The sequence below is a fragment of the Toxotes jaculatrix genome, chromosome 11 (genome assembly GCF_017976425.1).
Source record: "Toxotes jaculatrix isolate fToxJac2 chromosome 11, fToxJac2.pri, whole genome shotgun sequence".
NCBI classification, from domain to species: domain Eukaryota; kingdom Metazoa; phylum Chordata; class Actinopteri; family Toxotidae; genus Toxotes; species Toxotes jaculatrix.
In genome coordinates, this window is record NC_054404.1 from 4,957,154 (window position 1) to 5,018,101 (window position 60,948).

Genomic DNA, 60,948 nt, shown 5'->3' on the forward strand with positions numbered 1-60,948 from the left:
GGTTTAGTTGTTTCTCTTCATCTGTAGCTGTACTTAATGCGTGTCCAACACATGAACTCTACTGTTAAACACACTTCCGCTGCAAACATGTCAATCAATAGTGCCTGTGTTTGACCAGTGGTCGATACGCTCTGAGTCATCGATTTTCCACCTGCTCGGCAGCCTCGATCACCTTGACCCCGGTGGGATCTGTTCACATGGCCCCCGCTAATTAAACTGAACCGAGGACACGCATTTGATAAAGCACACATAGACAGATAAAGACACAGTCACTTAAACACACTTGTGAGTGCAGCTGTAGTCAGCTGGCTTTCACAAACACACATACGCACATTCACACACATTTTACATGGTACAGCAGAAGCAGTGTGGCTGCAGGGTCACCAGTTCAATCCTTGCACCATGTGGGAAAATGTGGGCAGGGAAGGTGAATGAGTAACAGTGCCATTAACAGCTGCTGCAGAAGTGCCCTCAAGCAAATCATTTCCTTGAGATTAAGATTTGTTTATGGCTGAAAATAAGATGTCTTTTTTGTTTTGTAAGTTGATTAAAAAGATAAATATTGTATAAATACAAAAAGCAAACTTGGCCACATCACAGAGTGAGAGATGCCCTTGAGAAGTTTTCAACAACTTTTTGGCTAAATGATGATCGCCATGGATAGATCAGATTTATTCAATACAAAAAAAAAAAAATGTGTATGAAAGCCAGGTGGCTCAAAACCAACTGCTCCTGTAGCAGCTCAGTGTCTGACAGCACAAGACTGTGCAGAGCTGGTCCCAGGTGTGAATGCATAAAACTGTATGAATGTGGTGTTGATGTTTATAGAAAAGATCAGGAACACTTAGCTGACTTTCAATTATTTGTTACATTTGTTCTCTCAGAGAAAAAAAAAAAACAGTTTGGACGTCTCCAAACTCAGCCTTCTCGGCCCTGCTGTATCTCTAGATAACCTTAACGGTGCCTCTGTGTTTAGAGCAATCTCTAATCTTCTCACAGGCCTTTAAAAAAACCCTGCATCCAAGAGCTTTAGCCAACACTGAACTCCTCTGAGCAGAGGTGTTGCGTCAGACTGACAGAACAACCGGTCACTGGAGAACATGACTACCATTAAACCTTTATTCATCAGGACACTTTTGAAAATATGGTGATGTGCTAAATGTTGTCTGTGCATTGAGTCCTGTATGGTGTTGACACTGCCAGAGTGAAAGTTACTGTTTTCACTTAAATAAATGCACCCATGACACTGTGGGACTCTGAATTCAAACGTCTACCAAAAGGCAAAAGCACAGACAAAGGAATCAGTGGAAACTGAGGTCGCTGGCAAAGAATCTGGAGGAATGATGGCTTGACGTTCCCTCCTCTTTTGGACTTGGAATAGATAGCTACCAAACCCTCAGCGCAAACCGATGTCAAACAACATTGATGTTTAATACTTGTTCAACCTCCAAAACTTGCATGAATAGTACGGTCAACAATAAAGTTCAGAACACAAGTAGAACTTTAGCAACTTTGTTATGGTCAAAATTATTATCATGGTCAAAAACGCGTCGTCTGAATTCTACAGTTCATGCTTAATTCACAAAAGAACAGAGACAACGTTTTGTGTGATTGTATTGTTGCTGTTGTAGGTATACTGGTTGAATGACACGCACATGAATACACGTGCGTGCACATACACATAGACATGCTTTCCCCCTGGCCTGGGCCGGCGATAAGGCTGTGGGAATGGGGTCACACCTGCAGTGGCTGGCAGGGGTGATAAACGATGTTGCTTTAAACTTTGGAGACCGTCATTTTTGGGAGCCTCTGTTTACCCTGCACTGAAGTATAATGGGGGCCTTTGAAGGCTAGAGCGCCAGGGACAGAGGCTGCCCTCTTTCTGCTGTTTTGAAAGGAGGCGAAACCAGCCCTCGATTAGCTAATGACACATTCTGCTTCGATTTGCCATAATAGGACAGAGCAGCCCTCTGACATTAGGACTGGCATTTCCTACTCAGGCTGCTTTGGAAAGTTTCACACAGCTTTCACCGGTCAAATGAAATAAATCAGTTTATATCACTTTTTTTTTTTTTTTGCAGATTTTCTCTTGTGCCTGACAGCAGGGTCAGTTTTTACGATGAAAATTAAGACGCAGACATATGTGTGTTGAGATGTCTAGATGGTTTTCAGAGTGTAAAAGCACATGAAAAACTCCTCTGGACTTTCTTGCTATCATGCGAACATATACATGTGTGTTACTCATACACTAAAAGCTGGACAGCTCATGCTCTTCAGTCATCACCTGCCCAAAAAACCTTTGACAGAGCTTGCTGTATCAGACACCAGAGCTGCCATTTCATGCTAGTTTGGAGAAGTCATCAGTAGATCCTCTTTCCACCTCTCTTATCAGATGAGGCTGCATATCTGGGTGCTCCTCCTTATTTATCTTTTCGGCCTGAAGCGATAAAGTGACGCGAGAATGACAGTCTAGACTGCAGCTGTCTCAGTACGAAGCATTCCAAACCTTCACTGAAAAGCACTGTAATCTCTGCCTCACACACACACACACACACACACACACACACACACACACACAAACACATACATGGACGGATGGACATTAACACCAAAGCCCTGTGCTTTTGTACATGTATACTTTTGTTCAACATGCATTTTAACACACCCCCGTGCAGATCCATTCTAATACGGCACACACACACACACACACACACTCACAATTATATGGGTACGCACACACAGCCACATGCAAAGAAAAAACAGCCAACTGATCTCAATCCAAGCATGCAGTGGCTGTGTATTAGATCATGATTAGCCCGTACTGCCTGCAGCAAGCGGAACGTAGAAGATCCAGATTTCTTTTTTTTTTTTTTCTTACATTTTTCTGTTAGGGGATTTATGTGGTTAATAACACCGCAGACCGTTGAAAGTCTTATATCAACTATCATTCAAGTTTTCAGTTTCTACTCAATACATTTTGATTGCACTTTTCATGCAGATTTAGAGTTGTGAAAAGACAATTTAGGGTAGAATGTACTCAGTGGATAGAAAAACCCAATAAGCACATGTACTGTGAAAACACTTGCTGGTCTATGTATGGATAACAGGATGATTAAAGCCCAACATGATTATTTATGTGTCTGCATTTTTAAGAAATATTGTGTCTTTAACAGTTTAAGTTTACACTCAATATGTAAAGTGTGTAAGTATCTGCCCACCTATCCAAACAGAAAAAGCACAGAACAGGGAAAAGTACACGAACATATGTTGTCCACTTACACGCACACACACACACACACACGCACACACACACGCACACACACACAAACTTTAATTTTCATCAGTAATGAAAACTTAATATTTTTCACACAGGAAAAAAAAATTCCTCCATCTCCTCTTTGAAATCAAGTCACTTCCCTCGGCTAAACAACCCCAGAGGAAAGTTGCAACCATAACAAATGGGTTTAAATAACAACCATGCAGCAGCAATCTTCTCACAGCGCGGTGCATTGCGGTTGTCATTCATCACGCCACCGCAGCATAACGTGGGACTTCCACAACAATTACTTCTGTCATTAAACTCCCCGTATTGTTGTCGTTTTCTTGTGTGATAAGGGTGATTGCCGGCCAAGCGAGAGCTAATCTTCTCCGATCTGCTCTGCGGTAGGAGGAAAAGCAAACCTCAGCTTGCCACTCAAGCCTGACCGGAGAGCAGGTCGGTACTGCTGTGTTGGACTGCCACCCTGTGGCCGCATGCATGAACCTCTGAGCCCCCTGCTTCTGTACTTCGGCCAGAACAAGGAGCCCCATGACTCCCAAGAGGTTTTATTATACATCAAAAACACGTTTCTTTTGGGAAAAACAGACTTGCAAGAATTATAAAAAGTGATTTTCACTGTAAACACAATTATCCCGTTACTGTATAAGATATGGGGACATTTTATTCATGAAGTAGGAACCAGAGATAGGGATGGATCAAGGAGGAAACTACGGTACTTAAATCACTGATATTATCAGAACTTTTCATAATCACAAAAGGAAGACATGTAGTAAAAGACAAGCAGTTGAAATTAAATCTGAAGTTGTAAGCGTCATACACGAAATTCCTATTTTGGTCTTGACATTTTCTACAGTGTTGGTTAATTTTGCTGCCATCATACAGGCTCTTTTGTTGTTTCTTTTAAAGGATAAGTCTTGTGATGTTCTAAAATTTTATTGTCAATAAATCCCATGAAAAGGCCAAAGTCTACAGTGCTTTAGTCTGTCTGTGTGCTGTCTGTTCCACTCTGCCTCAAGCCTTTTTCTCCAGCTCCAATGAAAATCCCAAAAGCAGATCACAAATATTTCAAATATATAAAAATGGCTAAATCACTTTCTAAACTGACACTGGATGTTTGGACAAATGTTACTCAACCAGGAGTCAGAGATGCATTTACCGGGGACTACTTAATTAATCAATCAATACACATTTGGTGCACTAGTGAATCCTCAGACAGCCGGATGGTGCGTGTGGGGTTGACTTAAAATAAACCATGTTCATCATAATGAAGAAACATTTCACCCAGTGCAACAGTGTGGCTCATTGATGTGTTTCTAATGGACAATGGAGCTCTGTGTCACAGAGGAATAAGTTACAGCTTTTGGTGACACAGTCAGTGCTTGTTAATAGAATAAATTCATTGTTAGTTTTGGCCTTTTCATGGGATTTACTGACAAGAAAATACAGAGAACATCCCTTGGTTTATCCTTTAATCTGAACACATGAAGAACACTGGCTCAACAGCTCAATTAATCTGATGGAATTCAATAAAACAGGCAATAGGCCAATGTTTTGAAGTTAAATTAACTCTGGTGTTTGGATTCCTCATTATTGGCTCTTTTTTTATTTCCCTCATTCAATTAAGTTCAGCTGACATTGTTCCTATAGTGCATCACTTGGGATAACGGCATGTATCAAAAGTCTTAAAGGTGATGTAAATAGTTAGTAGCAGGGCAAATAATCTATCCACTTCCCCTGCAGTCAAGTCATGTGCAGTATATGGACACACTGCTCCTCTCACGAGCTCTTTTACTCTCTCAGGCTACATCATTCACATCATCATAAAGGCAGAGGCCCTTCATCACTTTACAGTACCCAGCGCTACCGTTAGCCGCAGGCTCTCACATCAAGGCCCACAGCCTTCCGCCCCTCACTAGCTGTAAACCTCGGCTCTGAATGTAAGAGGGAAGAGGGATGAGAGGGGTTACTGATGTGCCATAAACCCTGTTATTTTATCGAGGGAGAGAGGAAACTAGGTGTGTGGTGAGGAGAGGAGGCATGCTCGCCGTCCGTCTCCAGCAGGTGTGTCTCTTTTGAGGAAAACTAAGGAGAAACAGGAGATGTTGTCCATGAGCTTGTTTTGTTATCCGTTTGCTCAGGAGCCCTGTAAAGTGCAATGAGCACAGAATTCAATTTGCAATTTGGCGAGCATCTGAATATTTCCCCAAAGCTCAGAAAATGTTATTTGATTTAGATCAACTATCCATGGAAGCTGCATACAGTAAGCTATTCACTTGAGCTACAGTCTTATTTGGGGATGAATCCATGGATCCACGTGATCCGTTTCAACCCAAATACCAGAAGGGTGTCTCATCTGGTACGTATGCATGTGCTTATGTTTTACACTGAAAATACTTGGCAGTTAAACCACAGCACTATCAGAAGCTCACATTTGATATTTTAGGCAATTTCTGTTTTTGTCCAGAGCACTGAACATTAGAATATGGTTCCAGCATTTGATCAATAACTAAATAGTAAACAGAATCTCAAACACGCAGTAAAAGCTGTAGCAAATATCCATGTAGCTCTGCAATCCTCTAATGAAGACATGATCCAGGAAGAAATAAGACTGCGACTTTTCCCAGTTGGAAAAACAAAATCACATCCTACAAGCTGCATGCAACCTAATCTAGCCAAAATATGCCTATAAACTTGCACACTTGTATGATAACATGACTCTAGCATTAGCTACTGTATAGAGAGGAAAGAGAGATTCTAGCTCTCTTTATGAGGCCTGGCCAGCTGCCCTCATCTTCTTCCCCCAGCTGTTGAGTCTTCCTAACACAGAAGAGACCCTCTCCTGTCTGCACACCATTTGATCTTTCTCCAGAACCTGCAACCCACCTCTTCCTGCAAAGGTACGCACACACTCGCTGTTTATGCGGCCATTGTGAATGAGGAAAAAAAACACAGGAACAGAAACATGCATTCAGTGACCTTGTACGTGCCTATATGAGAAACCCTTTTCACACACAAACCCACATGAACACACACACACACGCACAAAAGTCCTTAGGGTGATCATTTGTCATCTGGGGAGGAATCTACAGTCATGCTCTTTATGCTGAAGGCTCGGACTTAAGGCATTCCTCTGGAAATTTATGTCCAAACAGCTGTGGTCTCATCCGCCTCTGTACAGACCTAGAAGACAACGCTGTCCCAGGAATTATGAGGGGGATCCAATCCATTACACACCTCCAGTCAACTCTGAGTGTGCATATATGCACGTGTGAGCCATTTTCTGTGCGTCTTTGTACGTCCCTCTGCATGTGTAACGGTGAGCATTCCCCTGCCTTCGCAGTGTGCTCGCAGCTGCCTAACTCCCTCTGCGTGCACGTGTGCTTGTGTGTGTGTAAAGGATTCAGAGATGGTTTTGCGTTCAGCTCTTTGATGGATGAACGGTTATCCTGCAGCTTTATGCATCGGAAGACCATGGTTTAAAGGGGAAAAGCCCTGATTTCACATTGCAGCCATATGGACTGTTATGTTTCCCTCTTAAAACGAGGTCCACTCCAGAGGTAAACACCGGGCCGCAGTAATAGATGAGGTCTTCAAATGGCCACAGATTCGGCAACACAGAGTGACATCACCATAAAGCTGGTCTGCACATGGGAGAATGGAGATGAATAATCCCTCTTAAATATGGATGTTTAATTTTCAAAACTTTATTTATACATTAAAAGGTCATTGAAAGCAATTTCCTATTTCACATTTCCATACATTCGTATGTTGGAAACACTCAGTACAACCCCAATCAGAGAAGCGGCTTTGACCTGACTTTGAGAGAAAGGACAGCATTTACTCACAAAGACCACCAGTCCTGATGAATTAAACCTATAACTTTCCACGCCCAGGCCTGATTCCCTAAAATGATTTTGTGTTTTCATTCCTAATAGTTCATTTAAGCCTGATAGATGGCAGGCCAACCCAAACTCATTCACCCAGGAGTATTTCTGTGTTGTTGTTTTTTTTCTCTGTAGATTAAACACACTGGCAGGAGTAAGGTAATGTAAAGGATGGAAACTCAATGAAGTGTGATGATGATGTGATGTGTTTAGCGGGGAGAGTTCAAGGCCTCTCCCTGTGCATGTTTTCAGCATGGCGTCACCTTACGGCCAAACCCCACTGGGATGTACAGTAGTGGGGGAGAGAGAGAAGGGGAGAGTGAAAGGCAGAGAGCAGCGAAGAAACTATGAAAGGTGCATTAGAGCTTCGTGTTCTTTCTGATGAAGTTGTCCAGGTATTGTTCCCTCTTTTTGACTAATTGTTGATGATTTTGAAAAATCCCAGAGAACTAAATGGGAGTCACTGGAACTGGACTGAGAAGTAACAAACCGCAGAGACTCAATATAGATGGATTAGAGAAAGAGAAACTGGGCAACGCAATCTTACAAATGTCTTTGATTGATCCTGAACAATTGGCATGTTGTCATTATGTTCCTGCACAATCTCACTGAGGCACATTACAAGCACTGAACTTGACATAGAAATATAATCCCAGCAGTAGAAAGAAATAATGGTCATCTCGTTTAAAAACAACAAATAAAACTGCAGAAACAGAATCTAATAAAGGGTTAAAAAGAAGACGAAGGATAAAAGACAATGTTACCCTGGTTTCTGTTGGACACCCCGGTGGTCCGAGCTTTAGTCTCACCTGCTGACTGTTGCAAAAAGTAATTTGTCCCGGCGCTGGGAGGTGAGGGCTAAATAAAAGGAAAACATTGTTATCATGATTAATCAGCGGCTCTGTCAGTGGGGCCAAGGTGAATAGAAAGTGGCACAAATGACTGCATGGAATTCCTGGTGTCAGACAGAATAAAGCTGCAATGTCCGTCCTTCACTCACTCTCAATTTCACCCACTTATTCAAAGCAAAGCTTGTTCCAGTGGTCTTCATAATACCTCATCATTCCCTGCAGTACAGAGTGCAATCAAATGCTTTTTTAAGTCTGCGGTGGGTGATGTGCTTCAGGTTTATAAATCATAAAACATCGCCCAGACACAGAATTGCCGGCCATAAATAAGATGCTGGATTTTCTTTTTTCCCCCCATCACGAAAATAGATGTGATGAATTGAGTGAACGACAGTGAGAGTGAAAAACGACAGAACAGACAGAAAACAGCTGAAAGACACAAACTGTGCCTCATTCTCAACACACTATCCATCTTTTTACATGTGTAATTTTCACCTTTTAAAAACTATAATTATATGTACACTTACATGTATCAAACAGTTTAACTTCTAAACAGTGCTTATATCCAAACTAAACTGTTTTCATGGGTTTGGCATTAAATGTCATGATTTTACATCACAGTTCAAGAGAACTGACACACAAATATGATCAAAATGAAAAATGATCTTAACTTTGAATCTTAACATATAAGTCAACGTGTAGGAGAGGTCCTTAACGTGCTCTGACAAAAATCATTTGAACATGTACGATTCCTGACAACTCCATTTCGATTATTTCCCGTTTTCAAAATCAAGAATAAACTTTTGACTCTCAGCATTTTTGATGCCTTTTCTTTGTTTACTGTAGCACGACTCCAGTTTTCCATAACTCTCCATTTCTAAACTGCAGCACTGCCATGACCTAAAAACATTTACTGTACTTCTTCCAGAATAGTTTAAAATTTCTTTTCTGAAGAGATCAGCACTTTGGTTTCTCTACAAATGGGTTGAAAACCACCAAATGCTAACAAAGAGAAGGGCTGATTGAGAAACACATTTTTGATTTATTCCTGTGACCCAGGAAAACTTACAGATACACTGACTTCCCTAATATATGTACCAGATTCCCTGACTTTATTTGATGGGATTGTTAAACTCCAGGATGTTCCAGGTGAAAAACCTAGTGATTAAATGGAAATTCTTAGATTTCTTGAATTTCATCATGCTGTGAATACAACACTCTAATGGCAGCTGTTTAGACGAGTTGTTTTACAGTGATGTATTTTCATCATCGGCTTAGCCGATGCTGTTTACAGCATCTGCTTACCAACAACTTACCTCAAATTATGTGATTTGCCCAGATGTGTTGAACCCATTTGGTACTCCAAGCAGGTTAATGCAATCTGTTGTCAGCACACTTCATCCTTTCAGGAGACAGAGAAGTCTGGAAGGAGGCTGCTTCTACCTTCATCTTGCCTTAGGGGGTCATTTGGTCTGATGCCTTTCCCTCCATATAATATAAACTTCCTCACCACAACCTGCACACAAACAAAGTAAATAAACAACCGCAGGACAAACCAGGGCTTGGAGCTTGTTAGGGTGCACAGTTTCAGCATGAGAGTTTGTTTGTTCAAATTTGCTCGCACAGTGACCTAACTCCTTTATACCGAGCACATGTGCAGATGAGGGCATAGGAAGGCGAACATTACAGAGGGGGGGGGGGGGGGGGAGCGGAAAAATCCATATTTTTCCAATATGCGGATGGAGCTGTTCATCAGGCAAAGTTTGACACATGTCTTTGAACAGTTAGAAACAACAACTTGGTGGAAAAAGTAAAAGTATGGAGTGGGGTGGTTTGGCTAAACAAATGTCATTTTTGGACTCTGCTGCAGGGAGGATGAGAAAAGGAAAGATGATGAAAAGAATGAAAGGATACATTCCTGAGTATCTAACTCACTGCCTCGCTGTTTCCTGGGCTTGATTAGAGGGATGCAGTGACTTGTGGGTACATTAAGATTAAGATCTTGGCTGTCCAAAAGGAATTACAAAAAGGAAGCAATATGAGTGTCTTTATCTAATGTGACATTGGTTTTTATAGAGGAAGTCTCATTACGGCCTATGCTTATACTGTGCAACCATAGATCTACAGTAGTGTTCGTGATGGTTACAGAGGCCGGTTTGTAATCAAAAGGTCGTAGATGCTTAACCCACACAAGGACTGGTCCAAATTACTTCCATGAATTAAATAATGCTGTGCTTGATTTGTGGCAGAATACACAATTCTAACTAGTTCATGAAGGCAATTTCTTCCCCTGATCTTTTTCTTTTTTTTCATAATTACTGTATTTATAATTCGGGACAAAAAAACTCATTCGTATTCACTGCTATTTGGACATGTAATGTCAACTGTATGGACATTAAAAAGACAAAGAAATACAGGGAAGACTTGTCAAAGAACGCACACGCCACTGAATAACCAATAACATTTACATACTAAAAAGAAGATTAATAAAATGTGAACAACCCAGCCTCATCACATGTCCAGGATGGGTGCATAGTCTATTCGGAAAGCACATGCACCAGTGTGACTCGTCTTAGCAGGAAAAACACAGGTGTTACTAATGACATTAACGATGGCTCAGTTCAATAAACCATGACAATGAGCAAGTATTCACAATACACCAACCCTGAAACCACAGCAACTAAATGAAACTCAGCCATCATTTACACCTGAGCTTTTCCTACTTATCAAAATGTGCCCTGTGAAACAGGCCTATTGAAGGAAGGTGGAAGCTTGATTTAAATGAGAATTCACCAAGTTGTTTCCTGCACAATAACAGGAAACAGCAAGAAATAAAAGAAAACAAAAGAACAGGGAAAAAACTCAAACATCGGGTTTGGTTAGCATTTTTCTTCAAAAGCCAGTTCTAAAGGAAATACATCACAAAAAAAATCTGGGTACAATGTTTAAAACAAGGCATGAGTGTAAGAACAAATTATGATTCATAGAATCATTTTCAAAAATACCCAGGCATCAACATTTCTCCTTCATATAAAAGAAGAACCATAATCTGAAATCACATATTTCCCCTCCTGCATCTCCTCAATTAATCTTTTACTCACTTTTCCCCACTAACATACAACAACTGAGTGATGAAGTAACATAAAAAGAAAAGAGAGAAATTCTACATAAGTTGTCAGCGTCAATGTCCAGAAATGTTTTCAGGAACCCTGGATGGTGTGTTGTGGATGGAAGTTAGTCTTCTGTTTCTAGTACAACCAGCAACATTTGCTGAGTGCTGCAGGACAAGAGTGACCAATAATCTGACTCCAAAATATGATGCTGACTGCTGAGCAACTCAGATGAACATCACAGTATATTTCGTTGTCTCCAGTAGTCTTTTATGAGGCCTTCTCACACAGCCTTAGAAATAAAAACTGTTAACTCCAGTGCTCACTGCTCCATAATGTTTACTGAAGTGGGACCAGAGTGTACGGCACCTCCTCTACTTCAGCTCTGCTTTGGACGCTTTGACCGAGGAGTGTCGGATGATGTGTCTGCTGCTTTCTTCGTTGCTACTTTTGTTCTAGAATCCTTTTCCTCTGGATCATAGAGAGCATTCCTAACAAAGCGTGCAGCAGCCCCCTTATCTAGACGGGCAGCTTTCTTCTTGTCGGTGATCTCCTTCACTTTGTTCATGTATGTCCTTATTCGCTCCTGAAGAACAGAGCGCGGTTACAGACAAATCAGACGATGCACATACATGGTGACAAAACATGGTTATGTCAAAGACAGTTCGGAGGAAAAAATACAAACCAGTTCTTGCTTGATTCCGTGTTCTCTGGGATTTACTCCTTGTGTAACCAAGTACACTGTAAATGAAACCAAAAGAAAGACTATATATGTTGCATGTTGATTCTAGATCAAGACATATTCATACTGGGTTCTTTGGGAAGCATCCTTGGGAAAATAGCTTGCGTCTTTATATCACAATAATTTTCAATCCAAGCCCAAGCTCCCAAAAGTTGCAGCAAAAATGACACTGTATACGAGACACTTAATCCCTGCCATATTGTTCTATTACTGTCTGATTTTATATATACTGCAATGTTATGCAATATTATGTTTTGGCATTTTTGCTTTTTTGGACACAAGAGAGAAAACATAACAAAGAGAAAAAAATGTCACAGGTACATGGTATTTAACATAACTCAATGAGCAACCATGAATCCAGTAGTAACCCTTAAATCAACCACAGTGACACCGAACAGTAAGAAAAAAAAATCACATGGATAAAACTTACTCCAGAATAATGAATTGAGGGTGTAGGCAGACATCAGATCCAGCTTAGCCTGATCCAAAGGATCCAACTGTTAATAAACCAGATTTAGTTTAATTAGTAGCAGTTGTATAAAAACTCTATAGTCACCACAGTTTGATAATAATCCATAAATGTTCACATGCACGTGGAACTAGGTTGATCCACATAACATCCCAGACTGCTGGTAACACCTCAGCATCACATTTCATCACATAAGTTTAATGCATGTTTTGATGTAAAATGATATTCTTCAAAGGAACTGGTAAATAGCAACCTCAGAATAAGTGTCTTGTTAGCTCTTTGACAGACTGGTAACCTGTCCGAGGTTGTACCCTGCCTCTTGCTCAACTGAAGATGGGAGAAGCTCAATAGAAAAACCAAAAACAAACAAAAATAAAACTAACTACTAACACCGATTCTGGCTTTTTTTCGGTTTTTGGTGTGGTGCCATTAAGCCATTCCAGAGAGCTAGCATGTGTCTGCTTGATCTCCGTTTAACCAGTCACAGTGTCCTCTGTGAACACGGTCTTCAGCCTACCTTTTCCACCAGATCATTTCTGGGCATCGACATCAACTTCTCCAACATGGCTTTAATAGAAGAAACGGAGGAGTCGAAGCTTGTGAGCTGTTCGTCTATCTCATGAGGGTAGTCCTCTGTCCTCATGTCCCCTGCCATTTTCCTGGAAGATAATTTAAGTCATACAGTGTTACGTAACTCTGCTGGACCATGATTATTTCTTTAGACAACTGCAAAAAGCTCATATTCACATCTTAAATGCTAGCTAGGAAGCTACTTGGAGAGCTTGCGCATGCTGCTAACAGGTTAAAATGCGAGCAGAAATACAGTGACAATTATAAACTATTCGCGAGACAACACTTATTACTAGTTTAGCGGTGATACGAGTTTACTGGAGACTAATTTGACGGGATTTAACGTTAATTATTTCTGTTTTACCCTTTCTTTTAACACGCAACACGCTTTAAGAGACAGGAAATGACGTAAAATTCTCAACTTCGCTGTAGTTTCCGGTTCCAAGCTTCCGCTTTGTGAGTTAAGGGGAAAGTTAAGGGGAAAGTTAAGAGAAACTGACACGACCCATTTATTGTTGTGAAAGGGTGTCAATATATCTTTATAAATACAACTAAAAAAATGTAGGGTTTGTTTTGGTTAGACCTGGTCTGTTGGAGTTGTCTGGATGGAGAAAAATGCGATGAGTTTTATTTACTATTGCGTTCATAAATAAAATAAAGGCTTGGCAAATCTGAAATGGCACTAAGGATTTGGGATGTGGAAAAAACGGGGAATCACTAAGTGTTAGGACTTTTTCCTTTAGCTTTCTCCTTAACTGCTGAATCGGAAGCTGGCTTCGGCGTCGTTGTCGTCGTCCTCTGCACTCTACTGCCGTCTGCCGTTTGGAAGACGAAACTGCTTCTAATCGTTGAATTTAAAACTTAGAAACGGATTTGTTTGTTTGAGCTTGATTGGAGCTGTAGCTACCAAAACTGTGAACACTATTCAACGACCACAGCTGTCCACCGTTGCCTTCCCTCTTCACTGACTTAGTTCTGACAGATACCCGACCCTCACTCAGAATTTATAAAACATAAATAAATAAATAGATAAAATCACATAAAAAACCGAGGACATGTTTTCGGTGAGTTGTTTTGTATTACCCATCAGGCTTTGTTCTTTCTTAGTAAGAGAAATAAATATTTAAAACATAGTTTAAAACGTTTCTGCTAGCAGCTAGCTAGTAGTAACTTAATCCCCGAGTGCAGTTGCTATGGTAACCCGGGGCGTCAGTGCGGTAAATGAAGCTGAGTGCGCTGTGGGATGCCAGTCAACAGTTGGGCCGCACACACTGTTGAACTGTAGCTGAAAACAACTAAACCAGCCGCGAAAGAAAAAGAAAGAGGCCTGAGACATGGACAACTGTGATTTGGAGAAGCTCCGTGTGTCTGGTGGCAAGCTCTGTCCAACTTTCACACCAGAGGTTACAGACTATAAAATGACAGTGGAGAGCAGTGTCAACAAGGTGACTCTGGACCTGCTTACTAGTGACTGTGGGGCTTCATACAGTATTGTGAGTACCGTCCTGCAAATTATATGACATTTGATTTTTATTTTTTTTTAAAATATATATATTATTATTATATTTTTATATTATATTTCAGCTCTTTGGTGACCGTTCCAGTACCATTAAACTGAACGATGGGTTAAACAGAGTAGAGATCGAGGTGGTAGCTGAGGATGGCACCATAAAGAAATACTGCGTGGAAATCACCAAGCTGTCTGCAAACATTGCAGAGCTCAGTAATCTTACTGTGGAGGGAGATATTTCGCTTCATCCTGCATTTTGTACCAAAGTCTGTGAATACAACAGTGAGTACACACTTCATTTACTATCCCCTGTGATGCAGCAGCCAGGTTATATCAGTTATACGATCTTGTTTTGCAATTGTTTCATATTTTAATGTAGTAAATACACCGATCTATTTAAAAATGTATTTGCATCATTATAGTGTCAGACAAAGATTATGTGTGTAAATATGTCCCTTGATGGTAATTCTTCTATCAAATGATGCATTAAAAGGAACGAACAAACATTTCAGAATGTTTTAATGAGCTGAAATTGAAGAAATATAAGATGACGTTGCAGATTCCTGTTGCCCTCACTGTAAGACTTTTTCCCCAGGTATTGTTCCCTTTCACTGTAACACCGTAACACTGCTCCCCAAGGTGCCAGACAAAAACATAAAAGTCACAGTGAACGGGGCAGACAGCTCACAACCAGTCCCTCTGAATTTTGGAGACACTGTGGTGGAGATCTCAGTCTGTTCAGCAGATGGCAGTAATACACAGGTGGGATGAGACATGAGTCCACCACTGCTCATTATCAGATGAGCAGCAGTGATGTGATTCAAGGCTTAATATGTGTTTGATGATCACAATGAAACATGTACTGTACATCTTTATAGCTCTGCAGCTCACCTCATCTTTGCCAAATTACCTACCTGGTAACCTGCACTAATCATACATTATAAAGCTTCACATTTGTTCCACATTCATAATAATAGTATATAAGTCAGTACAAGTGGAATACAAATTGTTTGGGTTATTTTAGATTCTGCCACAGTGTTTTTTTATTTGTTTTTGTTTTTAATAAAATCTAACACCCCTCCATCTGTCAGGTGTATACTGTGTTGGTGACTCGAGAGCTAATTCCCATGGCTGTGACCTTCACTGATGGGAACCAGCAGCTGGACTACGAATGTCCAGTGTCCCTGAGTGCTTTTTATAGGCCTGTATCTATCAACCACAGGTGAGACTTGACTAGGAAGATGTATGAGAAAATATTAGCAGCAGTTGTAAGAGCAGCCACCCCATTTATCAGTTTCACTGTAACAGCTTTTTTTTCTCCGACAAGTGATTTACAGATGATGCAAGTGTAAAGAAAGTCAAATAAAGTAAAATACATTAAACCTACAATCAGTATTAGTCTGTCAGTTTGCCAATGGAAATCACCACTGATTCCCTAATTTAGCTTTTTTTTTGTTCCATTTTGGTTAATTATAGCCACTGAGGATAGAAAATGCTGTATACTGTAGTGCCTCTATAGCAGAGACTATGCTCATACTATCATCAACAAACACTGTCAAGATCAGACTGCTCTCTTTCTGATTTGCAGTGAGCCAAAGCACGTCTTCTCAAGGCCTTACATTGAGATGCTGGCACGACGATCAAAAGTTGACCCACTTAGTGACTGTCCTCTGGGAGACGGTTGGAAGGTCGTTGAGCTGGACCTTGACAGGGAGATGTCTGCTGCTCTGGTCAAGTGCTTCTTTTCTTACCGAGGTAAATCTTGAAGTCTTAGATTCTCTAAAAGATTGGTGAAAAGTAGAGTTGCTGTGGAAGCAAAGCCCTTATTGGCAGTGTGTAAAGTAATAGACCTGCTGTCATTTCTGCCTAAAGCTGAGTGAAAAAAAAGCAAATGGTATAGAGGAGGAAGGTAATATTTAACCTGCAGTCAGAGTAGCTGATTCTTTGGCTCAACCACTGAAATTTTTCTAAATCACTTGAATTATTTCTGCCTTTAGAACAGCTCTGCCTCTATGAAATGCTTGTATAACCACATTATTAATATGCTAGCTACACGTTGCCTCCCAACAGTCCTGATTACACTTCTTATACTATCATGTAACCTGATGTTACTGTAGACAACTATTATGTTGCTGTAATGAGGAGGATATTATTACTTAACTAAGACCTCATGTATCCAGCTGTAAAGGGCTAAAGGCTGGATTTTATATCAGGCCTTTATATCCTGCAGGATTTCCTCTGATTAGTCAGGTGTGTATTTCTACACAACCAAGATTCTTTCAGATGGATTTTTTTTTTCAAAAATTGTAGGTTTTACTTACAGTAAGAGTTAAATACAATAATTGGAGCTCAGTTTGCACGATTGCCTGTATTTGTAGGTAAAGTAATTCTGCAGAGTTGTTAATTAAACAGCTCAATTCATCCTATACATTAAGTGGATGATCCAGTCTTTCCTGTTACACCTTTCAGCAGTGAAGGGCAGCGCTACAGTAGAATTCACCCTTAGTGTGTGATTTACTGTGTCTCTGATGTTATTTTAACAAAGGATGTGACAGCGTGATGAAACTGTCTGAGCTGGGGTCACACTCTCTGGACTGTCCACACAAGCCCACAGGGGACCTGGATGCAAAGGTCAGTATGAAAGATTAAACAGTCACTGCGATGCCAGAATCACTGCTATCGACCTTGACTCCGCTCATCCTTTATTTACAAGTCAGTGCTGCCTGCACGGTGACTAAGTGCCGGTTAAACTTCCAAAGTAAAAGTATCCTGTGTTCGTGTGTGTGTGTGGTAACACACTTGAGACTGCGTAAAACAGTAATCTGTGGAGAGGATGCAGGGATGTATTACTCTTTTTACATTTAGTGAATTGTTTATTATTATATAATTATATATTATAATATAATTATACTATGACTGAGAACGAGGAGCCCCAGCAAACTACAGAACATATAAATGCTCTTCACTTGTGTTCATGATCATTTTCAGGATGTCACAGAGACAAGCTGGTATAAGAAGCACTTTGCATCATCCAGTTGTTTGGAGATAGAGACTAAACACATGTTGGAGGTAATAAATCAGTCCTGCTGTTTTACTTTGTGTTGTCAGTATTCAGGTTTAACTGTTTGAGATAAACCATCTTAGACCCTCCTTGGTAAACAAAATATTTTTGTTAAGGGCTGTTTAGCTTGTTTGTTGTTTGTTTTATTGTTGTTGTTGTTTACATTTTCCAGATTATTGCAGATCTTGCAGAGTTGAGGCCAAATTCAGGGCCATGCAGCCAAAAAATCACTTAAATCATCATTTGTCATGAAGAAGACAGGAATTTGCCTTAGTGAACCTGATGGATATATAATAATATCTTCCATAAAAAAATCTTGTTGCAAATAAAAGTGGTGGGTCAGTATGGCCTTCAGTTTTTGATCAAATTAAAATATTCTTTAAAAGATACTTTTCCCTTTGAAAGATCTCATCCTTAAATAACTTACGTACATATAATACAACCACATCTTTGCGTACTACTGTGGGATTGTAAGTCATGGTATAGTTGATATAGTCATCACCTACCTCAACTATACTTCTCATCTGTTTAAGCTTTACTCTTTGGCCTGTTGTACTTCATGGGTACATGATTGCTTTCTTTGTCTGCTACAGGTACGTAACTGGGAGAAAAGATTACAAATGACAGCAGGAGGAGACAGTGTGGATAAACTGTGCGCCTTGGCCCAGGATCACCTGAAACTCTACCAGCAACGCCTGCCAAAACCAGGCATGTAACACTTTCCAAACCAAGAGCATAGGATCAGAAATGAAAGGGAAGTAATCTATCAAAGTCTGTTGGCAATCAGTACCAATCATAACAGTGACAGAACGTGTTTCCTCCCACTAAAATCTCTGATACAACCCCCAGACTGCCATAACCTTCTCACCCTCTACATTTTAACACTTTTAGTAAATCATCATGCACATAACTGTAATAATAAAAATGTTGTATTATTAGCTTTTAGAGTTTCAAAAACTGTATTAATCAGTGTTTCTGTAGATATTATATCCATATTGCCATATATACCATATTACCTTATCTACACTTTTTGGTCTAAATAAATTACCATCCACCTTACCAGAGATTTTCAAAGACAGAAGAGAATCAACAACATTTATTTTGTATTTTACAGCTAAATAACAAAACTGTCTATTGAGTGTTTAAACACACGATTGGCGAGTGGACAGAAGAGTCATTTTCCTTGCCTTGGCACGCGGCTGAGTTTCAGCCATTAAAAAATACATGAAAATCGGCTAGTTAGCGGTTGGCTCAGGAGCTTCTTCCTCTGTCTGACAGGCACTCAAGTTACTGCTCATCTTTTCTCAGGTACTTGTGCCTTGCTAATTGTTTGATGACTCTGAGCAGTGACATTCGAGACTGATCCCAGAGGCCTGAATGAAAGTCACTGGAACTGAACTGAGAAGTAACACCAGCGGAGAGGCTGGTGGTGGTGGTGGCGTGGTGGGGGGAGAGTTGGTATGAGACTTGGAGCACTAGAGACAGTTAATCTTCACCTATTAAAATATAAACAAGCTTTTTCTGTTGTACGGGATTAAGCTGCATGGAGGATCATGGATACCAAGCGTTGTTCAGTATGACCTCTTCTGTTGTGTAGTTTTGCAGCAACACAACAGAAAGCTGGGAAACTTATTTAATTTTTAATGTTCAGAAAAATGATATAATGTATATATTTGCATTAGGAGCATGTGTACAGTACATGACAGGCCTGGAACACTTTCATTAGCTGAGAGGACTTTTTTTTTTCTTTTAGGAAGGTTTTATAATATTCACTGACATCAGTCTGACAGATAAAGGGCGCTCTTGCCAAGGGAAGTTACACTCTGAATATTTCATGCAAAAGACGCATGCAATCTTTCGTAAGTGAAAGAGAGAAGGCGGCTCATTACGCAGTGCACTGTGAACGACTCAAAATGGAGGTGGTTTGAGCTTGAATTAAACAGAATAAAACAGAAACAATTTCAAATAGTCATAGCAGTGAAAAAAAGGCTAATTTCAGTGTGCGACTCAAACAAGTTCAAATTTTGTTGATGAGATTGTAACAACCAAATTGTTGAAGTGGTAAAACCTGCTGTTAGTTATTATAACAACTTAAATGTAGAGAATCACATCATTCTGTGTTTTATAAAGACATCCAATATTTTCATGAGCTCCATGAGACCATGAGATCACCAATTAATTATTGATTATCAAAATAATACCTACAAACTCCACAGGGGACATGTTGAAGTATGAGGATGGCCAGTCTCCTCTGCATAGTCTGGAGCAGGCTGCTGTCCACTATGCATCAGCTATCAGACTCAGCTCCAGAGATGCCAGGCTCCACTTCCTGTTGGGTCTCGTTCTGGAGGAACAGCACTATGCCACAGAGATGTACGGCCTCCACAGGAAGGTAGTGTCTGGAAATGTTCTGGGAAAAAAGCAAACTCTCTCAGTCACTTGTTGTAAGGTTTTGCTCAGATTACAACCTCTCACATTTTCTCTCCTCCAGACTGATAAGGACAGAGATGAATTAAGCGATGCCAAATCAGCAGCACGTCAGGATGACATCCTGGCTGTGTGTAAGCTCCATGGTTTCCTTGGCACGCCCACAGTGGAGAACCAGCTTCAGGCCTTGGATAAAGAGTATCAGCAGCTCAAAGAGCAGGGACAGTCCAGCAAAGCAGACTATGTTCAGACTCTCTACATCTGGCTCTCCAAGAAAACTGGCAGGGTAATTGTGTCATACTGTAGGCTGCTTAATTTACTTTACCAGTGAAATACCTAAAAGGTAAATGATCATGACGTATAGCTCTACCATTTTTGGTTTGTGTCAAAAACCGCCAACACTTGTTCTCTTATTACTTGAGCATATATCTATATCTGTTAGTGATGAGAGAATAACTGAGAGTCCAGTATAGATGAGCAGCTTATGCTCTGTCTCTATGTGTTAGACCATGTGACAGACCATTTACCAAGTCTTTGCAAGGACATCACAGGCTTCACAAAATTTTAGAGACACTGATAAACGTTTTTCATTGCTGATTACATACCTTACTTGTAATCAGCAATGAATGAATACCTTACCTTACCATTCCCATTGCAATAGCAGTCTTTATAATAAGGAAATGCTTGAAACTGTCACAGGTAATGGAGACATAATTTATGCATTTTTATGTAGCTTGTTGTGTAATGTAGGAAACTGCTGTGACACTTCTTGTTCTGTAAAGCTGTTCAGATTAAAGCACCCACTAAATAATTACTCATCACTAAATGGCAGATGAAACTGAACTCCCTTCGCCCCTTGTTGCAGGATAGAGGTTCAGCTGTGCAGGATGAGAACTGTGTCCACCGAGCTCTGATGAAATACCTGGATGCCTGGTCTCTGAGTCCAGACAGCTGGGAGTACAACCTCCATGTAGGAAGGCTGCTGCTGCTGCAGGGGAGGGGCGGGGAAGCCCTGCAGCATCTCCAGAGTGGCCTGGCACTACGCCCCCTACATCCTGCACTCAGGTAAGATCATGGAAGTATTGCTAATGGTAAAAGCAGAAATTGCATAGAGTTAGTTGTTGTAATATTAATAATAATGACCATAGTTAATTAAAATTTGTTCACACAGCTGGGAGGTTTTTACCCTGTCTCATAGACAGAAAAAATATGTGAAATACAAATTAAAGAGAACAGAGAAAATGATTCTAAAACTCACAGACAGGCAGTGAAATGAATGAAAGCAAACTTTTGTACAAACTGGGGCTCAGGTATTGACTTGTTGCTAAAGCAGGAACAGAGTACAGAGAGGTGAAAGCATGTCAATCCTTTTCTGTGTCATTCTACCATAAAAGCAGCTTTGGCCAACTTCTCAAACTGCTCTTCAAACGTTCTCTCCCCTATCATCCCTATATGATATCATATGATCATATATGGGTGGGGAAATTGAAAAAAGCATAGTCACCATGTGAGATGAGGCCTGGCAGTTCAACAGGGTAAATGGGGTCTGGATTGACATGTGAATCCACAGAGTAAGAGCTAGCTTTTTATTCAACATCGCCTCTGTGTTCCCTTCATTTTCTCAGATTCTTCACGGGGCTGGCTCTGCTGCGACAGGAGCAGAAGGCTTCTGAGGGCGCAGAGAAGGAGGCTGCTCTGTTCTTACAACAGGGACTGGAGCACTTTGTCAGCCAGCGCTGCAGCAAGAGGTGTGCAAGTATGTGTGTGTGTGTGTGTGTGTGTGTGTGTGTGTGTGTGTGTGTATGTGTGTGTATGTGTGTGTATGTGTGGTGGAGGTGGATACATTCAGCCAGAGAGGGAGAGAGTGAGAGGGCACGACAGTATCTGTAATGTACCAGGATGTTCTGTTGAAGGCTGCAGAGGGAAAAAGAACCATCATAGTCTGCAGAAACACATTTACATTCCATCTGTGGTGTCACCGACACACAGGGTTTTTTAAATGACATTTCAAAGTCTAGATATGTTTTTTTTTTTTTACAAACCACCATCTTTGTCAGTTACTGGAAAATACTTGGATTTGTCTCTTTCATCCTGGTCATCATGGCTGGCTTTTCTGTGCTGCCAATCTTTTTCATGATTTCCTCTACAGCTGGGTGGAGCGGGATCCATCAGAGCCTCTGTCCAGCCTCAGCACACAGTTCCTCCGAGGCCTTCTCACTCTGGGCCAGCTGCAACAGAAAAACACACTGTCTGAGAAGGCCATGAATGCTGAACAGGTGTATCACACGTATGTTACAAACCAGACGTTTTAAGTAAAACTTTTGCAGGTGGATCTGTGCTCCAGTTAGCTGTCTCACTCCTCTCCATAGTGAACGTGCGATTCAAAGAAATGTCTCAACATTCACATCAGTATAAACCAGTTTAATAAGTGTTGAAGCACTGCATGAAAACCCTGCGTCTGCTCTGTCTCTGTGCTGGAATGCTTCAGTGTAGCAGTGCTGACTGCCCAGAGTGTGAGTCAGTGTGTGTGTCGTGGCGAGGTGAGCGGGCAGCTGGAGTGGGTGCTGCTGGATGCACACTTCGCCCTGTTGCAGAGGCTGATCCAGCAGGGTGAGAGCCAGGCCAAGGCTGGCATGAAGAGCCCGTCCCTGGTGGCAAAGAGATGCCAGGCCCTTACAGCTCTCACACGCCTCACCTCTATCACCCCGTGTCAGGAGCTGCTGGACCTGCAGGAGAGGGTAAGAGTGTCAGCTTTGCAAAGTTAATAATACCACAGATCTCTGGTAGTGTTTCGCTTTGCTGTACAATGAAGCACCATAGCTGGTCCATATATTGACTGTTATGTGAGTAAGTGCTGCAGTGTGACAGAGAATTCAGACTTTTACCTTCTTCCTGCCTCCCCTGCTGCTTTGTACAGGCATGCCAGATGGCAGTAGTAACCACACCACAGGACAGCCATGCCCTGTGTCTCTTGGGTCTGGCTCAGCTGGCTCAATATGACAACAACCCGAATTCAGACAGGTCAAAGGAAGCCGTAACTGATGCCTGCCTCAGCTTCCAGGCCAGCATTGCACTGGAAAACAAGACTCAGGGCAGAGAGCCACCCGAACAGCTGAGCAGTGAGTCTGTGTAATGTACTTACTGTCTTTGGCATTATGGTCTCTGACCTCCCTCACAGCTGGCTAGCAGAGAATTATGTAGGGATGGGCCTCATCTTACACTGATCTAACGATTAAATGCAGGGCACTGGTCTCATGACAAATCAGGCTGTATATGATATGGTAACCTGAGCCGTTCCAAACTGATAAATGTTTCCCTGCTGCTCAAGAAACGCTTTACATTAAACAATTATGATAGGCTTTTGGAAATGAACTTCATGCCCACATTAATCATCCCTTGTTTGCTCAGAACAAAAGTGGTGGCAGGAGCAGCAGGAGGCTGAAAATAAGAAAGCTGCCAAGCAGTCCATCATTCAGCCAGCAGGAGTGAAGGGGCCTTCTGACACCAGTGTGGCCAAGAGCGGAGCTAGGCGGGGCAGGGGAGGGCCCGGTCAAGGGCGAGTGGCAGCAGCTGTAGCCAGAACTCCTGCCCCTGAACCCCCAGCTCCCATCAGGGGAGGGAAAGCTGCCCGGCCCGCAGCCAAAACCCCTGCAGCCAGGTGAGTCATGCTGGCAGCCTGAGTCAAGCATTTGGCAGACCTGTTATGTGGTTGTCTGCGGATGTTTCTTCACTTCAGTTTATTCATGGATGATTTCCTATGGATGCATATGGTTTTCAGTGCTATACTACTTCATGCTCAGGCCAAGAACAAACACAAACTTTTACTGTTTATTGATGTGGGTAAATTGTTCATTGGAACAAGTTAGTTAAGTAGTTAAGTCATTGTCCTTGTAGAAGCTGTGTGAAAAGTATTTTGGAGCTTTTGTATTATGTTTTCTCTCCTGTAGGGGGAGGCCTGTAGCAGCTACCAAGTCAGATGGATCGGCTAAACCTTGTAACAGGGGTACTAAACCCCAGCTCCCCACCAACAAGTCTAAACATGACTGTTGTCCTAATACTGTTGAGGCAGCAGAGGGTAAGGCAAGACAGAAGCACTGACAGTCACATACACAGTCAGGTGAAAACCTTTCTTTCCCAAAGTCTTTTCATCAGGAGGTATGAATGGATTTCGTTAGATGTTTTAAAAGGTTTTTAAAAATGGAAAAGAAAGTTGCCAGTTGAAACCCTTTGAGGGCTGATGACACAAATGATGGCTGAAACGTTTAAATAGTTCTTTTGATTTCAGGAACAGTAATTTTCTTTACGCCTTTTTGAAACAACATGTAAACACGTGAAGCAGTGTGAAATAAAACATGTCGCAGTTTAACTTTAAATAACAATGATGCTTGTCAAAGAAGGTATTTTTACCTTGTGTCTGCAGTTTCAGAGCCTCCTGTGGGAGACAGGGTCACTGTGTCCAGTCCAATCAACCGCAGGTCTCATATCTCAAGGCTGGGTCTGGCCCGCGCCCTCTCCCGTTCTGCAGACACCCAGGACCAGGCAAAGCAGCTCTACCAAGAGGTCATCTCCATAGCACCAGGGGTCAGTTGTTATCTGTTATATTTACATTTCTGACATTTCCTCAGTGCTTTTGCAATACAGCTTACAATGGCTTTAAAAAAAACAAAAAGAAAAACAAAAAACAAAAAAATCACCAGTTTCACACCCACTCAACTGTGTGACTCCAGTCTTGGTGATTAATTCCAGTGGAATGATCACATGCTCCTTGCTTGGGTTAGACAATTACACAACATTTAGTTTTTATTTTAAAACTGTGTTAATGGTAGAACACATGGTGATCAAGACTAGAACAATTCGAATTTCTGATTTTACAGCTTCTCCACATTTTATGAAAAGATGTCCCACTGATGTTAGGATAACATGTTAGGATAACATCAGTGGGTGTTATCCTAACATCAGTTGCAAAGTAATCACTCATAGAGACTGACAAGCAGTTGGCAGATGTCTGTTGTCGCCTTTCCTCAGTCCATGTAATCCAAATAAGATGCGGTTAATGATAACCTGGCTGTCTCTGTGTAGGTCCATGACGCCTACATTGAACTTGTGCGGCTGCTGGAGCCATCAGACCCTCAGGCTGCAGTTGACGTGTACTGCAGATTCCCTCTGAAGCCTGTGGCCGAGCAAAGCTTCGACGATGCCTTCATCACAGGAGAGATCGTGCGCATGCTGATGACGCTGGAGCAGTATGACCACCCGCAGCTGGGCCCCAGCCTCGTAGCATACGGCAAAGTCATGGGCCTAAGTGATTCATATTACTATTATTATGAATAATGTAGACAAAGTAAAATTAGTCTTGGAAGAAGTCAAAACTGCTTATTTTAATAGAGGTCAGAATAAATAATCATTTTATAATAATTTGGCACAGACGAACAGAATTTTGTAAAATACTTAAGAATTTACAGGTTGCACGTCAACGCTGTCAGTCACAGAAAAATATGAACTGACTTTTATTACATTTTCTTAGTAGTCACTTTGACTATATTTAATAAGTGTGTTGTTTAAATACAGTGTTGTGTTGAAATCATGCAGCCAGGCCCAATCAGATGGGCCATGACATGCTATTTATAGAGAGGTACCACATTCAACAGGTGCGATAGCCAGATAGATTGCATGACCTGTTACATAGAGTACATACATGCAGCATGACGTCAGATAAATATCTGATGATGCACAAAGCAAGTATTAAGTATTATTACATGAACGCTCATCTGAGATGACTAAGACCGTTTCAAAAAATGTAAAACGCACCTCAAACAGTGTGACCGACATTTGGGATGTCATTTTGAAAAGAAAGCCTTCATACGTTAAAGAATTTGTACTAATCTGTGGCCGCCTTTGTAGGTTGCATAGAGAAATACATCGACATCTTGGATGGAAAGTCCATGACAAAGCTGCTGAGGAGTGTCTATGCCAGGATCAATGACAGACAGGAGGACGACCAGGATCTACAGGACTTCTTCAAGTTCAAATGCTGGATATGATAATGCTTGGAACATTCTAGCAAATGGCTGTATTAATCCTGCTGGATCCTTATGTGACTCTTTTGTCTTGAGCTGATAAGAATGTGTTCATACAAATAGCACTTCTCTTTACCTTACTTACTCCTGATGTTATAAACAAGCCTTTCACACTGGATAGAGGACGCTGAGAAAGTGTTTTGTTTTTTTTCTCCAAACGCACATTTAATCTGAAGAGTTCTCATTAAAATATCATATCAAAAGTGACAACTTATAACAATAAGACAATCTGGGGTACAACGTTCACCAATAGTGCAACAAAAGACAGGTGTTTCAGTGAGCATCCTACAAAAATGGAAATAGATAAAGAAATTAAATCTTGATCCCCAAAGTGTTATTCCAAGCCAGAGGCTGTATGACTCATTTATCCAACCTAATAGAGGGTTTTTGCTAATCTGGGAAATGTATCATTGTGTTACAGGGACATTTCTCTGCACTAGAGGATAACATCGCCTCCAAGGCTCAGCCAAGTGCAAAACGTTTTTCAGGGACTAAATGACATAACCCACACAAAAGATTTCCCACTTCATGTGAATAAAATTCTTTCCTGCCAAGCTAAATCTAAAGATGAGTATCAGTCGTACGAAATCTAGACGGACAGCTGCCAAGTCCTGCAGTAGGAAACTGTTGTCTTCAAATAGAAGGTCATCAGTCCAACGATCACCAAACGTACAATTCAGCCTCACAAAAAGGCAGTCATTTAAACACTACTGGCACATCCATGTAGTTGCATCCTGTTTTGTATTGGCCTGCGAAGACCATCAGTTTTTGTTGCAGCCTACCTTTTCACACCATGTTGAGTTTGGTGACGATGAGCACACGGACAGACTGGTCAAAGCCTGAACACACACACAGGCCCTGCTTGTCAGGACTCCAGTCCAGGCTGGCGATTGGCTGAGTGGACAGAGTGACGTTCTGTAAGAGGTTGACAGTGCCGGCTACGCCCACATCCACATCATTCGAGTCCTTCTTGCTTCTCTGAGCAGGATACTCACTGGAAATGACACAGAGACACAACAAAAATATTTTACCATTTACAGTAAATCAGAAAAAAAATTATTTCTATCAAGCTGCCATAACAATAAGTACTTACTGTATGTTATTTTGAAATGGGACAACACATTGTTGTTGCAAACAATGGATTACTTACTACTTCCACAGATGTAGGTTGCCTGCTCCCCCTGCAGTCATGAAGATGTCTCTGTTTTGAGGCAAGTGTCTCACCTGCCAGATGGTTGACTTATTAGCCTAATATAAAGAAGAGAGATCATTTACTTTCCAAAACAAAGGAATCAGGCAAAATGGCAAAATTCATTCCTAGCACCTTCAAGACATTGTAAACCTGTGTGGAAAACCTCTGAACCACTTTCATTTGATGAGGGTCAAATAATGTGGCCTTGTTGTTGCGTATTTTTGTCAAGATTGTTGTCCCATACACAGTTTTTATCCTTCCTTTGTTGACCTAACTTGTCTGTTTAAAGGTTGTCATTGGTTAAAAAGTTTTTATTTGTTATTATTATAATAACATATAAAATGATGATAAATAATCTAATAAAAAAAAAACAATGTCTCAGCCACATGTTAAAACTTGTCTGTAGAGTTACACTGATATCCAAAAATATCTGCTGGAACCGTATGATTCATGTTTGGACACATTTATTTTCTAACTGTTGATCGCTCCGAAGAACTGGACAAACATTTAGAAAACTGAGGCCTCTGATCTCTCAGACCTAGCAAACACTTGGCGAGCTGGGCTGTGCACTAATGCCAGTTTAAGTGTGTTTTTCTAGCATTTTCCCACACTTCTCTCTCCTCACTGGCCCGGTGTCATTTTTGGCCAGTGTCACAAAGCCACAGGGAATGTTAGACAAACACAACCCCAAACACTTCCAGCTGTGAAAACGGTCAAAACGACGTGTGCCCCCATTTCCCTCTGTACCACACAAATGTAAAAATAATAATAATGATAATAATCTTTTGACATTTTTCCATACGTATGAGCCAAACACCCGTCTGGCTCGCATCACCTGAGCCAATTACCTTTTCGGAAACAGAGGCGAAGCCCTTGGTGGGGTGCTGGGTCCTCATGTCAAAGACGTGGAATTTTCCCTCCAGTGAGGTGGCTACCAGCTTGTTCATGTTGATGTCTTTCCTGTCAAACTCCACACAGCATACCTGGACGTGATGCAAGAAAAAATAACAGTCACTCCCTGGGCATTTATCACATGGCATGGCTCCACCAACAGAGTGTGCTGAAATGGACATAATGACTCCTGGCAGCTTCATCTACATTCAAGAGGTGATGAATAAGCGAGGTGACTATAAAAATAAAATCAGTGCAGTGCTTTGTGAGGGGACCGTGCACTGACCTCAGACAGTCTAAATGATGCTGGGAAATCATTTTCAGCTCTGTCTCCACATGTGTGCCTGTTTTTGTCTGTTGCATGATTCAAGTGCAGGTTGAGGTGCAAAAGAAATAATGTATGTTTGTACAGTTTATCCTAATGAAAACACCAGTTCTCAATATGAGGACTACTCTTTGTGTTTCAGAGCTGAGATGGCTGAATCATGCTGTCAGCTTCAGTTCCTGTTTTCCTCTGAAATGGGTGTAATTTTCTTTCTGTGGTGCCACACTGGCTACATGACTAATGAAATCATCTTCCCCTGAAATATTTAATAACTTCACAAAAATCACATACAACAGGGACTCTCACACCACTTACTGGTAAATGTAACCTATAATTTACCATTTCAATACAGATGTTCATCTTACCCCATTTTTAATGTTGGTTTCCCACCGTACAGACATGTTCCGCAGGTCAAAGAGTTTGATGTCGCCGTTGTCATAGCCAGCACAAACACAGCGGTCCTGATCATTAAAGGCGTGACCTGGAATGTGAAGGTCAAAGAAACATGAACACACAACGCTTTTCAAAGATTATTTGTAATTTTAAAGTGATAATAGGTAAGTATATACATTAAACCTGATACACCAACTCTGAATAATTATATTTTGCTCACCAAATGCTACAGTCCAGCAGTCCCTCTTGGTTTCTCCTTCCATGGGTTCCATGTTGGCTACAGGTGAATCCTTCTGTCTGGGATCCCACACCTTTACTGTCCCTGTAACAACAAAAGGAAAAATGACAACTTAGCTAACTTAAACATGAGATTGTTGGATTTTAAATGTTAACTGCAGAGTAGAGGGTGAATGTTTATTATTGTCTCTATGTCAATGCTTTAAAAATGTTTTAATTGTAAAAAACATCAAACCATCTCTGCTTCCAGTGACTATCTCAGGTGCACCATCACCAATCCCCAGGCCACCAACACCATCGATACTGTTCACTATTTCTTTATGGGCCTTTACACTGTACACTGGGATGTCAGGTGCCTCCAGATTCCTGTGGACAACAGAAGTATCTGCACTGAATGAGCCAGCTGATTTAAAAACAAGGTCAGTGTGAACTCACTTTCAATTCAGCCAGACAGCAACTGTATTAAGAGGCCAGTTATAAAACTGTCCAAATGAGCTTTTGGAATTAGAACAGCTTAGAACCATTAGAACCATTTAATTTCATGCCATTACTGACAAAACACTTCAGTGGATGTGAATAAAATACCATATATTGAGATTTCCGTCAAAATCCCCAGTTGCTATGTGTCTTTGTTGAAGAGAGGTGGCCCCAAATGTCCCACATTTTATGGGCTTAGGTTTCTCCACCTAAAATATAACAGAAGCAAGGTTATGTTTAGCTCCAAGATGAGGACAATTCAGCAGGCAGTGAAATAGCAAAGAAGAAACACTATATACCTATTTTTAGTTAAATCTTGAGCAGTGTGTTATTGGCAAATACCCTCAATTTAAAAACTACAGGTAAGTATAAGAATGAGAGAAATTAGAAATTTTTGTGAACGGTTATTTAACTGAAATTGCCCAAACATAATCAAACACTGACTCTTATGTCGCTGCACCTTTATGTCTGTTAAATGTCAAGCTTCCTACCTATAGCAGCATGTCTGCTTTAATTGTCAGAAAGCTGCAGCACTGAAAGAGATATCTTTCTTAAATGCAAGGATAGTTGTCCCTTAAACTGTTTGGACTCTGCTACTGACTTTGAGAGACAGGCTACTGAAGACCCTGCCAGTGATGGCTTTTAACTGACTCCACCACAGGCCTAAATCTGTGCCCCTGTATATTGTTAGCAACCTCTGGGATAGTCATTATACCGCTAATTAGTGCTTTATTCAGGACAGGTGCACCGGGAAAGTGAAAAAGGCAATAATACTCTAATACTCAGGGGGGTTCAAAAAGAGGTCACTGTACCCTTTTTGTTGTCTGTTACTATGGAGACAACAACCTAGCAAGACTTTTCTAGAAACCTTAGACAATTAAATATTTCTGAGGGGAAAAAAAGAGAGACAGAGGCAAACAATAGTAACATGTTACGGTGTGATCTACCTCCTTAATAAGCTGAGCCTCTCCGTGCTGCATTTCATATATCTGCATTACTCCGGTTCCTCTGGGAAAGTTCCCCAAGCAGACAAACTTCGCACTGCACGGAATCCATTTACTGTCAAAAACGGTGTAGTTCAAGCTCTTCTGAATGTGCGCAATAATCTGGGGCTTTGATAGAGGCGATGACATCTCTGCTGATTTGGAAATATCCTGTAAAACGGTTGAAAAACGCTTGAAAAGTGACCAGACTAACGTTCATCGGTGCAACTCTGCCAAAACATGAGACCCTCCAATGGCGGCTGCCCAAAGAGATGCCTGACAAAATATTTACATCTCAATTAAATGTTAACGCACATACACAGTGTATAGGGATATTTTATGGAATAAAACTAAATTCTGATAACATATTGAGATATCTTGGTTAATTATGCCACGATTATTCATTATTTTCACTCTACAGGCGTCAACGACGTGGCACTTTGGGTCCTTTCCGTCGCACGAGGACAGCTCTCACGCCGCCGTGGCCTCAGTGCGCTTTAATTATTTTACCCTTTAAACTGATTTAAAACACATTTCGGGATGGACGCTGATAAAACGACAGTTTCTACCGCCGGTGCTGCCGCGGAGAGTAAAGATGACACAGATTCTTTCACAAAGGTAAAATCTAAAAAGACCCAGAAGCGAAAACGTGAACAAGATGGAGTGGACATGGACACAGACGAGCCTGTGGCAAACAAGCGGCCGCAGTTTCCACCGATTTCAGGCGACAAACTAAGGGTAATTACTTTGCGTGTTCATGAGCTCCGTGTGTTGTGTTAACTTTACCGAGTGTTTATTTAACGTTATTTGTCGTTGTCACGCGTTATGCCAGTAACGTAAACTAGTTTAGCTTTGTGACTAGTTTAGTCTTGTGAATAAAGTTACTGTAAGCAGCTCTGGGAGAGAAAACACTAATTGTTGGATACAGTTTTGAAGTTCTTATAACACTTAAATTGAATCATTTGAATTTTTGAGACTTACCCAGATCTGCCCAGAGCTCCCCAAAAGCCCCAGGTTTACCTCGTGTCATTTATGTCTGCATAATGTGATTAATCGCATATTTGTCAGAAATTTGCACCACAGAAGTAGCATCCTTTCTCCATCTTGTAGTTTTGGTCTTGTAGTTGGACTCTGTCAAAATCTATCTACTTTCATTGTTTACGTTTCCATTGTTTACGTTTGTTGTGAAGGGTTTTATCCAGTTGTTTCACAAAGATGTTGAGTTTTACTTTGATAGAAAACTAGCAGATGTTTTCATTTACCAGAGATACCGCAGAATCAGCCAATCGGTTACCACATTTGTTGCCAATTCACTGTCAGGCCCCACACAGAGATTAATCTGACCATGGCAGTTCTCAGCAGCACCCTTATGTAATATCTGCAGTCACAAGGTGCTTTGCAAAATAAGTTTTAAAATGCAGAACACCGTATAAGCGCATAAAATATTCATAACATAACCACCCAGCAGAACAAGGATTAGTGAGACCACCCACAACTTTAAAATTAACATTGCAGATTAATACATCAGCAGTTATATGCTGAAAAGTATGGCGCTAATACCTTTACACATTGTCTACAGAATGTGGACAACATGACGTTAACTACTTAGAGCTGGAACTGTTTAGTGCTGCAGAACCTGGTTTTGTAAATGCTGTTTCACAGTATGATTATGATTGCTTCCCATGTGTTTCAGGGACCAGATGAGATGCGCAAAATCCCTGTCCCGGCACACAGATACACCCCGCTGAAAGAAAACTGGCTGAAGATTTTCACCCCCATTGTAGAGAACCTACAGCTTCAAGTCAGATTCAACCTGAAAACCAGGAATGTTGAAATCAAAGTAAGTTTCCCCAGCACCAACATTTAAGCAATGTTGACACTACAATAATGTCCACCTGCTTTGTTTTTCTTCTGGTACCCACAATTGTGTCTATAGTTTTTGGAATATGCCTTTCTTCTTTCAGACATGCAAAGAAACACATGACATTGGCTCCCTCACGAAAGCAGCAGATTTTGTTAAAGCGTTTATTCTGGGATTCCAGGTTGAAGTAAGTACACTAATGGAAGGCTTTGTTGAGCTGTGCATGTTTTCATTTTGCCTAAAGCCTTTTTAAACCAGATTTCTCAGTCTGTTTTTGTACAAAATGTGAATTTGTTCGTCCAACGTAAAGTCTGGGGAGAGATTAGGATTAGGACTAGATCTTATCATTGGTTTGCTGATGTTGAACCTTTATCAAATCAGTGTCTACTGCCAATAAAGGTTCCTTCTTGTCAACAGCCATAAGAAAAGTCTGTAAAAGCTGCAGTGAATTTTTTAGTTTTTATTTTATTGTTCAGATATTTTTGTTGAATGTTTCACAAGAACAACAACGTCAGGTTCATTCTTTTCGTATTATCTTTGGACAAGCAGACTCTCTCTTAATTTTATAATAACTGTCACAATATTTGATTCTTGATGTTTTATCATTGTCACTTGAACCTTGTGTGAGTTTTGTTTGTGAAATAACACTCGCACTTCCTCTTCCCAGGATGCCCTAGCTCTCATCAGATTAGATGAGCTTTTCCTAGAAAGCTTTGATGTCACAGACGGTAAGATCGCTCCACCATGTTACTGTCTGTCTGCTCTGAAATGGTCCACATTTTATTAACACTTTTCTTTCCCTGTTGAAAAATGAACTAAATGTCCAGTTTCTTGGTGTGCATTGTGATTTCACATGTTTTTTGTCCTGGTAGTGAAACCTCTGAAGGGAGACCACTTATCCAGAGCCATCGGAAGAGTAGCAGGGAAGGGAGGAAAAACCAAATTCACCATTGAAAATGTCACAAAGACTCGCATTGTGCTTGCAGACACGTGAGCTCTCTAAATTATTCCCACATCATTACAGTGAAATAAAAATCATGATAATTTTGTGGTTACAGTTTTATTACAGTAATTACTGACCACTAATCGGCTATTTTTTTTTTAAACCTCCTTCTTGTCTCTCAACAGAAAAGTTCACATATTAGGGTCTTTTCAGAATATCAAGATGGCCCGGACAGCGATCTGTAACTTAATCTTGGGTAAGATGGATACTGTTTTTTGTAGTTGATCATATGATTGATGTCACATTTAGAACAGTTTCTCTGAATCTACATGTAGTGCTGAGTAATAACCTTTAAACCCTTTTGCCCTTACAGGAAGTCCACCTTCAAAGGTCTATGGCAACATCAGAGTGGTGGCAAGCAGAGCTGCGGAGAGGTTCTGAAGTCTGATTCGTTGCCATGTGTATTTATCTCTTCCCCCATTGGCTGGTGGAATTCCCGCTGTGATCCTTGTTGTTAAGACTGGTGACTGCCTTTTGGACCCACATCTCAGGTTCGTCTGTAATGGCCTCATGTTTCCAGCTGGTTTTTTTTTTGGATCAGTTGGTTCCAAATGTGAGGAGAAAGTTATGATACATGCATAAACAGAATGCAGGTATCTGAAAATATGAGTTTGTGTAAATAAATGAAAAACATAAATCACCTTAAGATTGAGTTCAGTTGTCATTGAAGTGTGTACGGTGTCAGGACCAAGAACTAATTCATCAACACTGAAGGATGACTGTACGCTGCCTCCTGACAATTCAATTTTATGTCGATGCAGTTCTGGTCGATAACATCCTGTAGAAATTAGGTTTTAAAAAAATAACGACAGAAAACCCATTACTTTCAACATTTCAAAGTTTATTTAAATTTTATTTAATTTTCATACAGTATCAAGTTTCCAACAGTCCCACAGCATAAGATGCAGCATGCAGAAAAAGGAAAAAAAAAAAAAAAGTTCTCAAACTTAAATCTTTTCAGATATCCCCCACACAAACTAAAAAGAACCCAAGTCCCTCAGAGAAAAAGTAGCACTTACAAACTAAAGCGCGATCTGAACTATACAGAGAACAGAGCCAGAACTGCATTTAACAAATACTTATATACAAAAGAAAGGAAAAAAAACCCCATAAAATTTTCCCCTTTAAGCTGAGTACAGTGTGTGGCAGTTTGAGACAGGATCAGATATGCAACTTTCACTGGAATAGAAGCATCTCGCTGACCCGGGTAAAATACAAAAAGTTACATGTAGTTCAGTTCATTTGGATTACCTCTCATAATATGTGTACATTTACCAAAGTTTGGCAACATCCATATTGTATACCATTAAATTCTTAAATATATTAACATCACCATCCATGTGTAAACAAGAGGATTATTTCAAAAAATTGATCTACATGCACAACAAAAAATATATTTCCATGTCATGCAAGCACAGGGAGGCCCAAGTCGTGCAGAGCTTTGGGATAAGGGACAACAGAGCACTCCAGATTCACATCTCTGACTGAAAACTCCTGCTCAAACCAGCAGTCGGCCTCCAAAGCAAAACAAAAAGCTATCCCGATGCCATTTATAGTAGGAAGCATTTTTCCCTTAGAAATTAAAATTTGGTTGAATTTGTTTTTCTCCCTGTTTGTATTAGTGGGTGGAAGGGGGAGAAAATGAGGTGATTGTGGCAGGAAAAAAAAGAGGGAGAGGAAGCCAACTTTTGAAATGTACACGTTCAAAAGGGGGAAAAAAAAAAAGTAACTACAATATACAGTCTATCCCATTGCACACTGATCATGCCAACATGTTAAGATCTTAAGTGTTCGTGTTGCGTTAAAGAAAACTCTGACCCGTCCTGCGCTGTACTGAGAAAGGTAAGTATCCAGAAGGGCTCATGTTAAGCAGAGGCAAAGCCTTCTCCTCTTGCTGTTAAAGAAGATGAGCACATTGATTACCTAATATACACATATAGGTTAAAAAACGCTGCCTGCAGATAAGTCTCTTAAATTGCTATATACTCGCACAAACAATGTATAATCTCACCATTATTCACTCTTAAAACTATTATTCTCAGTTCTTAGCCAAGTCCATCTAGCCGCTGTCCTTAACGTTAAATAAAAGTCTTGAAATTCTAATGATTCCACTATATATCTTTAGTCATTGAGTGCAGAGCTATTCTTTGCATTGGAGATTGTCGTATGGATGCACACGGTTAAATGCAAAATACTTCAAGAGTAAACCATGTATCACTTTGCAGCCACAAATTATTTTGGAAAGACATTTTCTTGGCATTAATTTATCTACCTATAATTTCATGACAGGAAACAAGGATAATCTCCAACAATATAAACACATTCTTCAGTATAAATAAAAACTAGCAATCTTATTACAAAAAAGAAAAACATGAACTGCTTTGCTAAGTGTGACTGGAAGCTTTACTGGTCTAAAGCAAACTGTTCGTGTGAAAGCTAAAGAAAAAAAAGTCAAAACTGAAATTTAGTTTTGCATCTAATGTGACTCGCGCAGTTACAAGTGTCACGAGCCAGTCTGTCCGGCGTGAATGACAGCAGAGACGATGGGTAATAACTTGGACTGGTTTCTGGATATGTTCTGGTTGGCACTTCATACCCTACTTTCTAGTTGTACTGTAAGTCAAGTGTTAATATACTATACACTTCCCCTCACGAGACAACCATAGATATACTTGTATTTTTTCTTCTTTATAAAAGACAAGAACAAAAAATAAATATCAAAAATAACAATTAACAAAAAAAAAAGAGAGAAGAAAGGATGAAATATGAACAAGCCAACCAGCCTCCTCACTGAGCCCCCTTTCTCCCCCCTCATCCAAATTCAGAGATGCTCTTTCAAATGACAAATAGATGAATCTGCCTTCAGTCTCTTAAAGTGCTACGACCGGGTTATTGAGAGGATTTAAAGTTCAATAACACTTCAAAGTTGGCTTCACGAGGCCCGTGGTTTCTGAAAGAAAAAGTGGCTTCACAGAAGAAAGAAAGAGATAAAGAGATAAAGAGAGAGAGAGAGAGAGAGAGAGAGAGAGAGAGAGAGAGAGAATACTTCCATTGAGTTACACAGAGAGCGTTTTGCCGGACGTCTTGAGCAGATCTTCAGAGATGGTGGAGAAAGCGAGTGTCGAGGAGGAAGGGGGGGAATCGGCGAGCAGTAGGAGCGCTCACACGTCCACCACCATCTTTTTGTGTATATCGAGACCTCCGACCACCTGGAAGAACGAGTGAGAGGGAGGCAAAAGAAAACACATTCATTAATCCAGGGCTCTTAGAGGCAGTGATGGTAACTGTGAAGGCTGAGACCTCTGGACTCCTCCTGTCAGTGAGAGTAGGCCCTTTTTCTCAAAGACATTTAGCTCATCAAAGCAGGAAAAACACTGGTGTTGCTAATAATATTAATGATAACTTAGGTCTCAGTGTCTCTGTAAGCCATGACAGTCAACCAGCATTCACAGTAACGACCCTGGTACTGCTAAGCATGCTTCTGCTAATCACGAGTGATATGAAGTACTTGTTGAGGGACTCCTGAGAGACACATTAAAGTTAGTCAGCCTTAGCCAAGGTTACTATATAATCCAGCCTCTGTCCTTAACATTAAATAAGTAATCTGAACTTTGTGTGTAAAATCAGTGATCCCCTTTAGTCGAAAAATCGTTTCAGCAACACGTTACAGTAAAGTTTTACCTCTAAAATGTGTTGAAGGTGTAAAGACTTTTAATACGACCAGCCTTTTGAGAAAGTGTATTTTTACATTCATCGTCTTTTGACACCCTCTTTGTTGCAGTTTCCTTCACCCCACAGTGCTCAGATCAGGACAACTATAATCCAGACAGAAATCATGTCACACAGTCTCTTCTTGGAGCCTTGAAGTGTTTGAGCAGCGCCGCTTTGTTAAAAACAGGATGTAATATTCTCCTGCGCCATCCTGAAAATACACTCTCGCAAGGACGAGAGCCTTTTTAGTTCAAGGCTCCGGAGATACAGCGATCACATGTGGGCCTTGTGTCTGTCAGAGTTAGAATCGGTGCCTTTCATTTCAGAAAATGTCTCCGAGCGAAGCAGGCTCCACTGGGGTCCAACAAGAGACACGTTGTGTGGATGATACTTTTTAACAAGAGAATGCTAATTGTGCTAACAGAGACTTTGCTCCGCTCTTTGATCTTAAATTAGATAATTAAGGCCATGTACTTTTTCATCTCAGCGGTAAGGCTGGTATTTAAATCAGCGTGACAGCAGTGTGGTCACATGTTTGCAAAAGTCTTAGCTCTCAGCAAAGATTTCTGTCGATATCTTTACGAACAGCACTGCTAGATAGCACAGATCCTCCTACAGTTCATATAAGTAAAGAGATAACTATGTTTGGTACCTCAGCTGTCATGGATACCATCTGCACATTATTACAGACTGTGGCCAAGTCTTTAAAGAGCAGATTCAGTGAGTAACACAGTCGCAATTGAATCAAAAGTGCAATAGAGCAGCCATGTCCTAATGTGAACTACATCAAACTGCTGTGACTCCAGCAGCCACCGATACAAATCCAAAACCACTTTACAATCTCAGAAGCATTTCAGACATGTGAATCCTTTTTGTATGAAGCAGGTCTGTATGAGTGTGTTCGGTGGTTGGAGAAATTTCGAAATAATGTTAGCTTGACTTAATTAAGGCCTGGGCATTGAGTCCAGTTCAATAAAGGACTTTACAGCAGAAATACCTTCTCCCCAGTGTTGCAATAATCATCTCACTGCAGTAATACAGCAGAGTCTCTCCCTGTTCGCCACTGCAGGCTGAAAACTCATCTTTTCAGAGAAATTCATTAACCCTCCACCCTTCCTCACCCAGATTCGCTCTACTGGTTCTAATATTGTCTTATTTTTGTGCTTTTATATCTCATTTCTCTCTCCCTAATATGAGAGCTCCCCCTCTCACATGATCATCCCAGGATTATAAGAATAATGTCAAGGCAGTGTGCCCCCCTGACTCCTGCTTTCACACTATAAATATAAGCTTATTTCCCAGTCGTTAGGTTGGCTTCAGTTGCCTGGGTCAGTATTCCTGTAGCGTAACGCAGCCAAAATGCTAGCTCATCATATGTAGTAAGAAATCACCGGCCTATGTTTACAGCACTTGACACCGTATTTCAACAGGAAGTGTGAAACTGAAACCCTGTGATGCCGAGCCTAAGCAAAAAGCTGTTTCCAGGGTTTTCTGCCCCTTTGACATTCGCCCTCACCACAACAGGCTGCATCAGCAGAAATGTCACCGTGCCCCAAAATACCCCAGGAGGGCTTCCACTTACTGCACAGAACTCTTCAAAGGATATCCTGCCGTCTCCGTCCTTGTCTGCGTTTATAATGGTCTTGTCCACAATCTGCTGGAGCTGCGTGTCCTTCAGGTTGTTGCCTACCATCATCTTCAGCACCTGGAAGAGCTCGCCATTGGAGATGTAGCCATCCTTGTCCATGTCGTAGATCCTGAAAGCGACTGTGGCGCAGGGCGTGGCGTCAGGGAGGGCGGGAACAGAAGCAGGGGCAGACATGAGTGTAAACTAGTTACACAGCAACACCCTCAAAGAACCAAATGTTAAGAGAACTTGTTTTTGATTTATCTCTGGTCACCTGCTGACAAACACTTGAAAGAACAAGTCTTTCACCTTTACCTGTTCTGTAACTTTGTCCCTGCTGACCACTGTACACTCTCGAGCAAACCAAAACAATAATCCCTTATCAAAAAACTGGTAGAGTGACAATTCTACATTAATTAGTGGGTTAATCAGATCTGATAGGAGATTCTTTTTTCATTTAGCCATTTCTTAGCAAGTGAGCCAGGAAGTTAATTTTCTACACTCCTCAAGGGTTTTTTCTGCAGACGTAGGACCAGGTTAGACAAACAGAACAGGGGAGACGCAGGAGACAAAGCTCCAGCAGGTTTAGCCCACAAAGCAGCAAAACAAACTTACACCGCAGCTTCTGTTCCTTGTCCCCCTTGACGCTGAACTGTGAGACTCCCTCGATGAACTCTGGGAGAGGAGAATAACAATCAGTGCCCATAACGGTTTCCACATAATATACACTTCAATATTACAGACATTAATGTCTTTATATTATGGTATGTATTCTTTGTCATATATAATGATAATGTAAAGACTGTGGCAAAGGCAGAGGTGCAGGGATATACTTCACATTGATTAACAGCACAATATATTTTAGACAGTCTAAAAGAGAGAGAGGGAGTCTAAAATTTCAAAGCCCTTCTTCTGTAATGAGGAGCTGAGAGACGAGCGAGGCTGCTGGGTGCAAAGTCCCTAGATATCGAGATTATTTTTAATCATGAACTGTAGTTGAACTGCAGAGACAGTTGTGTATTTCTAAACTTGGAGAACAATAAATCAGTTTTGTAAAAACTTATCTTTAAGGGTCAACCCTTGTGCTCCCTTTTGCTGCCACCAGTATAAGCAGTATTTGCATTGACGGCGTTCTTTTATTGCTTGATCCTGGTTTTGTTTGGTGCTTGTTTAGCACATGCACATTTCTGATTTACATACTGTTGAAATATAAATATTCATATGAGATTCTATTGGCTTGCTGCAAAACAGGTCTTTGTTTGTTGGACTTGCACACAGTGCTTTCACATTTTACATACATTTACATTTTCCCCTGTCAGTAGACAGTCATATTCATATCTTCTGCACAACTTATATTCAGTCAAGTATAGAGAAATATTTTGAGTGAAAACAATGGATTTTGTGACACCTTTCTTTTCTATTCTTTACTTGATAATTTAATGAACTGCTGAGCTCCTGTTTTAAAGTTGTGATAAAATTTAGGATAGCAATCATCTTGTAGCGATACGATCCCAGCAGTGTTGTGGTACCTTTAAAAACTTTTCAACAACTATCACAGACCAAAATAAAGTCGTAAACTCAGGTACAGACACCACAGAGTTTATTGCATACCTTTAAAGTCCACCTCTCCATTCCCGTCCGTGTCAAATATGTCGATAACCCTTTGCACCAGCGGGTTCTGTTGCAGCTCAGGCAGCGACATGAACTCCTCCACGCTGAGTGAGCCAGAGTTATCTAGGTCGAGTTTCTTAAACCTCTTCCCTAGCCTCTTAATCTCATCAGCATCGACTGAATGGGGAGAAAAAGAAAGAGAGAAAGGGGGAAAAGATCCGGATGAGACATTTACATTTTCAGCTGGTGTTCTTATTTAATGCCTAGATCATCATAATTACAAGAAAACAACTGGTAAAGTGTACACGAGTCTGACTCAGGGTGCCCTAACAGCCCCCTAAACTCAGAGCCATATAGGGAAGTATTACTGGGGTGCAAAGAAAAAGGCAAGAGTTAAAAGTGACAGATAAAAATGAGCCACAGTGCACAGCTTACCCGCAAAAAAAAACAAAAAACAAAAAAAACACACCAACTAAACCTTTAGATATGTATGCAAAATATAAATATCCTTGCTAAAACCTGCATGAACTGTAGTCATAAATTTTAGTAGCCACCACTCGCAACTAGGTCAAGGACGCCACTTCCGGCCTGCACAGGACTGAGCTAACCGCTCCAAGCTGTAGACCCCCAGTAACCACAGTACATTTTGTTCTGCTCTGCCACAGAGAGACATGAAATGGGTGAAACAACTGAAAAAAGCTCCAGCTGCTAGACTGCAAATATTACACGCAGCCAGCCCTGGTACTGCTCTGATAATACTGCACTGAACATGAAATAGGTAGAGAAATGAAAGGTGTAGAGATGAAAGGGTAGAGGAGACGGAGTAACAGAGGAATTAGAAGAAAGAGAGATAAATAAATAAATAGATATAATTATTGCAAACTTACAGCCTTTGTTGTCTACTGGTGCTTTTTTATCAGAAGGGAACTGGATCTTTTGTTCCCCTGCCATCAGAAACAGCCTTAACTCACTTGCCAGTACACTGAACAACGGCAAGGAGTAATCCAGAAGCAATAACAAAGCCAGTTGTTAATTACTATATAAGCTCATTCACACATAGTCACGTGATCCCGATGGCCAACCACAAACTACTACACTGCCTGCTTTAATCTGGAGTCCTAAATGACACAGGCTATCTATTAATCTGAACACACAGCTAACAGAGGGAAGGAGGGACAATGGGGAGGTGTGACAAATTTATGAGGCTAAGAATTCAGTTCATTCCAGTTCTGATCAGGTTTACTGACCTCCACAAGGACAACCAGTTCAGGGAAAGCTCATGGAAAAGTTCACATCATATCAGATTCTCTTTGCATTGAACCTGACTACTGGAACAAAGAAGAAAGAAAAGAAGCCTTCACTTCAGACTCCTGGTGGTAATTACGGACAGGACAGATTTTTGAACTCATATCTCCTGCTACACCTACAGTAAAATATATTGGTTCTAAGTATTAGACAGCGCTCTACACCATTATCACACCAAATAAGGACAATGGTGTTGAGTTCAGGGACTTGGATTTTTTACTTTCATCTGTCACTCTTCACACTTGACACAATCAGGGGAATCATTTGGCTGTACAGATATGAAGCAATGGGATGTTTATCCCACGGTTCCACTTTTTATATGATGCAAAGGGGGAGAGAGAGAGAGAGAGAGAGAGAGAGAGAGAGAGAGAGAGAGAGAGAGAGAGAGAGAGAGAGAGAGAGAGAGAGAGAGAGAGAGAGAGAGGGGTGTGGGTTGTATGTTGGGTTTCAACGTTTGGACATGCTGTGCTACATCAGCTTCATGACTAATCAGAGTGTGGTGGAGGAGCAGGGGAGGAACGAGAGAGAGAGAGAAAGAGTGAGAAATACAGAGATTGAGAAAGTTGGAATGGACACAACCACAGCAGCAGACTCTTACGCTGGTTACAACTCAGGAACATACCAGTGAAGAGCAGCCGAACCTCCACACACTGAGCCATACATGAGGTTCTGCCATTACAGTTGAAGTTCAGGTTTTGAACTTAGCACCTTTATATGTATTATGTACATGTACAACAGCATGTCAAATACTCAAGAATAAAGACACCCCCACAAAAACATGATATACTTGGTATACCGCATAGTATATAGAATAAAAACTTGTGTAACTCATATTCATTCCCTGGTTCTTCCTTGATGGATGCTCTTACTTGTCTTCAGCATTAACATCAGCCACTGGTAAATTGTGTCTTTGTGTTGTGCAAGCAACTGGTGAGTTGAATTTGTGATGCAAAAGCCACTGTGGCCCGCTGCTTAATGAACCTGTGCATGACCAAGAAAAAAAGCCCTCCAGAATACAATGAATGTTTCATCTCCATGATTTTTGCTCAAGTAAAGTACATTTATTTCTAATGAGGGGTCGCTGCCTTGATTATATGTTATTGACAACTCCTGATACAAACCCACAAACCCAAAAATCTGATATATACCACAGGGTTTCTGTGTCCACTAGGTGCGAGTTATCAGAGCCAACCACACGGCTGTCCTGTGACACAAAACACTTCCTTATCAGCAGCCTCCTGTTTCCTGTTCACAGCAGATGACACAAGCTTGGCTCATAGCAGTTTCAACAGTCTGTGCGAGGGGTATCGGTGCTACAGATGATCACCATACAGGATTCACCGCCCTAAATCAAAGCCATATTTTTTTTTAAATCAAGGTAATCTGTGGCACTAGATAAGTCATTTTCTTTGGTTTAAGTGTGGGTATGAATGTATTTTTGATTTGGGGTTCTGGTTCTTCCTGACACACTTCCTGTAGATACCACACACACCCCACATTCTGCACGTGGGTGCAAAATCAATGCCACAGAACAAGTGGGAGAGCAGCCCTCCCTTTCTGTTCACCAGTAACTTTATAATTAAGAAGCCCTTGTCAACAAATAACAGGATGCCATTTTCAGGGTTGCCTAGTGAGGAGAGAGGGGATAACTAAGGCACTCATGTATGGAGGGTTCAACTTGAACTTGAAACGCTCCGAGCACTACAAATGTGTTTACAATTATCATTCTATAAGGATAATAAAGTAAAACTCTCCACCAATGTTAATATTAAGCTTTCAAACCGCTTTCCTGTCACAGCTTAAGTTCTTTTTGTCACTACACAGTCAGGTCAGTGGGATAAGATGGAATACAGATTAAACAAAAAAAAACAAAAAAAATCAGTCTGACATTTACACATAACTCCGAGCAGGGAACATCTGAACACTGTGCCCAGATCCCTTCTTGCCGTCTGGAACTGCCAAGTGAGTAGGTACATGTATCATTCATGCAAGCAAGGACAACAGCTTTTCTCACAGTCTGAGTCCCCTTCCAGGTCTTGAACTAACAAATCCCATGTCTGACAGCATCGCAGACAGACGTGGCTCCCAGCTGAGCCAAATAAAACTCGTGATTAAGACGGTGGATAACGTGCTTTCACTACAACAGTTAGTCCAACTGACTTATCCAACATATGGCTCTTTCTGATAGCTGTTTTAGCCAAGAGGTAGAGACCAGAATTGTATCATAGCTGTGGTTTATGGCTCCAAGGAAAACACCCAATAAACTAATAAGGCTCTCTGATTTAACTATCATTATCTCATACCCTCATGCAAAGTCTTTCCAGTGAGAGCAGTAAAATAAGCTCAAGTTCCTAGATCGCGGGTTTTACAAGCACCAATCGCCACCCTCCTTTACAGTGGCCAGACCTCAAAATGTGGTGCAATTACAGGCACCTAAAGCTGTCCAGCAAATCAGGCACTAGTGAGTTTACAAGAGGAAGATCTGAATCAAATAAAAACCTGGAACAAAGTGTCAGTGTCTCTGAAATGACCACGCTTGATGGGAATGTGCTGGGCGTAGATATGACAGCCAGAGAGAAGAGGTAAGAAACATTCTTCTTTTTTTTTTTTTTTTAATATCTGAACAGGTGCACATACAATTACAAGCAGGAAGGAAAATTACTGTTGCAGAAAAAGTGACTGAGATCAAATGAAATACCCGCCTGGTTTGCATGTTTCTCCACATCCTTTCTTGTTTCTAAAAGACAACAAAAACCCAGTGTGATGTGGAGGGGAAAATGGGCCCTGTTCTTTATGATCGCTAACCTTCTCCATGACCACCGCTTGCAGAGGAGGTTTTAACCCCAGTGTCATGCCATAGCCTGTATGTTTGAGCCTTGGGCAGCAAACACAGCTGCGATGATGTGGCCGATGTTGCAAAGTGATACTCAAAAGCACACCTCCCATGTTGCCTGTTAGAATATGGATGAAGGTACAGTTTTTGTTGCAGGTTTTATATGATGCTACAGTTGGCTAGATCACCCTATAACCCCATAATCACATTTTGTATGGAACTTTTTATATACATTATGCCGCTGAGTGCAAGATGATTCAGCAAAAACGGAGAAAAGGACAGCGCTTTGATATAATCATACAGAACTATGTGCATTTATTTGGTATAAAACAATACAATACAGAATACTATGCCCATGGATGCATTAAATGGAACATTCAAAGGAAAAACACCCAAAAATCCTCCTGTGTGAAAGAAACGTTTTTTTGTGAGAAGGCTGAACAGTCAGAGAGGCTCCTCACACTGCTAATGCTAATAAGCAGCTCTGAGGGAGACCCAATGTAACTGTGAGATGATTATGATAATCTCATATACTCCACCGCAGATCACAACAGACACACGCACAAAAACACACACTTTCATAAACGCTGTGTGCACCCTCAACTGCGTTACTAGGCAACTGGAACCCGTTAGCCCCCCAAAGTAGCCCACACACGCACACGCGCACACACACGCGCACACACACACGTGCACACAGAGACACAAAAGGAGGAGGAACATTTAAACAATTGTTCACAAGGTGTACACATGAAAGCACATGCATATGTAGATGCCATCAGCCTTTGAATGCACACAGGAGGCTCACACTCTGTCTGTTACGCACACATAAGCATCAATTAAGAATAAATTAAATAAACAAACACTGCAAGGGTCGGCCAAACGGCCCTCTCTCTGGTCTATGTTCCATAGCTTGTCATGCACTGCCTCCTATACTGTTGGTGCTGCAGTCCATCTGGAAATGTAAGTTAAATGTGTGTCCACAACGATGTTCTGAGGGCAGATATCTATGCATGTGCAGTTGATAAAACAATGAATCAGGCCTGATTCTGGTTGAACTAATGCGAGAATGGCAAAATTACCAGCTAAAGTACCAGCAAGTTCAATACTATTATCAACACCAGTGCTTTTGAAACTGGCTCAAGCAGTCAACAACCTCATTTCTGGGCACCACCTCTGATTGCACACTAAATGCTCTGCTTAACACCGTGACATTACTGGTACCACAGTTAAAAAGTCAGGTAGCTCAAGCTAACCATTAAACGGCAGCACAGCTGTGTGAACAGAAAATCTGTTAAGAGCCGCCGGCTTTCCCTCCCCATTTTTGTTTAATTATAAAACGCAATGTTCCCAAAATGTCATTAATGAATTTGTCCTCTTAAGCACGCTCAGCCATCAAATGGCCCAGCCCCGCACATTAATGGAGACATGTGACTCCATTAACAAAGCTAACCTGAACTGAGAAAATCAAAGGGGGGTGGGGGTGATGTATCGAGAAAAATTCTGCTGGCATGTTACTGATAATTACAGCCTAGACCCTGCTGTGTATAACTCCCCAAACACACGAGATAAGGTGTGAGGGTGGGTAAACATGAGAAGGGTACAGGCACAGCTCAGTAATTACATGAGTTTGACACATGACACTGCGTCAATTAGCATAATGGGTTTGTACTGAGAAAATAAGGGTGTAGTGTCACCTAGGGACCATAACGGAAGACAACAGCGCGCTACAGATACATACGAGATAACAACAAAAAAAAGCAAAAGATTTTAATCAGTGAAGATGAACCCACCTATATTATTGGAGATGCAATACTAAGTTTGTATTAATTATTTGATGTCTTAGAAAAGGGCATCATAGTCTTATAAATGTTCTTTTACAGATTTTCATGAACTTTTAGGGAGATTTCTTGTCTTCTGAAGGAGAAATAAGAAAATCCAGCGCTCCTGTTTACTTTGGAAAAGTTATATAATTAGCTAAAATTGCGCTTGGTGTTAAAATTCAAACAGAGGAGCCAGCTGGTCTTTCTGCTGGTTTCATCAGGTGGGCACAGAACAGATCCTGGATTACCTGTGGATCTGGAAATCAGGTCGTTACTTTGACTAAAAAAAAAAAAAAAAAGAGGCACACACACTCACACACACACACACACACACACACACACACACACACCTTTGCTCTGTCACTCCCTCAGTCTTATCTCATCTAGGCCACTGGTAAGAGGAGGCCATACAGCCGAGTGTGCGTACTACAGAGGAGAGCTCCGGCACTCCGTGCATTAGGCTGATTGCTCTGACTGCTCTGATAATGTACAGCTCGCCTTCACGGACCAAACGGAGGACGAAGCAGGGCAGCGCAGCGCAGCGATGGTGTATATTTATAGCCGTGCCGTCATCAGAAAACCCCCAACTCACCCCGCTACCCCCACCAACAGAGGCTCTGGCTCCCGCCCTCAGGGAAACCCCTAGCAACAAGGAACTCCAGCGAGCTGCCCGCAGTTTATTTTGGGCGGCTGCAGACAAGCCTGCGATGGTTTCAGGCTCACTGCTGCGTTTCTCTCTGAGAGCGTGATGAGTCGAGGGGTGTGTATATGTGTGTGTGTGTGTGAGTGTGTGTGTGTGTGTGTGTGTGTGGTGAAGAGAGTGGCAAAACAGAGTGGGTGCGCGCATGCACTTTAGAAAAGTGTGTAGTGCATATGGGTGTGTATGTCAGTGTGGTTTGTGTGTCTAATTATGCACGCTCCCACAAGTAGGCCATTAAATTTTGCCTGATCTAAGCTCGCTTAAGCCAGCAGCGGTGAGACACTGCACTGAGAAAATACAAAAATTCATCCTTCAGCACAGAATAATGACCTTATTTCACAATCCATCGTGTCAAGGCGATTCTCAGAGACAAACTCGTCAGGTTGATCTTATGGACAGAAACAAAATGGTCTGATGGCAGGTACAGGTGAGTGGGTGTTAGACTTTGTTGATACACGTCTCATTCTGGGCAGTAAGGTTGAGGTGCAGCAGGGTGAATCTATCTGACCAGCAGGCCAAAGCTAATTTCTTCACAGCCAATGCCTGCCTGTCCAAGCAGTTGATGAGCTGAACAGCTGCTCTGTCAGTGCAGGGTGTGAGCGACAGAGGGAGAAAGCCAAAGAGAGAGGAAAGAAAAATCAAAGAAAGAAAAAGCAGGAGACAGAGGACAGCAAACAGAGAACGTTTGATAGAGATAAGAATAGCAGCAATTATGAACATTTTCATAAAAGTCCCGTTTAAGCTAGGAGGAAAAAAAGTCTTTCAGTTAGAGTATCTAAATGCTAATACGCATGAATTCGATAAACGTTCAAACACCTGTTAGACCTTTAGTCTAGTAATTTCTCATAAGTTTGTCTATTGATTTACTGACTGATCGGCTTGAAATTGTTGAAAAACGTCCCTGTCTTTATCTGTTTAAATTAAATTGCTTGATGTTTTTTGCATTTCTGATACGGTACTTGTATTTCCTTCACATACAAGCACATTCAAAAAGAAAAAGTAGGACAGTCAAAGAGAAAAGACAGTTGAGAAAAGGGAGAAGCAGAGAGTGAGAGACAGACAGAGAATGGAGAGAAGCTGTAAATATCCCAGACTGAATGCAGGGGTCCTTGATGGGTTCAGTTCAGGGTCATGCATCATCCAAATCCACCTCCCCTCACCATGGTGCCATAATCCTGGGGGAGGAATGCCTGGAAAGCCTGACAGGCCAAGGTCCTGTCCCCCACGATGTTACAGTAGTACAGTCTAAGTATGGACAAGCCACAGTGTGTAGCTGTGTAGCTGCTCACTCTAACAAGATGTGTCATTTTGAATATGTTTGTGTGCGTATGTGTGTCTTGTTTACTTTGCAAACACTCTGCCGGGCAACACAAAGACTGCAGTGATCTCAAAATGACACATTACTGTATGCTAAAGAGTTTAATCATGTAGCAAGAAAGTCCTCTGTTGAGGGACAGTCACTCTCACTACAATCCATATTAACTGTTGACAATGAACAACTCTGTCTCCTTTTACCTGCTGCACCGTTTGTTCATCATTATAACTCATAGTTAGAACTAATGGTTTGGAGAATAAAGACATTTAACAGCACGTCTGCCTCATACAACACATTTTTAACCGTGGAACCAAAAATCTCAACAGCTAAACTCTGTAGATCCAACGTCAAAATAATCATTCACACGTGACTAATTCTGAGACACACAGTGACGTGATGAGGTCAGCCTAAACAGTGACAAGGTCCCTGAAGCACACCTACACCACAGAGGGACCTGTCGCAGTCTCAGTTCTCATTAAGCGCATGCAGCAGTGGACCCATTTTAACCTGGTTCTTAACAACGTCCCGGGTAAACTGTGCCATTTGCACCAGAGCTAGAGCTGGTATGAAGTCTGGATCTCTGAGGACGTTTTCAACAACGCGAGGCTGAGACATGCTGATGTATCAGCAGGTAGGGAAGGTGAAGGAGGCGGACAAAGAAGGAATGTGAGTCATATCCTCGGTTCTCCTCCTCCTGAGAGCTCAGGAGCTCAAAAGATGTCTACTAGGCAGACATCTTGTAAACATGGCCAAGGAAATAATAAAGAGACTCCACAATAGCATCTTCACAATTTCAGAAACATCACTTCTACTTAAAACATAAAATGCAAGTATAATTCAATTAAAACAGCATTTAAAGTACTATAAGGATAAGGATGTGGTCATTCTTTGACCACAATCGAGTCCTGCACATCCAGAGCAAGCAGACGTACAAAATACTTACAATGCGAGCACATCTCCAGGGGGTAACTGGCTTCATTTCCCTGAGGAGAAAGAGAAACAGAGACGTCAGAAAACCTCAGCATAGTTTTAATAGAGACACATTACAACCGTTAAGTTACTTAAGATAAGCTGGGAGTGATTAAAAAAAGCCAATGTAAAGCAACAACTACAGCTGGACATTGCTGGAGCGCTTCCTGTGCGTACTGAGATTGCCATCAAGATATCAATGCTGAGACTATCTCACTCACATACCAACTATTTTAACTTAAACCTGGGTAACAATGGGTTCTTACAGTAACAACACAGCTTTAGAAAGTTCTTCAGTGCCTTGATGTTAATTAAAAACTGCAGTACAAACAGGTATTGTTAGACTATTTTATACAGAACTCAAAGTTGTTTCCTTGTTCATCAAACGAACAATGGCACCTTCTAGGAATTACAACAGAGGATCTGTGGCGAACACTGAAGCAATTTTCACACCTCAGGCTTTCTCAACAACAGGAATGATGTAAAAGTTAGAACATTCAGCCTCTTTACTCATATATTTAGAGATATGACAAAGGTCATAGTAACCACCTGTTGACATTTTAAAATCTCATAATACAAAGCAGACCAGGAAATACAGAACTGAAACTGTTCTAGATTGGTTTTCTCACTTTTTGCTTTTTAAATTACCAGGATGTTACATCTTACCAGTCAACAGAGACTGTAAAATTGATGGTTTAGACTCTGGGCCCTAGAGCCTGCTCTGTTCAATAAAAGTGATGAATGTTCCCCTAATCTGATCAATCTGATTATCTTTGCTGATGTGGTCGGTATGTGCAAGGATGTTGATATTAGTGAACCAAAACACTTAAGCTGAGTCATGCATTAAAGCTTTGTTGAGATCTTTTTTGATAAAAAGATTCACACACAAACACGACTGCCTCCAAAAGTAAAACATCTTCATTTTCTATAAAGTGTGGATGTGAATCTCTCAGATAGCCTCCAATCAAACGATCTTCAGTTCCACATGTCAGGACTGGCCAGATAAGTACTTTATCTTTACAAATAATATAGTTTTGACTATTTTGCACAGTTGTAGGTTTACTATTATTGCTGTTCACAGAATAACCTTTTGGGTTTTTGCACTGCAAATTTTTGATTTTTTCACAGAACTTTTTTTTTAGTTTTCTAAATAAAAAAAACCCATTAAGATAAATAATAAAAACTGTTCATATGATTCCTGAACACACGCAAATGTTCTAACACTATTATCCACAGTTAATTTTGCAGACCCATGACAAATAAAGTTACAGATACAGAGTGATCAGTTTGTATGATTCAACTTGTGTTAGTCCCCATTTATTTTACAGTAATATTTACTGAGGTTGGGGTGAAATGTTTGTGAGGGTGAAGAGATACTGCTCACACTTTGACAAATACGAGCCACTGAAACCACTTCTGTGTACATTTCAAAATAATGTTTTACACAAACTCCTTGATGCTTTTTCCTATTTACATGTGCAGCCTCTCTCAAGTCACGCATCTTGCACAGCATCTAATCTTCCAGCATAACACAAATAAACCATATCATTCAGAGACACTGCATGGTGGTGGTAATTGTGGGTGTGTGTGTGTGTGTGAGCGTGTGCGCGCGCGCAGAACTGGCTCATGTTCAGCAGTCACATCCGCATCCGCATCCCATCCAACACTGCAGTGTCCACTGAGCCTGAGCCTGATTGCTGGCAGGGTTGAGGCTGATCGCTCGCACGGGAGCCAGTAAGGAGTCCCTGTTGCAGAGAGGTGGGGGTGACGGAATCGGGATCCTACAGCAAAGAGAGAGAGATGCCCCAAGCCAGCGAGCAATCAACTAGAACTGTCCTGCGGCTCCAGCCAGGGATGCCAAACTGAGACTGTGCTTGGCAAACTGGACATGCAAACTCGCAGCTCAGTTTAAGAAAGCTGGATTTAAAGCCGCTCTGTGCCGATTTTTTTTTTTATGTGAAAATAGCATCTTTCTTATTAGTTCAAGCAATGCTGTCTTTGTAAGAAATTTACAATTTGTGTACACAGGCTTTAAAGAAGACACAGAGGTAAAGAATTTGAGTCTAGTGTAGTCCATCGAGTAACCACAAAAGTCTGAGATAAGGGAACAGTCATCTGATGAAAGTTTGGAGATGTTTATTTCCAACTTTTAAACTTACATTGTACAGAATGGCCACAATGAGAATGCAAGTCTCATTCATCAAGAAAAGAAACCATGGAGAATTTATGGTAGGGTTGAAAATGTAACCTAAACAAACTACAACAAACCAGAACATCTTTTGATTTTGTGGATACAAAGACATTTGACAGCAGGCAGAACTGAAGTTATGCTACAGCCTGAAATTATTCTCTTATTACAATCCTTTTTCAAGTATTTGTAAATGACTTTTGACTGGTTTGCTTGTTTGCCAATGTGAATGCAATAAACACAACTTTCCCCACTGTGGTTACGACCAAAAAAATTTAAGAAATTCAAAGAGGAAAAACAGAAGAGCAATCGCACCCAAAGAATATTACAGATGCCTTGCGACAGATAGGCACTCCTCACACTGCCACCACACACTGAACTGATTAGAAAAAGCTAGTGCCAGTTATGTCATGTGCTGGCTTATCGTTGTGCTACCGTACAACAGTAGACTTACCTCAGAGACGTTGTGGTATTTTAAGAGCAGGGAGGAGAAAGAGGTGACACGGGATTAGCCAGGACAGCGACTTAACATTTGACACCCCATCAGGAGAGTGGAGTCAGCCACGAGCGCAGTGATCTGAGGCTGACATATACATGGTTTTCCTCCATGGAACAACAACTTGACAGAGGCCCGGCACTGCCAGTTTAAGAAACTGAATTCCAGTGTGGCTCAATGAATAGCACATGACTCCACCATTAATGGGGTTGGGTGTCCCATTGCCTGTGTGGCTCAGTGGGTAATAGTGACAATGTGATACTTTATCGATCCCTGTAGGGGAAAAAGTCCTTTTGTTTGCTCCCCTGCACAGAGCTCACGCCGCTACAGAGCAGCACTGCAAGAGCTGTAGGCACAGTGACTTGCTAAATGACACTACAGCAGGATTTTGAATTCAAGGCCCTGAACCCATGTCCTCAAGTTCAAGGACAGGCTCTGAATGCACCCTCACCCTGCCACATGAGACTTGTTGTTGTTCACACCTTTATTTTGGTCCCATTGCTCGGGTCTAAAGGAAAACAATTCATTGTTGTGATTTACTTCCAGTCCGTTTAGGGCTCATAGTGACTTTTAACGAAGCGATAAAAACAATGTCATTAAAAACACAGGTATCTCGATGACCTGCATCACCGCTGCTACGTGGGCAGCATTACGTGATCACACTTCGCTGTGCTATAAGACTTTAATTTATCTTCTGTGGTAGTTGCAAATAGGTCACGCAGAAATAGTAGGTAAGGACACAAGTCCAGGCTGCACCTCGGCTTCAGCTGTCATAAAATATGTCACGCATCTAGAAATGGAGAAATGGAGGCCAGGAGTCCTGTACATGAAAGATACTTGGCACGACAAGTTGGGAGGAGCTTGACTGGAAGTGTTTTCCACAGCAAAACAGACAAGAGACAAACAATGTACATCGGAGTTAATTTAAACGCCAAGCATAGCTTTACAGGGCCAGTCATTGAGGTGTTATAACTGCTATATGGCAACCAATCCAAAATACGTATGCAGCTCTAGTAATGCAATGGCATGTCTCACAAAAAGCAATGAATTAGTTAAAGAATGTCAGATCCAAGTGCAAAACAAGCCAAGAGTCCCCCAGAGCTTTGCATCTATTGTAAGACTAGGAGACGCTACAGCAGGGCGGACCTCACCAGGTAGTGCTGAGGGGACTGCAAGTACATTTACTTTCACCGACTATTCGATTTGTTCACTTTGGCAAAATCTGACACAAGCTAATCGTGGGATGAGTCAAACAAGATTAAGTGTAAGACAACGTTAAGTATAAAGACAAACTATTAACTCAGTGTTGTAACTCATACAAATGTATTTCCCCAAAAGAACAGTTTTTTAAGGGAATGAAGTGCATGGCTTCACAAACAATACCAGGGAGATGTTGGCTTTTAATGTCCAATGCACCATAAGTGATTAATAGATAATACCTCTAGGTAATTTGAGAATGTTGGGGAAGCCTTAGAGGCAACTAATAAATATAGAATAAAATAAAAAGTAAAGAGGACAAAGAGTTAAAACAGGAAAACATGCATGTGTGAATGGAATTAAAAACAAATCTGTCACAGTTCAAACAACTATAGCAAACAACCATTTTAAAACATTCGTTTTCAGTATTGACATGCTGTTACCTAATATTATGAAACATCATGATGCACTTAGCTTACAAAGGTAGATGTAATGGGTAATAATTACCCAAACAAAATGGTGGGTAAATGAGTGCTGCTACATCCCTGATGTCTATCGTCGTTTAAGTTCTAGCTGTAGGGTCCCTGGAGATAAAGAGATTTACAGCAAAGCAGATTTCGTGTTGAGGATTACAGGTTTACTGACTGTGGCCTGCCTTAAGTCACTGGTGTGGCTAAGGTGGGGTCAGGAGTAACTCTGGTCATGTCTTCTGTAATAAACCACTTGATCCTGTTCAACGGACCATTTACGTAGATGGAAAAATGGAGTATATCAGGTGGGTTGATAATAAAAGCACAGAAAAAGAAAAAGAAAAGCATAAAGTGGAAAAAGCCTCTTGCATACACAGAGAGGACCAAGGCAAAAAGAGAAAGAGAGAGAGAACGTGTTGGCTCATCAATAATGCATGCTTCATTCAGAATCAATTAGGCCTTAGCACACAAAACACATTTTGCATAATGACGAGTCTGGCATAGTCGCTGGTTCAGCAGCAACACTACGGCCGACCCAAAAGCCCAGCTAATTATAGACCTGCAGAACCCAGTCATAACACGAAAGAGTGGTTAGTACAGTACATGGGGCTGCGGACTTGGAGCGGTTATCTGAAGCAATTTTGGCAGGACATGATAATGCATTCTGCTCTCACACTAAAACAAACCAAATCAAACGACAGCAGATTAATATTTGTTCAGTAGTAAGAGATCCTTTGATTGTAACTTATACCAACTCACTGTACTGGAGTAAAAATTCTAAATGTCCTGAAGTCACATCTAATCCATTTAACCTTTATTTATCTATCAGCAACGCCCTCCTCTACTCTCGCAGTTACACACACACACATACACCTGGAACCTGCCTTATCTGCAGTTTTGGGGGTTTGGTGCTTTAGTCAAGGGCACCTCAGTGTCATTAGAGAGCAGCGAGCACTACTCACTGACCCCTCTGTCCAAACGTGTCGATCAAATGAGCAAACTTGATAAAAAGCCAGCTTTGCAAACTTTTAGACCTCTGCACATTTACTGGAACAAAGTAAGAACAAGAAAAGATGAACTTTCCCACTGTAGTTAAGACCTAACATGTTGCAGTTAGTGCAACCTACGACATGCTGAAATGGAGCGATGACTTGCATCAATTCTAAAAATTGGAAATAATTAGTAATTAGATAATGACCTTAAAAAAATTTATAAATGCTGCAGTGTCTGCACGTGGCACAATTAACATAGTGCAGAAAACGTAAGCTCAGAGGAGAAGCATGCATCATTCCATGAATCCCATCTGTGGTGCCTGAGATATTGTGCATTAACATGACAATGGACAAACTGAGAGACACATTGGACTGATCCACATTCCCAACCTTGATTTCATCACGAGGACAAACGTCGAATTCAGCCTCAAAAATCTGCATCGGGCCTGAGTATATGGTCTCATCGTGCACGGTACGTGTACTGTAACACTCTGTTTCGTATATGTCTCTGTGCCATTGCCAGCAAGTCAAATCTGTATATTTATTGTACTTGACTTCAAAAGAAAAATCTGTTTATTCAATACAAAATCCGCTGAACAAACATGACTGAGGCTGTCAGGAGGCAGTGCTGTTGCCTTATGATTGTATGTAAGCTGCTCTCTGTATTGACACATTCAGTAGAGAGTGAGGTAGACAGATAACGCCAAAGAACGTCTGGATGCTAAAGGAGTCTTTCACTCAGCCATTCAGTCCCCAAAATAAGACTGAAATCAGAGCAGGGGACCTTGTGATCACATGTCGATAAACCTACAATAAAACCACAGCAAAACTCAAAGAGTAAGAACTGTACTGTTGAGACAATTGATAAGTTAGCTGACAAAATTCAGTGAAAAGAAATCAGCTGTTTTCGCTTTTAAGAGAAAATACTGAACATTTTCTGTTTCAAGCTTCTCTAATGTGAGGGTTTGCTGGTTTTTCTCTTTTATGTGTGACAGTAAACGGATTACTGCGGGTTCTGGACTGCTGGTTGAATAAAAACAAGCAAACTGACGTTTTCTAGGCCTCTATGAACTTGTGAAGGGCCAAAATGGCTGTTCACCATAAACTACAAAGTCATCTGAAAAGCAAAGAACTCTAGTATGTGTGTATGCTCATGAGAAATCCATTAAAATTATGTGCCATTTTTCCACACAATGCCTGATACTGACATGTTGATTTTGAGGTGAAAAGTGTCTTGTGACTGCATTCAAGTCAGTCTATGTGTTGTGTGTTTTCTCCCTACTTTGCTCGCTTGCTTGGTTCGTTCAGGGATCACAAGACTCCCCTCCTCCACACGAATGTGTCTACAAGTATCAAGCTCGCCATATAGCCGTGCGTTATAATAAACATACTCAGCCCTCCGGAGTCACAGCAGAGTGCAGAGCGGAGCTGTGTTTTCAGATTGGTCTTTAAATAGAGTTCACCCTTCCATTTTTCAGCCCGACTTTGTAAAGCAGGCAAAGCCTGGGCCAATAACCAGCTGACTGCGCATTATCACTGATAACCTCCTACTCTATTACATAGATGAGAAGCCATTGAGGATGTGTGCAAGAGTCAAAATGAGCTGCTACAAGTTTACAGTCATCTGTCTCTTTGCACAAATATTCAGTTACTCTCCTTTTGTTCCTCAAAGCCTCTGCGTAGACGTGTGTATTTCTGTCTCTGTGTGTGTGTGTGTGTGTGTGTGTGTGTATCAAGGATCTGTACCAGATTTAGGAGTCAAGTGCAAATATGAAAATAATTACCAAAATCTTTGCTGCCTGAAGGAACTCTGGCAGGGCTAATCCTCTCAGCCATTTCTATCCCCATCTTGGGCTTACCTACAAAGGGTTTCGAAGGCCACATAATGCCATGTATACTAACAATGTCTAAATCTTCTTATGCATTAACCTAGTGGTGCTGTATTTACCTCACTGCTGGGGACATGAAAACATTCAATTCTCATCTTTAGCCAACAGCTAAATACTGGATCATTACCCAATACGAATTCATCTTGGTGTCAACAGGGCTTGGACACACTAATGACTAATGTTGTGGCGTAAGAAGGTCCCAGCAGACACAGCACAAAAATGACAGCGTGAGGCACAGGTCATCATTTAAGGCTGCAGCTAACACATTTCTGATTGCTTCATTTTACAGTTCATTAATTAAGAGATCAACAAATTTGTTTCAACATAAAATTTTCAAAGAAAAGCATTAAATACTGTAAGGCTGGAATCGACACATACTAAGAACAGTTACCACATGGATACCTTAAATCAATTCTATCAAATAAATGACCAATGCATCATTTCAGCACTAATATTTCTACACGCACCAAAACAACAACACGACAGATATGAGGATTCACGTCGGAGGCCTCACTTGTAATGAATGTGTTACAACGGCAGCATTGATGGCTGTCAGATACAAGATGTCAAACTGATGTGAAAAACCACTGTTATTTTTTCATCATTTCTTCATACTGTGACTTTTTGAAAATGGGTGAACATTTGGCTGTTACTTCATGTCAGGCAGGGGTTTGGTTTGGCAGACTTTTTCCTACAGGCCCAGAGTCGTCTCTTCAAAAAGCATTAGCCAATCACATTAATGCTCCATGCTCTAATACAATGCCTCAAATGCTGCTGAGGCAGAAATTGTAAGACACTTATTTTGGTGATTTAAATCAGTCATAGAGACTGGATCAACCAACACCAAATGTAAACCAACTTTTTAATCCCCCCACTTCACCTCCTCCTGCGTCAGTATCAGTGTATAGAATTTATTTGACCAGGCATAATTGCATGTACACATCCTTTTCGACCTTTCTAACTTTTGAGCACTCCTGAACAGTCTTTCATGCATTAAATCTCCTGTTCCAACCAGTAATTACAGAGGCAAGCCACCCTCGACATGCCATTTCAATGTTACTTTAAACTTTTCAATTCACTGGGCACAGAGGCTGACACACCAGACAAATAGATGTTTACTGACAAAACTGACTAGAGTTTGGCCTGTGCCCATGACTGCTGGCTCCAGTGCAAGCCGAGGACTGCAGCAATGTAACGGCCAGTGAGGAGAATAAATCCACACTGAGTGGGCTGGTTGGAAGTGCAGTGTGGATCACGTAGTGTTGATCATCACTTCTGCTGGTGGTTCACCGTGGCTTTTATCTCTTTTACATTAGCTACGGCTCGATCCTTATGTGGGTGGCGCTTGATTGCTAGGCAGCATATGGTCCCCTTAGCATCAGATCATTCCACTACATGCTTAAGCAACGGTGCATCCCCGCCCCCAACCTTCCCCTGCAGCTGAGAAGAATACATTTTGATAGGCCATAAGTTGGCACACTGTCTGCGGGACATGCATGAGTTACATACTCTGTGATGGAGAGCAAGCACAGCTGCAGGGCAAATGTAACACAGCTCTGAGCATTTTGAGCTTACCTCACTCTGGTTAATGTATTTATTATTGAAAAGTCAAAATGTCGCTGTTATTGTTCTTCATGCTAATGCTGTGTCATGGATAGCTGATAATGCTCTTACTTCCTGGCTTATGTGCGTGGCTCATGCGTTCCTTTGTATTTACAGATGCGCCATAATGTGCAGAATATAACCAAACCAACTTCAACCTCAACGCTGATCTCAATTTTCCATTCTTATTCTATTTATGTTTACATTTATTTATGTTTACTGCACGAACTAACAATGCCACAGCAAATTCCCCGTGTGTAAAAAACGTACTTGGCAATAAAACCTGATTCCGAACCTTGAATGACAATGCATGAGCTTCTGATAGCTACGTAGCAGCAGGTTTTCTAAGTCATCTTGTTTTTCAGATCTGATCTTTCTTTACATCAGCGTTCCAGGTTTGAGGTTTTACTCAGTCAATCTGTCCAGATATCAGTAAACCTGCTTGTTACAACAAGTCCCAGGCGAGCTTACAGTCTGAGGGCTGGCGTCAGTCCTAACAATGCAAATTCAAAGTACACATTACTGTAGTCATTGGTATCAAATCGATGCCTAGATGTTAGACACTGAGACAGAACATGTGAATGTAAAGCACTTTTAAGAGATTTCTGGAAAAAACGGGACTGTTGCTGACATTTTACTGACACTACAACCTGACCAGCACTGTGTTTTTACAGTCAATACCTATATGTTTTAAAGATCTCTTCATTTCGTTATAAAGAATTGTGACCAAGATATGTGCTAAACAGAAAATGTTATGTCACTATGCTCTGGTGGACAAGCTAACAGTTTCTAAATGCCCTCAAACATATTGTTGACATTTCTTGTTACTTATCATCCAACACAGATATTGATACCAATATATCTGCAATAAGCTAACATCAGCCTGCCCAGATGATTTATTGATCTACCTCCAGTTCAAACATTTCATGACAGATCCCTGGATTGTGTTGATATTTACAGACATGTGAACCTACTACTAAGTAACAGGTCTTAACAACCAGCATCTATAAAAACCCAAAGAAAAGAAAGCTTCTTTAAGACAAGATGAAGCAACAATTTTACCTCAAACAGACTGGCTCAAGGAATAAAATTTGGCTATTGTTCCTGTCAAAGATAATAACAATGCAGTGACTGCTAATGAACAAATGTACGCTACTGCCAAATTTTGTGCCATCAGGACGTCAATGACTGATCAGAAGATGAGTGCACGGAGGAGTATATAATATATTTTTGCATGGAAATAAATAAATTACAGTGAAGGGACGGACAGGGGGGCTCAAATCCTGTGCACAGAACCTAACATTCCTAACTGCGCCCTTGCAACCCTGGCGGTTACCAACAACAGGTCAACAAGCTTTGATCCCCCTTTAACTTGAATATGGATCCAGTCCAGGACACTGCTGCCCGGTCAGGTCCACACCTATTGATTACTATGGATACCTTACGGTTACTAAGCAACTCAGCTTCATGTGTGTGTGTGTGTGTGTGTGTGTGTGTATGCAAGTATGTCATTGTGTGTGTATATATACATATATACGGGCAGCACGAGCCCTTTCTTTTGGCCTGCTGTGCCACTTTCCTTTACATTTACCGCTGTAAACAGAAACAAATGTATCTTCGGCCTCTTCATCAAAGCTTTTGAGCTCAAATGAATCAATGTTGCCACTATCAACACGGCGCCACGCGACCTTCTAACGCACTGAAATACATTTCGCTATACATTAAACGCAGCGCAACTTTACGTGGTTAACATGGGTGCAAATACGTAACTTGAGCGGACGTTACATTTTCCTGCCCGTGCGTGTGTGTGAGTGTAAAATGTGCCACAATTAGTCGCCAACCCTAGGCCTAATGAGCGTGTATTTATGTCACGAAAACTAATTTGCACAGGCCTCGTTGCTAATAAGAGTGTAGGCTACGCCGAGAAGGGATAAGAAATATCTGGGCCACAGGCTTCAGGCTACTGTCAGCCCCGGGGTAATGCACAGAGAGCGCGACGGGGAGCCAAAAGTGGGTGAGAAAAGCGTTTCCTTCTCGCCACAGCTTCGTGTTGTCGACTGTCGAACTCAAAGCAAAAGCGCTCGCCACGAAAAACAACCTGTCAAAACGCCACATTATTCGACACATTAAAGCGCAGGCCTGCCCACTGGTGTGTTTACCAGTCGGCGGAGGGTGAAAACAGGAGCCGTTGCCGCTTACCATCTTGCAGGTCGGATGATGAAATCCAGGCGATGTGAACGGAAAAGAGGTAGGCTACAGCAGGGGTGGAGGGGTCTGTCGGTAGGCCGCCGAGCTGTGGCGAGAAATACAGTTTTTAAAAAACACGGTCGTGGTGATCTCTGAGGTCTCGGCCTGGCTTGATACCCAGCTTCAGGCTCTCTTCTCCGTCTCTCTCTCTCTCCTTTACAGAGGCTTTCACTGCAGTGGCAAAGGGAGGGAGACCCGCTGGGAGGGGACAGTAAGCGGAGGAGGAGGCTTGGTTTGAGAAGCAGGCGGTGGCGGAGGGGAGGAGAGAAGACGGGAACGGGGGGGGGAGGTGCAGCAGTACTGTACATCCGGGAACTACAGGTTCTATTTATTTATTTATATTTTTGCTTCCTGACTAGGTTTGTACTTGGGCTCTCCCCGCTGGCGTAATGGCTGTACTGCACCTTTACCACACGTACTGTGTGCATCCCGAACCTCTATGTACACAACTGGCAGATGGTCTTCGTATTATGTAATCCTTACGGCACTAAGTCTGCTCATCAATAGCACAGACTTTGCCTCATGGGCAGGCACTAAATCCACGCTAAGCGTTTGTAAGCCATAGTGAGATCTAAGTTTTGGAGGTACAGTAGGGCTGCACTGAAAAGAAAATCTAAACAGCAGAAACTACTACTG

At 41.3% G+C, this 60,948-nt stretch overlaps 4 protein-coding genes across 5 annotated transcripts; 1 reads left to right on the forward strand and 3 right to left on the reverse strand.

Moving 5' to 3' along the window:
* Nucleotides 1–10,886: 10,886 nt before the first annotated feature.
* c1d (C1D nuclear receptor corepressor) lies at nt 10,887–13,329 on the reverse strand. Its single transcript, XM_041050496.1, has 5 exons — nt 13,268–13,329; nt 12,851–12,992; nt 12,295–12,361; nt 11,808–11,863; nt 10,887–11,708 (listed from the first exon to the last, which is right to left on the reverse strand). Exons 2-5 carry the CDS (start codon nt 12,986–12,988, stop codon nt 11,502–11,504), a joined length of 468 nt encoding a protein of 155 aa, XP_040906430.1. The 5' UTR covers nt 12,989–12,992; nt 13,268–13,329; the 3' UTR covers nt 10,887–11,501.
* An 11,749-nt stretch (nt 13,330–25,078) lies between these two features.
* dnaaf10 (dynein axonemal assembly factor 10) lies at nt 25,079–30,713 on the reverse strand. Of its 2 annotated transcripts, XM_041050495.1 has the most exons (9): nt 30,441–30,713; nt 29,602–29,702; nt 29,252–29,382; nt 29,000–29,101; nt 28,752–28,867; nt 28,019–28,153; nt 27,129–27,226; nt 26,761–26,972; nt 25,079–25,199 (listed from the first exon to the last, which is right to left on the reverse strand). In XM_041050495.1, the coding sequence occupies exons 1-8, from the start codon at nt 30,624–30,626 to the stop codon at nt 26,765–26,767; spliced, it is 1,077 nt and encodes a 358-aa protein (XP_040906429.1). In that variant the 5' UTR covers nt 30,627–30,713; the 3' UTR covers nt 25,079–25,199; nt 26,761–26,764. The 2 variants fall into 2 exon arrangements, with proteins under 2 accessions (XP_040906429.1, XP_040906428.1); XM_041050494.1 differs by lacking the exon at nt 25,079–25,199 and having other exon boundaries at nt 25,304–26,972.
* A 213-nt stretch (nt 30,714–30,926) lies between these two features.
* Nucleotides 30,927–33,981, forward strand: pno1 (partner of NOB1 homolog). The gene is made up of 7 exons (XM_041049646.1): nt 30,927–31,214; nt 32,170–32,316; nt 32,441–32,524; nt 33,005–33,065; nt 33,210–33,327; nt 33,466–33,536; nt 33,654–33,981. The coding sequence occupies exons 1-7, from the start codon at nt 31,017–31,019 to the stop codon at nt 33,719–33,721; spliced, it is 747 nt and encodes a 248-aa protein (XP_040905580.1). The 5' UTR covers nt 30,927–31,016; the 3' UTR covers nt 33,722–33,981.
* Nucleotides 33,982–34,160: 179 nt separating this feature from the next.
* On the reverse strand, nt 34,161–60,501 carry ppp3r1a (protein phosphatase 3, regulatory subunit B, alpha a). The gene is made up of 6 exons (XM_041049647.1): nt 60,265–60,501; nt 49,206–49,245; nt 40,290–40,466; nt 39,294–39,353; nt 38,634–38,818; nt 34,161–36,549 (listed from the first exon to the last, which is right to left on the reverse strand). The coding sequence occupies exons 1-6, from the start codon at nt 60,265–60,267 to the stop codon at nt 36,502–36,504; spliced, it is 513 nt and encodes a 170-aa protein (XP_040905581.1). The 5' UTR covers nt 60,268–60,501; the 3' UTR covers nt 34,161–36,501.
* Between the last annotated feature and the right edge of the window lie 447 nt (nt 60,502–60,948).

What these genes read in the sequence shown, in the direction of transcription:
- c1d (XM_041050496.1), bottom strand. Translation starts at nt 12,988, where the DNA reads ATGGCAGGGGACATGAGGACAGAGGACTACCCTCATGAGATAGACGAA. An exon ending in GAAATGATCTGGTGGAAAAG is followed by an intron (nt 12,362 to 12,850) that starts GTAGGCTGAAGA and finishes GTTTATTAACAG; the next exon opens with TTGGATCCTTTGGATCAGGC. An exon ending in ACGGAATCAAGCAAGAACTG is followed by an intron (nt 11,709 to 11,807) that starts GTTTGTATTTTT and finishes TCTGTTCTTCAG; the next exon opens with GAGCGAATAAGGACATACAT.
- dnaaf10 (XM_041050495.1), bottom strand. Translation starts at nt 30,626, where the DNA reads ATGTCATCGCCTCTATCAAAGCCCCAGATTATTGCGCACATTCAGAAG. An exon ending in GACGGAAATCTCAATATATG is followed by an intron (nt 29,383 to 29,601) that starts GTATTTTATTCA and finishes TGTTGTCCACAG; the next exon opens with GAATCTGGAGGCACCTGACA. An exon ending in CTGCTGGACTGTAGCATTTG is followed by an intron (nt 28,868 to 28,999) that starts GTGAGCAAAATA and finishes TTCACATTCCAG; the next exon opens with GTCACGCCTTTAATGATCAG.
- pno1 (XM_041049646.1), top strand. Translation starts at nt 31,017, where the DNA reads ATGGACGCTGATAAAACGACAGTTTCTACCGCCGGTGCTGCCGCGGAG. An exon ending in CGCATTGTGCTTGCAGACAC is followed by an intron (nt 33,328 to 33,465) that starts GTGAGCTCTCTA and finishes GTCTCTCAACAG; the next exon opens with AAAAGTTCACATATTAGGGT. An exon ending in GATCTGTAACTTAATCTTGG is followed by an intron (nt 33,537 to 33,653) that starts GTAAGATGGATA and finishes TTGCCCTTACAG; the next exon opens with GAAGTCCACCTTCAAAGGTC.
- ppp3r1a (XM_041049647.1), bottom strand. An exon ending in CCTGGAGATGTGCTCGCATT is followed by an intron (nt 40,467 to 49,205) that starts GTAAGTATTTTG and finishes CTCCCCATTCAG; the next exon opens with TCGATGCTGATGAGATTAAG. An exon ending in CCTTTGAAGAGTTCTGTGCA is followed by an intron (nt 36,550 to 38,633) that starts GTAAGTGGAAGC and finishes TCGTTCTTCCAG; the next exon opens with GTGGTCGGAGGTCTCGATAT.